We start from the raw sequence: 72,089 nt of genomic DNA, 5'->3' as shown, positions 1-72,089 counted from the left end.
CGGGCAACGGGCACTTTTATGTCTGGTTCAAAATTTTTGAGAGTTGATTTGGATATCCTCTTTGGTGTTCTTCAACTCTATGGTGTTTCTTTTTTATTTCTATTGTGTGTGTTTCAGTAGTCTGTTGGTTGGGGTTTAAAATATATCGTGTGTTGCTTTTTTATTTTTGTTGTGTGTGTTTCAGTAGTTTGTTGGTTGGGGTTTAAAATATATCATTTGAGTATAAGTTAATTCCTAATACTTAAGATATATTTTAATAAATGTGATGAATCTTTTGAGATAGGTTTCAGACCTCTTGGAGATAAGATGAAGATTCTAAAAAATTTCAAGGCTTCAGAAATCCAGACTTAGCAAATTTTCAGGCTTTAGAATTTAAGACTTAGCCAAATTTTAGGATTCTGCATTCTACCCCAGTTTGGTGTTTTGTTGATGTGTGGTTTTTTCTTCGAGCAATCATCTTGTGCATGGTTGTTGTTGGCTTTTATTTGCATGTGTTTATTTGGTAGTGGCGTTCGAAGATCTATGGGTTGCTAGGATTGTGGTGAAGTCTTCCATCGCGATCTTTGTGATCCCTATATGATGTTGTCATGTGCATTCATACTTGTAAAAAAATAATCTTGGCTTATATTTCATCCTTGTTTCCAAGGATCTCTGGGCAAGGCATTAAAATTGACATATCAGATCCATCTTATCACTTCGTGAATCAGCCATCAGTGTTCATGAAGATCTCATTCTCATGAAATATCCTTCTCAAATAACCAACAACTCTATCAAATAAATCAAGCATTTACTTGGCCCTTTGTTCCAACAGAAAAATATATCACACATACAACCCTAAGGGGATGCAAATAGGTCTCAGTTCTTTTTCCCTAAACCACATAAGATTCCAAATTATAGAGGTAGGAGACAAGAATCCAAATGAAACTAAGGAGATTCTTTCTCACTTTATTCATTTCTTTGAAACTGTACACTCAGATGCATGTAAAAAATTCATAAAACCACTAAATAGATCTAAACTATTTATATTAGCTTAACTAATATTGTTCATACATGAGAGAAAAATATGCTAAATAAATATGGTGGAATCATAGCTCTGGATCCAACAATGTGGTCTCATAGACAAACTAGAACCAACATACTCTCAAAGTGAAAAACTTCCAACCCTTACAATGAATCAGAAAGAGAAAGATATAGGAGATGAATGAAATCCTATATGTGACTTGAAATGACATGTGTCCACTTGAATCTTCATTTCTTGCTATTGTAAAACATCTCTCCTCTTTCTAAAGTTAAGATTTGACATGATTTTCATCATTGCTTTGTAACAAACTTGAAATATCTCTTCTTCAATGATGAAAACCCTTGTGTTACCAAAATATTTGAAATGCATCTGAAATGCTAATAAAATATTCATTTAACTAACTTAGAGGTGACAAAATATGCCCCTAACAGCATTCACATTGCCTTTTATGTTCATCCAATTCACTATTTCATTGGAAATCAAATCTGAATTGTCCTAGTTAAATGAAACTCAAAAGTGAGTACCTGAGACAAAACCTTGTATAACTTGAACTAGTGGCTTCCTGTACAGAAATAAACTCCAAAAATGGAAAGTTCATTCTCTCCTAGTTTTGATAGTATATTACACTACATGTTTTAGATATAAATGATGCCTATGAGGTCAATTTGAAATACTAGGCCGTGGGCCATGAATTGACATTAAAATAAAAATTTAAATATAGTATATCATCAAAACTATATAATAATACCAAATTTATTTGAACCTTCAAATTTCAAATGATGATCACTGATATTGAGGATATTTGGTTTTAATATTTGATTTTATTGTTATTTTCCTTATCTCCAATCACAGGAAGCCACTTGTCCATTTCTCATTTGTCATCTACCTGGGTGGGCCCCACATTTTTATATGCAACATTTAAAATTTTGTATCTTGTGCTTCCCATCCCAATCTTACAACAATGTCATAACACCATACCAGCATAATTTCAGAGCTCAATAACATCCATCTTACAATCTTACGAAATGCCTCCAAAATTTTGCCACGTAGCATCTTATCCACTTATTTGCACACCCAAAATTATGCTTTTGTTTCCTCTCATTGATGGTGGGTCCTCACATGGGTATGTGGGTTCCAAGAGCCACGTATCTCTTAAGACACTTAACTATGCATGTATTCATGCATTTAAATACAAGACGAATAGCCCAAGGGACGAATGTGGGACAAAAGGCATAAGTGCACAAGTCAAACTCTATGGATTCTTCACATGCCACCTAGACACACTATCTCCACTATATTTACAATGCCTAAAGGAGGAAGAAAATGTGCCTATCCAACTCCCTTGAAACCATTCTATGGGCACCATAGAACACAAGACCCTCATCTCTTACACAACATGTAGATTGAACTATAGACACCATCAAGCTGGGAGCACTCCACAAGATGGGGTATTAGAACGCAGTTATCCCCTCATTCATTATTTCAAATGATGACTGGGGAGAAGTCATTTACAACTACCCTCTCACACAGTTTAGAAAATCTGTGTGACGTTACCATCATTTCATTTTTCCATTTATAAACCATAAAATCTAGCTCAGAGGACTCATGTTATGCCTAGAGAGAGATGAGAAAAATAATGCAAGGAGCAACATTAACGTCTATCAGTTTATCTTTAATGCTTTAGGACTCCTTTGTTCACTGAGGGTTGTAACCTTTAATGTCATGGATCTTTGCATTCTATATTGCCCCCTTCTAGCTGGTTGTTCTCTGTCTTTTTCTTGCATGTGGAGCCCTACATAACCTATGGATGTTCTCTTCCTTTTGAGGAGTTGTTCTAGCTCTTCCCATACTAATTGGCATGTGATCTACCTTCTCTCCCATTTGTATGGAGCTTTTAGATTGAACATGTTCTTTGGCATGAGATGCATGGAAAATAATGCACATACTATACTTCTTTTCCATCAACTGTGAATAAATCCTCCAGCTCAAATGCTTACTCCTTGTGTGTTGGCACATTGATCTTCTCAACAATTTGATGATATTAGTTGGGCCCCAAAGTGGGTTTGACTATTTTGGTTTTGTTTTTGAATAGCTAACAACTCAAACTAATCTACTGAACACCTAATTTTGATTGGAATCAATTTGCATTATTGCTTTAACTTTTAAAACTCATTTTCACCTTTTTTTGTAAACTGTCAACTTCATTCCAAGAGGTCCTTTGACTAGCCTTAGAAACTAACCAAAACACCTAACCAGGCTCTGAAATCAAACTTTCCAATTCTTTTTTGTACATTCTTGTACCTTGCAAAATCTCATCTCATGAAAAATTCTTAGTCAAAAGATATTGACCATCAACGTTGTCTTCTCAAAACTTGTCTACAAGAAAACATGTTAGAAAACCATAAAACACATTTAGATTTGGCTTTGCAAACAAGTCAAAATGACACTTGGGGGCATGGAAACTGAGGAGTTGGTTCACTATCATGAGGAGAGTATAAATTTGGGATTTGGGTTCATGAAAAATAACTGGGCGCATTTGGTAAGCAGTCAAAGTGGGCTACTTGGATTTGCGGGACTAAAAACATTGGTAGAAAAGTGATTTTGTGCAAATGGAATGGACTTGAAAAAGTGTGCAGATGGATTCATCAAGACTTGTAAACTAGTACACTTAAATTTTTTTTAGAGTAGAATGGAACAATACAATCCATACAATCTCAGTTGACATGGATTCAAAGTCATGACATCACGAATATGAGTACTGATCAATTTGCTTTTCTTGACACTAGTAAAACTTTAAAAATTACATATGGAGTCACATTCAAAAAGTGATCAAACAATTTTCTTATAAGCTCAAAATTGAAACATAGAAAATCTTTGACCTCAACAATGTAATGCAAAAGGAATTTTCTCATTTTGGTCAACTGTGTCAATGTTATAACAAGTCCAATAGGGACTCCTAGAATTTTGAACAATTTTCATTAGCATGACAATAATAAATAACCAACTTTGAGGGATCTAAAACCTAGTCAAAACATGTCAAAACAACTTGAAATATGAAACATAGGTTCTCTAGTATGGATAAAAAATACTCCCAAAGTGGTGAGTCATGCAACATAACTTGGTGCAAGATATTGAATTCCAAACTATGCCTCCCGTTGTTGTTTAACACTTTGGCAAAAATGCATAATTGGACAATGCTCAAAATGAAACTTCACAGAATGACTCAGAATGACAATTTATGTTCATGGGATGAGTGGATATGCTGAATGAAAAGTTTTAGAAACATTAAAAACCTCTTAGGGCTCAAAAGGACAACCAGGTACACATGCATTACAAAGCACTTATAGGGCTTGATTTTTAGTATGGTACTCAAAATCAAAGCTTAAATTTTGAGTCCCAACACCATCAATGACAAACATCATCAAAATATCAATGACAACTAGAGCTAAAAAGAAGAAGAAATATTTTGACTGTATATTAGGCTAATAACAATCATATAAAGTCAAGAACCCTTACTACCTTAGCAAGTTTGCAGACTTGTTAGATGGGTCAAACATTTGGATCAAGTCCTTTTACAAGAATTACTTTATAACTGAGTATGACTTATATCTAGGTCAAATCCCTTTCTATTGGTGTTAAAAGGCATTTTTGAATGATTGCATAATTAGGACTATTGCTTAATGCCAAGAATCAACATTATGTTGTCATGAATGTTATCCAGGATTGGTTGATGAGTAAAAATAGACCAATATATGATGTAAATATTGTTATAGAATCCCTTCAAGGCTAGGGACACATCTTCCTATTGGCATGAGAAGCATTCAAAGGTTGACACTAGTCCTAAGTGGACAAAGAAAATATTGACGTGACTCTGAGTGGTTTTCATGATTTGAGAGTGAAATTCCAATGTCAACAAGAAACCACTTCATTTCAAGAGGAATAGAGTTTATAATAGGGATGTATTTCCTTAGGAGCAACCATTTAAGTCACTATGTTATCTGTGGGAGTTAGACAGATAAATATGAAACTGAAGAGTTCATTTGAAGATCCAATTTATTGATATAATTTTAATGGCTAATTTAAATAGGTGTTTGGACCATTTCTAAGAATATTGTAGAATATAATAACTTTATAATTTTAAATGTCAAAGCTACGAAGGCTATTTCCAGGTATTTTGGAAAAATATGGGATCTCTATTGGGCATGGGAAGTAACTATAGCTTGTATTAAACTTAGAAACATGACATTTTGATCAATATAATCAAACACACATAAAATTGAAAATTTGAAATGCACATCCCTGCAAGCAAGAAGTACTTATGTTCTTAGAAACATGGCAGAGCTCTTATGGTTAAAATAAGACCTTAAAGAAAGACAAGAAGCAATGCACATGGAAAGAAAAAAACCCATTATAATTCTTATCAATTTATCTCCATGACAACAATATCATACCATGATAACACACAACCATCAGATAAAATATTGCAAAAAATAGGATAAAGCAAAATATGACTTACTTCTCAACATTTACAATCCAAACTCCCGTATATAACTTCAACGTATGATTGTATAACTCCTCCTACACACAACCAAAAAGTAATAATGTAAATTCAATAAATTTAGTAATTTCAAAAAGATAATGCAAGAAAAAGTCTGAATATGCTTGATTATACCCACCTCTTCCCAAGCCTTGTAAATTGCAAACCCATGACATAATAGACTCATTCTCAAATGACACAAAGAAGAAAACTGCTCATGATATATGCATAATGACAATTAAATACTTTCTCCTTCTTGGTGGATAAGTGTGATACATAATCCATTGGTTAAGCCCATTGTGTGTAATCCAAATCATTACAAATTGCCCCTTCCACATCACAGTGAGAAAATCATATGTTTTTAAGAACAAAAATAAACCATGATATATATAACAAGTAATTTGTTGCAGATTAGAGGAATATGAATAACCAATGAATTCATGGAAGTACATGAATTCTAGAATTAGTTTTATTATGTTTTGAAGATTTGGCTATCAATTAGCAACTAACAAATTTTGTAATAGCTAGTGAGAGAAACAATGGAATGGTAGCCAGGCTAAGATGGTAAAGTAAGGCTTTTAATGTGTGTGTGAGAATCTACTATGAATTTGAATGGTAGCCACACTTTTAGTGCAACCACCATGCATTAAACAACACTTTTCTTCCCTAGTTGACTAGCAGCTCCATATGTCAACCATGATAAACCATAAGATTTTTTGGGAGCTCCTTCCAAAGATATATTTTACTAATCTCAAACACTCCAAAGAAGTTGACATGTCAAGAAAAAGGAAGAAAATATAAAACACCTTCCTTATCAACTATATAAAAATAATTGCTAACTAATTCCACATAGTCAATAACCTTTAGCATATAGATAATTTTTAGTCATGATTCATTCTAGACAATGTTGGGTATTGATCATCATGTGCTGCAATCATCCTTAACTACCCTAGCTAAGCTCAATCTCCATGATAAACCATATATATCAAATTGAGAAGTGTCGTTTATCCATGAATTGGGGCATAGTGAAAGGGACAAAGATAAAGATAGAAAGCTATGGATTAGATATAGACAAAGAAATATTGAAAAATGAAATAAAAGAAAGAGTGAAAGAGGGAGGAAGAAATATGAATATAAAGAGAGAGGGGGATGGAAAAAGATATAGATATAAAGAGAAATATAGAGAAATACATAGAGAAAGAAAAATAGTTTGGAAAGACAAAGATGAAGGGAGATAAGTATATAGACTATAAGAAAAATAAATAGATAAAGAGGAAGAGATCTATAGGAATATATAAAGGAAGAGAAAGGGTGAGTGAGGGGGGTCAAGATTAGAGGAGAGGCTAATATATGTGTAATTATGATTTTTGTATAAGTAGTCAAAAAAACAAGAATGTTGTTTGTATAAAATAATAGTCCAAAAGGTATAAAGGGCATATATGCATGAACTATGTTAGTTCATTGTTCACAAATACATTTTTTTAAAATCTATTTTTTAATGTAACAAAATTTTTAAATTCAAACTTCTATGTTATCAATAACTTAATAAGTAATTCATAGTACTTATCTTGAAGCCATTTTAAGGCATTCACCTAGAACCTGCTATGTTCATCCACTAAAAGTAAGTATTGTGTTGCAGACTTCAAAGTTCAAGCATCCCCATCTATAATAATGACAATAATGCATGTGAGAGACAATAATGACATGATACAAAAATAAGTTATAACTAAAATGCTTTTAATGGTGAAACTTAAACCACTAATGTTTTAACCAGATCATAAATTAATAAAAGGGATTATTAGTGCAATAACAAATGTCAAATATCATTGTCAAACTCGAGCACTCTAGCTTAACTTTTTTAGTTCTGCTACTTGATACCCTACAACCAAATACAATATAATCATGATCAATTAGCATTTATAACAACAACTTTAAGAAGACTACGATCAACATGTTACCATCAACATTACACTTATCATCAACATTTGAAGCATATTTATATGTTTTGACTGATATAAAAAACACACTTAAGGGATCATTGAGTAATGGAAAGAAAAAAAAAGAGAGCAAGATGAGAAGAGAAAAAAATTGTGTGAGGAAAGGAGGTAGACCTATACTACTGAGAAAGAGATAGATAATGAGATTTGATGCTATGGTAAGGAAGATAGGGTTGACGCAGCAAAATGATGAACAACTTGAAAATGAGCCAGTTCAAGATTTGTATGGTAATTTATTTGGTTTTAAGTGTGCATTGGAAAGGTTTGGATCCTTTCATGTGTCATTGTTATGCCATATTCATATTATGACATTGAAATCAAATTGTGATGGAAATGACAAAGCTTCCATTGAGATTTTTCTCATAAAGCCTTTGAAATCAACAAATGAGTTTGATCCATTTGATCCTATTTAGATGGTATTATGATGGATTTAGCAAAGGTTTATTCGAGTGTCAAGTTGGTAAGGCATTTGGGAAGAATTGATGGGACCATATATTGATTTTTAGTTTTGATAGGTTTAGTTTGAGCTTCACTTGGTTTCAAGAATCCTTTCATATTCTCTACTTAACAAGGCCAACCATGTGAAGTTGGAAGCTCATTTGGCCTCTCCCCCTCATAATAACTCTAAATTCTCCACTAACAACTAAGTAAATATTTCATTCATTCATTATAGAAGTATATAATTGAACTATTACAATCACATAACATTCACTAACATGACATACAATTAATTAAAACATATAATCATTCATAAATAATTTGTGAATACATCAATCATTATATTCACATAACATTCATTAACAAAACATATAATATGTTAATTTATCAATAATACGTGAACACATCAATCATTATAATCACATAACAATATTCAATAACAAGATATAAAATTCATTAACAAGAAACATTGATAAAAATTCATCAACACATTCATCATCAAACAAGATTTTTGACATTCATTTTTTGTTGTTGTCGAAGATAAAGGCTTATAGGCACATCATGACTATCTTTGACATTCTCATATGACTCTTCTGATTTTGATCTTACAACATGAGGCTTCCTCTTTTTTTTTTTGAGGACAAGGTTGATATGCCCCTATAATAAGAAACAAATGGGATTAATTCTAAACATTTTTTTAATCTTATAAGTATTTCATTAATCTAAAGAACATAACAAAGTTTTTTCTTTACTTGATAGTGCCACATCATCTATTGTCACATTTTGTTTGGCCCCAACCTCAACATGCTCAATGCTAACATCACACTTTGCATACTTAAAAATAATCACATAAAAGTTACACCAATTTCAATTTAAGATGTCAAATTTTATTAATAATTAAATAATTAATTTTAATAGAAATTGAATATGTACATGTATCATTGTGGTGCACATCAAGGCCTTCATCATGTGTAGGATCTGTGACTTCATCACCATGAGTAAGATCTATGCTGGGAGTACTGGCTGCAGTGAAATACCATGCACACATTATTATCATTGTTCAAATTTAACATTGAATAGATTAATTCTCACGAAGTTCTCAATTTATATTATTATTCATTAGGCCTATTTACTTGTGTGTGAACCAGTCCATCAGAATCTTCTAGATCTCTTTGGCCACTGGAATCTATGTGGTGGCAGGCAACCACCATAAAACATTCACCACACACCCATCTCATAATTTGTATGTAAGTTTTTCAATAGCAAACTAAACATGTTCATCCATAGTTTGAAACAAATAACACATGACATAGTAAATTTGTTACCTAGAAACTCTCCAATGAGAAGGTAAAATTGGAGTTGGGATGACACCCATAAATCTTTACTAATGTAGTTGTAAAGTGCAGCCAATTAAGGTTACAATAAGTTTGATCATTAACTATGATCTACCCTATGAAAAATTTTCCTTGTTAAAGGCTTACAAAGACTATTAAACCTTACCCTATTAAAGGATTTCAACACCCTATTATAAGTGTACCTTGTTAGAGGAATTTAACTTATAATAAAGTAAGCACCTTGTTAAAGGATTTACAAAATCTTGCTAGGACTACTTGGTTAAGAGATTTTCACTAATTCACCTACTAGAATGTTTCAACCTTGATCCTTTGGTTAGCACTTCTCTACTAGATATTATATATTTTCTTTCTTTATGTATACTTGATCCTCCTAATCAAATGTATCACTTCTATCTCCTCTCTACTTTCCTTTGTTCTCTCAAATTGATTTTGTAATTCATAACATGATCACAACCTTCTTAGTCACCATGAATGCTCTCTCTATACATAGCATTCACTCTTCTCTTCTCATCCATGCATACATGATACTCTAAAACTATTTAGGATTTTCCTCCTTAAGAAGACACAAATGACCTAGGGTTAGGTAGGAATCATTGATTGTGATTCACCCACTTTTTCACTTAGAACATCCCTTAATCTGATTGGTTGCATGTATTGCATAAGGATTCTCAATATACCTTCATATATATCATCTAGAATTGTAAAAAAATCCTCAAGTCAGCCCAAAAATGGTTTACATAGGATTTTGTGTCATTACAAACAATTATGTCCAAAACTATTTACTCGACACTTGAAAGCTCTGATGCTTAACATCCATTACATCTTCATTGCTGTAACTCATCACTTGAATGACTCAACATACTTTTTTTACTTAGATCATGAGTGACTTGACACTCACTATTTTCTCAACACGTATTGGTGCTTGGTATTGTTTATGTATATTACTCGACATGTAGTATCTGGCAACTTATGCTCGACATGCTTTGATCACTCATCTTGCATTAATTTCTCAACTTGCTATGATCACTTGACATACATTATGAATATGACTAAGTGTGTTGTCACTCATTTGTCAAAACCAATGTGAGATTAACAACAAGGCATGAGTGAATTCCCATATATCCATCAGAGCCAAGATGGTGTTTTTTGGGCAATCATTTTGCACGAGACCAATGGCAAGAATCCTTCACACAATTCCTATTTTGAAAAGCTAATATTTTGGGATCAACTCCAAGGTTTCATATTTGTCTTATGATGTACCAAAATCCACTCAGTTGAAGATAAATGTGATTGGGAGGCTTTTGCTAGTTTTGTTTTGATCTCAAAATGAAGTAAAATCTGTTCACTATCTCAAAAATAATACACAAAAGAACAATGTTTTTGTATTTTTTGTTTCTCAATGAATGCAATCTAACAATGCAACTAAAATGAGTTCCTATTCTGACAAGGGGTTAGTAAAGAAAATAATGAAATTGAAAGAAAATAACATGAAATTGAAAGAACACAAAATTGAAATCCTAATGGACATAAGCTACAGAAAACAACATGCTATGAGTTAAAATTTTGAAGAAATCGGTAGGAAACCAATGAAAATAGGAGCAACACTTCCTAGAATCCACTGATGCAATCATCAATGAGAAATTTCAATAACTGAACAATGTTTCACTCTTCATCAAATTGCAAGGCCACAGAAAGTGCACTCATGCAAGACAAAGAGTTATGCAGGCACAATTTGGTGATTTCTTCTCGAGCTCGATATGTTAGTGGAATTTGTAAATATGTAGTAAACACCAAAACTAAAAGATAACACAACCAAAAATAATGCAATAAACCTTTGGCTCAATAAAAATTCCATGAACAAAATTCACAAAACAATGACACATTCAGGAAAGAATGACTACACTCCAAATGTGAGCACCAAAAGCATAATTTTATTGCATAATAACAATGACCTTTGTTACATATTACAATAGTGTATTTTTAAGAAATCATCTCCTTAATTTGTGTTGAGAGTGAGAGATATCTTCATGCAATAAAATCTCTTTAAAACATTAAAATAAACTAAATATATACAATCTAACTGTTAATCTGGTGCTTAAAGGGACTCCATCCATATTTTATTCATTAATTAGATGCATAAGCCCTTTACATGTCAAAAACAAATAAAATACGAGAGAAGAAATAGGAGGAAGCCTTTAGTCAAAGTAGGAGCATTTGGAAGTGCCAAAAATAGAAGCTGGTCCTTTACTAGGCGTGTGTCGAAGTTAAACTACCGTCAAAATGTGTTTCTGATGCATGGAAAGTGTTATTTTTGGAACAAGCAGTTAATTATTGGTGCACCTCTAGATGTAGAGCTGCCAACCTATGTACCTATGGACCTGTGCACCTGTGGAGCTATGGACCTCGACAGGGTCAAAAATCTTAAAATTTTACTGAGTGTCAAAATTGAAATTTTGGCATCTATGTTTTGTTCTTCTTCATCCCAAAGCTATGTTTGGATGTTTTCCCTTAAATTTCTCTATCATCTCAGTAATCTTATCCACATCTAGAAGATCTAAAGCCTCATATTTATCCTTTACCTTCTATCTATAATTGTCTACCTCAATTCAGGTATCAGCAAAATCCTTGAGTTTAGTATCCAATTCTAGCAGTGCTTCTTTAGTCCTAAAAGCTTGTTGGATATCTTCATAACTAGATGCCTCCTCCAATGTCTTCTTAAAATTCTCTACTACTATCTCAACTAGAAATATCTTCTCTTCTTCCTAATCTTCAAAAATATCCAAGCATGCATCATTGTAGTATCTCTTTGCTTCCAAAATTTGCTCTTGAGCTTGGTCCTTGAGCCGATGAATCTCCTCATGTAGTCTTCCCATTACCTTATTGCTATCTACTATCTTTTCTATCCATTCATCAATCATGTCCAATTCTTCTTTGGTATATACATCAATCAAAACTTGGTATCTTTGGCCCTTTATGGCTTGTAGAGTCTACAAATCCTTACTCCAGGCCCATACCTCATCCATGATACTAAAGTCCTGCTTCAAAATTGTTACGATCTTATTCATGTTCTTTTGCATAACATCCAGTAACTTCAAATTCCTTGTGATGATCGTAACACCTTTCTCCTCAAAAATTTCTTGCCACTCTTGGAAAACCTTAAAAAATGAATCAATTTGTACACCTACCCCTTCTCTAAGTACAGTGTTCAAGGTCTGCTCGCGGTGTTCAGGATCTAGAGGACCAACTACTTCGGCTAGATATCCCTTTAGGATCTCAACTTGGCTTTGAAGTGCTTGGAGTTCAACCTCATCTTGTTCCATATGCTTAAGGACCTCTTTGACTCCTAGAGTCATCATTAATCAAGCTAAATCCTATGTAGGCCTTCCCAACATAACATCCTTTAATTCATAATCCTCGAGGCTAAGACCCTCCATATCTATGCCTTTAGGAAGGAGAGCCACTTGTGCTAATAGTTCCTTGTTCCTTGTGCTAGTGATAAATGCCAATGGTGTTGCCTTGTGTGATAGAGACTTAGATTTTTTCAAAATCTCTAAAATGTCAAAAATGTCTTCTTCTGAAGCATGAAATTGATGCTTAGTACTCCTCATTATTTCCTTTTACATCCATTTAGGGATACGTCCTACTAAGGACCTAGCTTTGATGATAGAGTATGTTCTACAATCTCCTTTCATTTGTCACTCCTACTCAGAGTTGTATCCTATTGGGAGGGCTCTTCTTCTATAGCCTCAGTCTTAGTAGACCCTATAGCCTGAACCTCGGTGTCTTGGGAAAGTGGTTGAGAATATTTCACTATTTATCCCTCCTGCGATACTTCATCGATCATCATTTGTTCCAATCTCTCCTCTGATGATGGTTCCTTTTGAACTTGCTCTTCCTCTGAAATCTAAGGTGGAGGAGTCACCTAGCCCTATTCTACCATTGTAACTTATGGTGGAGATGAAGGAGTAAGATAGAGACCCTATGTATGTGGCAATATTTTCATCCAGTCTTCTTGTTGAGGTTTACTTGTAGGGGTGTTCCTAATCTTATCCCCAATCAATTCTGTACCTACGGGCATGAAATCAAAATTTGACATTGAGAAAACATCATCACCCTCTTCACTTTACTCATCCACCCATTTCTGTACTTCATCTTCCAAAGAAGAGAGTTCTAAGGGTTATGCTTGAGTTGATGGTAGGGTACCCATGGCACTCTTTCTCCTTTACAACTTTATGGCTCTAGCTAGCCAAGTTCTTCCCTGTAGGGGCACTTGTTCCTTTTCCTCTTTTGATTCTTCTTCTTCCTCCTCTTCATCTCCTTCTAGAATTCTTTTAGGAATAGATGGATTAGGCACTAATCTTCTACTGATCCTTTGCCTTTTCTTCATCTGAATCTTAATCCTTTTCTTATGTTTCTTTCGGATAGAAGGCGAAGTTGGCTTCTCTTGTGTAGGAGGAATGGAGGCTTGTAGAATCTCACCCTCTTCTAGTTGGCTAGATATAATGGGAGGCAATTGAGGTTCATCCTAGACTTTAGTAGCTCCAATATCATTAAACCCTTGTGCACTCTATTCTTGCTATCAGAGAGGCACCTATTCTTTGGTTTGTTCTGTCTGAATCCTCTTAGGGGAATTCCTCTTTCTTTTATTCTTTCCCTTCCTTTTAGGAGGGTGATAATATCCAACTAGGAAATCAATTTGGTATACTATGTTTGGCCTGATAGGAGACTGGGTTGCGAAGGTAGGAATTCTTACTTTCTTCCCTCTACCTCTTTCTAGGTGGGCATGTGCATGAAAGATCATTGTATCAGGAATTGGATCAAGTGGAAAAGATTTCTTGATCCAATCCTTTATAATTCTAACTACATGCCTCACTCAATGATTAATATCATCAGCCTCCTCCCTATCAAACTCAACATTCATAATGGTTCTTTCACCAATTTTGTCAGCATTGAACAGGGGGTCCAATAATTCTTTAGAATCCTATTGGTTATTTCCTCCAGGATGTTCAATTGGAGAGTCTTTTCTGCTATATACAAAGTCATCCTACAATAGTCCGTAATGTAGACATCATAGTCATTTGTGACATTCATCCAGTGATCTTCAACAACATCCTCATGATGGAAGTCCTTTCCTGCCAGACTCTCCACTCTCCCGACATTATCAAAATTGGGCTAGAGAGAGTTGCATTCTTTAAGGGGATAGTTCTCCCACTCCTATTTGAAAGATGAAATATCCTACTTCCTCTTTACCTGATATGGTCCAATGACCAATGGCCATGCCTAGCAAGGTATTTGTTGCCTCTTTTTTTTCTCATATGCTGACTCAATTTTCCAAGAAATCTCCAATAGCACCAGTTTGTCACTAGGATATCTTGGGAGCTTCTTAGGATTGATGGAGGCACCATCTACCTGAAGATATGTGAATGTCTTGAACTGGATGAAGTTGGCTCTAAGAGTTGTAACTTGAGCTTTGGCTTTATTAGATAACCTCTTCCCATAGTCTCCCTCAATGAATCAAATATTCACAAAGATGAATGCATCATTCATGATTCTATATTCTTTTCTCTATGCTGAGAGCTTCTTTTTCACTAGTTGAGGGTAGACTATGCATGGCTAGGCATTGAGATCCTACATATTGCCTCTCCTATACAAATTGAGATAGTTTGTCACCCTTGCTGCAAGAAGGTATACCATGTAAGAAGTCATTTAAAACTTCTTCTTATTCTTCACCATCTTGAATTGCTCACACAAGTTTTCACTTAGTGTGGTGGCCCAATCCAGTGGTATCTTCACCTGTTTGATGGTCTCAATAAAGTTGACCATGAAAGTGCTAAGGTGGCCTACTATGGGTAAACCCATGACTCTGCTCAAGAGAATGATAGAGTACCCAATGTCCTCCTTCATGTATCCCTGAGTCATATAAACTTTTCCTATTATCCTTCCCCTAGGAGGCTTCTCAATGAGGTAATAAGATTGTATGATGTCTATGGCTTCGTATTGGTGTTCCTTGTACCATCTCTCAGCTACTTCATATGAGAGTCTTATGAACTGGTCCACTCTTGAGAGATGGAAGACCCTCTCAATATTGTTAGGTTATAGGTCAAACAAAACTTCTCCTATGATGCTTTTGATGACACTTTCTTTAGGAAAAAAATGTTGTGCCAGGGCCATGATTAGTTCTGCTAATTGTACTAACACAAGATGCGACACTGCATTTACCAACTTGGAACAGATCAATGCAGATACTAATTCTGACCTCTCTATGGGCTTATTGCATATTCTTAGGAATTCCCCTAAATTTGTGTGTCCCACATTAGTATTTTTGATCTCTGCATAATCATCATGGAATCTTGACTTTGAGGGAATGCCTTGGAATTTGAACACGACGGGTTTGGATACTACTTCAAATGTGGACACCATTTGATCACCTGCACATCATTAAAAAAATGCTAGTTAGGTCAATGATAAAACTTAGAAATAAAATGTAAAAGCTTTGAATTTAATTAAACAAAAGGAAATGAACAATTTGGGCATTTTTATTTATTTATTATTATTTATATATATATATATATATATATATATATATATATACTTAGAATTTTTATATTTTATATTTTTTTAAATTATATATATATATTTAGAATTTTTATATTTTTTATATTTTAAAATTTTAGCTTTTTGAGAAAAAAAATGGGTGTGTGGCACATGATGGCAGAAGGGCACACAACGCAAATGGGAGAGAGGGTACATGACATTGCCACACTTGTGGACACAACAGGTAAGGGCTGCACAGTAGGCATGAGCCATGCATCATGCATAGGCCACGCTCGGTGGGTGGGCCACAAGTTTTCCATAGGGCTGAGGCTAGGGTTTAAAGGAGTGCGCTTGTAGACACGGTGTAGCGCATGATTGCAACTGTGCATGCTGCAGGTGTAGAGCACAATGTTGCCAAATTTGTGCTGCAAAGTGTATGAACCGCTTGGGTGTGGGTGGAGAGTTGCCACATGTGGGCATAGATGGAGTGTTATTGTGTGCAGGCATGAGTGAAGGGGCTCACCTTGTAAATGTCACCAAAAAAACATGAAAAGGAGTTAGAAATGAAGGTCAAGGGTGGGGTTTTATAATCCCCCTCACACCAGATAGTGTGTGCAGTGCACTTTAGCGTAGGTGCACCGGTGCATGATGCGCACTTTGCCTATGCACATGCGCTTGCACGACACAGATGATGATTTTTAAAAAAAATTCTTCTTTCTTTTTTTTGAATTTTTTCAATTTTTTGATTTGATTTTTTTAATTTGCACTTTTCAACTCTAACACTTTTGACTTCTTAATATTTTCTCTCGACTCTCGAACTGTAAGTTCAGGAGTTAGAAAAAAAAAGTAGGGGGTCCCCATTCCTCATGAGGAATGGGGTGTGTGTTGTGAGACCACAACAAATAGCCCCAAGAAAAAGAAAGAAATGACCAAGGCATTTCTTCATCAACAAACATTCTTCTAGCATGGGTCAAACACCAACCAAACTTTGAACATCTCAAGCGTCTTTTAGATGAATTTACAATAAAAATCTCAAAATTCAAAACCTTCAAGCTCAGTGTGTGACTTGTGTATTCATTCCCTTTGACATCTCAGGATCTAGTCTATCAAAGTTTTCTGTCAACTCAAAATAATCTTCCACTCCTTCTGGCTCGTTCATTCAAAATCTCCACAAAAGCTATTCATCGATCATTTTGCCTAACTAGATGAGAGAATCAGTTCGAGGGCTCTTGGCAGGATGCCACGTTCTTTTAATTTTCTAGAAAATTTGAATAATTGCTCCATGTCATTTAGAAATTTTACTTTTGATGAAGTAATATTTTGAATACAAGATACTTTATTTTGAAGACATATCTTTTTCCATTTTAGATCTTTAGAATCCTTCAATCTTAATAGCGTATTTTTCTCTTTTTATTTTCTTCTTCTCTTTTTTTTTTTCTCTTTTTTTGTATCTTGACTATGCTTAGATTGTGTAGTGAAGACATCTATTTTGTTTCTTGGATTTGATCTCTTGTGAACATCCCTTGCGTTCCTCTTTTAGAACTTTTTAGAAACTCTCACCCCAAACAATAATCTTGGCAACCTCTTGAAGAGACACCTCCTATTTGAACCAGTTGAAGTTTGGATAATTCGTCATCATTTCTGACTTCAATTCAACAACACCTAAAATAATCAAATTTTAAATTGCAAAGTGTTGAGAATTTTTTGTTTTGGACTTCTGATTTCTACACTGAAAACCCCCTATTTCCATAAGGAATGTCCATTTCTCGGTTGGTATAAGACACACAATCATCCAAATGTTTTGACAAAGAAATACCTCTTCCTAAAATCAAAACCAAAGAGTGGTTAGTAAAATCTTGAGAAAAACTCAAGTACATTGTATCCCCCAAGACTGACACAACTTTGAAAGGAAACACACAACTGAAAAAAAACATGCAACATGAAAGCAAACACACTTGCAGAAATAAACACACTTATAGGAATAAAAATATAAGCTAAATGCAGAAATAAAATCTAACTAATTTTATTTTTGTTTTTGTCTTTTAGTCTTGAAAATAATGCTTCAGAAATTGCCCATTTATGGGCAAGGGAAGAAATTCCCCTTGTACGAAACTGAGCCTAAAAGTGTTTTCTCCAAGAATTTTTGTGATCTAATAGGGGCCCATCCATAAGTGTTGAAACTTGGTATGGCTACCTAGCTTTTCTTTAGCCTTATCCCAGAGTAGAACAAGGTCAGAAATCTTGAATGACTTTATCGTAGCTCTCTTGTCAAACCATCTTTTCACAAAAGCTTGATGTTTAGCCATGTGCTCCAATGCCACTGTCTATTTCTCATCCATCTCTAAAAGATTCATCAATTTGATTTCTACTTTGTCAGCATCTTCAGCATACCCACTCATAAAATTCAAACTAGGAATTCTGAGGTTGAGTAGAAATACTGGCTCTTGTCTATAAACAAGTAAGTAGGGAGAAGTTCCCAAAGCATTTTTGACTCTCACTCGATCTTTCCATAAGGCATATTTGAGTTGCATATGAAAATCCCTAGGATTCTCATTTAGTAATTGTCTTATTACTGTGATCAAGTTCTTATTTGTAGATTCTACTACCCCATTTCCTTACAGGTAATAATTTGAAGAGAACTTGATAATGACTTGATTTTCAAATGCCCACTAGGTTAGGAATGCGGATGCAAAAGTAGACCCGTTATTGCACACAAGGGTGAATGGCATTCCAAATTTGGTAACAATATGTTCCTCCAAAAAGTCTGTCACCATCTTAGTAGTGCAATTTCTAAATGTTTATGCTTTTGTCCATCATGTGTAGTAATCTATAGCTATGAGAATAAATGCATGTCTAGTTGATGATGGTGGGTTGACCAAACCAATGAAATCCAACCCCCACTTTGCGAAGGGGCGTATCTCATACACAAGTTGTAAGGGCATTGCTAGATTCCTTTCTCTATTGGCATTGGTTTGATAGATATGGTAAGAGTGTACATGCTCAAAAGTATCCTTGAATATTGAGGGCCGAAAATAACTTGATCTTAAAATCATGTGAGCTATTTCTTCTACTGAACCATGTCCTATGCCATACTTATCATGGAAATGTTCTAAGACTCCCTTTGTTTCCTTATGGCCTAAACACTTCAGATAAATCCCTTCATAGTTTCTCTTGTATAACTTGTTGTCATGTAGCATATAAGATTCACACTTCATTTTAAGTCCCCTATGTTATGAACTATTCATCCATTTGGGACACTAGTCTTGTAGGAGAAAATAAACAATGTCTTGATACCGAATGTCTGTCACCACTCCCTAATTAATATCAACTTGTGACACAATCATCTTTTTCTGATCATCATCATTCATTTCATCGTCAAACTTGAATTCCTTTTGTTTCCATCCTAGTTATAAGCTATCATCTTTGACAACCCTTGACCTCTGACTAATCTCATAGATTGAATTTCAAGATCAAATTCTTGAAGTATAGTCATCCACTTTCCTCTCCTTTCATTGAGTTCATTCTGCATCAAAAGCATATTTACTACTAGATCAGGTACAATTGCATACACCTTACTTCTTAGTATGTAATGATGGAATTTATTTGCTACCTTGATTAATGAAAATGATTGTTTATCAAGGTTTGAATAATTCAACTCTGTGTTCTTTAGAGGGTGACTCATAAAAGCAATTGGTCTTTCATCCTCTTTTTCCTTCTTATGTGTCAGGATCCCTACACAAGAGTGTTCAAAAGAAAAGGAATAGATCTTAAAAGGTAACTCATAATCAGGACTCACTAAGATTGAGGTCGTAAAAATGGAAACCTTGATATCTTCAAATGATTTCTTTATCTCTAGAACCCATTTCATCTTAGCCCCCTTTTTGAGTAAATCATTAAGGGGATGAACTATCTCTACAAATCCACTTATGAATTTTCATACAAAGTTTATCTTCCCAAAGAAAGACTTCAATTAATTTTGACTATGTGGATGTGCTAACTTTAGAATGGCTTCAACTCTATTAGGATCAATGGAGATTCTAGCTTCAGAAATGACATGTGTTGGGATCTTTCCTTTAGTAATGCCAAATGAACATTTCTTGGGATTGAGAGATATGCCATATTTATGATATCTATTGAATACTTGTCTGAGATTAGTAATGTGGGTACTTTGATCTTTCGAAAAGATAGTCAAGTCATCCATGTAGATAACTATACATCTATTAATCAATCCTTTAAAAGCCTCATCCATCACCCGTTGAAATGTAGCTCCTACATTAATTAGTCCAAAGGGTATTCTTTTTTAGGCAAAAGTTCCCGACTTCATTGTGAGAGCTGTCTTTAGTCTATTTTCTTCATCGACCATCACTTGATTGTATCCTAAGTAACCATCTAGGAATGATATCATTTTCAAACCATTTACAATTTTCAAGACCTCATCTAGTGAGGGAAAAGGATAGTTGTCTTTCTGAGATACTAGATTCAAGTTATGAAAGTCAACACAAAGATGAATCTCTCTAGTATTCTTTCACATGGGAACTAAATTTGCCACCCATGTGGAATGGAAGATAGAAAATATGATCTTAGCATCTAGTAGCTTCTTTATTCTTTCATGATCAGTGGTTCAATGATAGGATTTATCGGTCTTTGTCTTTGCCATAATGGTTTGGCATATGGTTTCAATGGGATGTCATGTGTGATAATCTTAGGATCATATGTTTTTAGTTCTTCATAGCTCCAAGAAATAAAATCCTTATAATCTATGAGTAATTTGAGCATATCTTCTCTTTCTTGTTGATTGCACGCTTTTCATATCTGTACCATTTTTGGTTCTTCATCAGTACCCAAATTGTATGAGTCACATTCTTTGATTCCCTTTTCTTGAGTTTCCCTTCTATTGAGTGCTGATTCATCAGGATCAAAGATACATTCAAGTTCAACCATTCCCTTTGGAATAGTGTTGGTCTTTAGATTAAGAATCCCATCTTCATCTTCAAGCCCATCATCTTCAGGTTTGTCATTTGGTGTATCATCAATTTCTTGTCCCTCAAAATGGAAACTACACATGATAAACTAAAGTATATGCTGATCATCCTAAAAGACCTAAAAGTTTGTGATATTGTCATGAATGGATGGAACAACAAAAAATTCTACTAAAAATATTTTCAACTTGGTTCTTTCAACTGGCTGTAAAGCAATTGCTGAAATAATGAGAGCATCTGTTACCATGTTCTTTCTTCTTGGAATGGATTTGATGTTTAAAGTTTCAAATTCATCCAATATATCCCATACCCATCACATCCAATTTGTAAGCAAGTAATCTTTTATCATTACAAGAGTATATGAATTTTTCTTGTCATATAACCAATTAAGAGTCTCTTTGGATTATGAGAGTTGTGACTCCTTTCTCTGGTGTAAAGAGAAGTCCTCAAATTAATGCCTCGTATTCTACAACATTGTTAGTACATCTAAACTGTAATCAATATGTGACATAGAAAGACCTACATTTTGGGTTGACCAATTTGATACTTGCATTGAATCCCATCTTGCCCCTAGAACCATCAAAATAGAGTGTCCAAATTGCATTTTCCTTGGGTTTTCTGACTTTATGCTTATTCATCCTTAACTTCTCTTTCACTTGAGCCTTGAATGATTGTTTCTTAGGAATCCACTATAACTTTCCTTGTGTAGGACTTGATGACTCCTCTTTGCAATTAGTAGATAGAGGAAGTGTGTGTTTTTCCTATTTATCTTGGATTTCCCCTATCAATTCTTTGATTTCCTCAACTTTAGGTTTAGGATGAATGACTACTGAAGTCCATCCGTTACCTTTCACATATCATCTTCTACTTTGAACTTTAATCATCCAAGGAGGTGGAGAAGAAAAACCTCCACCATCTAAAGAAGTATCACTGTATGACACATTTAGATCTTCACTTTCCTCTTCAAAATTTTCAACAAGGTCGGATGAGTTCACCAAATTTTGGCTTTCTGCAAATTCAGCTATTGACATCCTTTTATCCTTGTTTTCCATTATGTGTGTCAATACCTTCACTACTGCTTCTTGACATGATGAAAATTTGAATTTTGAGTGACTAACATTATGCAACCAACAAAATCCTGGAAGGAGGAGGATGTTGGGATCAAATTCCTCTCCTAAACATTGTAAATTAGTCACCATACTATCTATGAATTGTGTCATGGTTTCACTTTTGGGTGCTGGCACCTTAGGTTCTTCATTCTGATCTTGAGATGTATTTGTTGGAACCATATCCAATACCATCACTTTATATGAACCCCAATCCAATTGTAAGAATGCTATCTCATTTGGGGAATTGTAATCTATAATCTTCATTTTCAATTTGGGCTCAACATCTATCTTGATTTGATTGTTCAATCCTTTCCATGGCAGCCACAATTGGGTGAAGTCTATAGAAAACCATCCTCTCAGACATTTCATCCATTCTTTGCTTAGAAGCAACCCATATGTTTCTAGGATATCAACCACATTTATGTCAATAACATCCTCAATCTGAGGGTCAATTATCAACTATATTTGCACATCTTTCAATACACCAATGACTTTTACCTCTATTTTATCCAATTGTATCACCACTCGATTAGAGGGTTGAGGATTAACTCCTAGCCTTTGAGCTATTGATAATGACATTACGTTACATGAAAATCCTAAATCAATGAGGCAATTTTGAAGATTTTTCCCATAGATCCTAATGCTAAGAAAAAATAGGGGTACCTCAACTTTGTCTTTGAACATAGTGGGCATCACTTTTGCAGCATTCACTTGTTGAGACACTATCTTTTGAGCAACAATATTTGTATTATGGGCAACCTTTGTATGATCCAATGTCTTCATAAGAGCTTGTTGTTGTTGTGGATAGTTCTATAACATGTCAAACATGGACATATTGGCCTTAGTCCTTTTCAAATCCTCTATCACATTGTACTTTTCAGTGGACCAAGTGAGATTCTTCAGTATTGTTGGTAGATTCACTTGATTCTAATTTGATTGTCCTCCATACACTCGTCTTAATAGTGGTAGATTGTTACTTAATCTTAGATCAAGTGGAGTTGGTTGTAAAGTTGGAGGAATTTCATTCATCAAGGGATCCTTTCTATTTCTAAGATTGTATGTATTCTGATTATCATTCTGAAAGGAAAACATCTCATCATGCTGAATGTCTAGTTCTTGGCTAAATGGGAATGAGAATTCCTCACTTGCTGGTTGTTCCACTTGTGTATTCTGTGAAAAATCATAGGATTCCAATAGGATAGCATTTGATTTTATAGGAGGAGGATTGTCATTTACCTATGAATTTTGATTCATCTCCTAATTTCCATTATAGTATGGACCATCATTGTTAAGTGCATTTTGGCTACCATCATACTGATTGATATCAACATATTGAACATTGTTGTTGTTGTTATTAGCAGGAATGCTTCCATTATTTGGAAGAGTTTTCTATTGTTGGTTCTACCTTTGGAAGCCATTGTTGCAATTAGGAGGATTGAAGTTGTTTCCTCCACTGTTGTTTCCTGCATTGTTGTTGTTATTGTTCTAGTTGAAGTTCCTATTGTAATTCTGACCAAAATTGTTGTTGTAGGGGCCAGTGTTGTTTCTTTGGAAGTTGTTATTTTGTCCTTGTGACAATCTAAGATGTTTTAATTCATTGTTCATTTGTGACATAGTCTTCTTCATTTGACCAACTTCTGAAATAAGGTTATTTGTCTATTTCCATAGGAATTGTGACCTTCTATTCAAAGAAAGCTATTTTTGGAGGCTCGTACCCTAGATATTTTATCGCATGATTTTATGGAGTGAATGCCTACTATAATGGAACTAGATTCATAGTTTTGAGCTAGCTAGGCACCATGGGTGCTGCCATAGGGTATGTTGGTATTGTAGTGACTGCTTGCATTGGAAGCATCATTCCTCCTCCACTAGGATTGGCTTGCTTTGTGAACGTGATCACTTCTACAAAGACTTTGTTGAATGTATAAATATTAGCTCGAGGAAGTCTTCTCAGAAAGATCATTGTAAGAGCATCCATAGCATTCAAATAAATCTAAATAGTGGCTCCAACTAGTATAGTGTATGGCATTTCCAGCTTGCGGTATGCCATATGAAAGCAATAGTTGAAGTGTGAAACTATCTCAGCTGGGTCCCTTTTATTGATATAAATTTTTGGTGTATCACAACTAGGTTGATGAAAGTTTTGAATTGTTCCAAAAAAAATTTCTCAAAAGTATGCAAATCTCCAATACATCTTGGTGGTAGATTAACATACCAATTAAAGGCAATTTCCCCCAAAGAGTAGGGGAATACATGAAGAACCACATCCTCATTAGCAATCTACTTTTGGTTGCAAATTTCTTTGAAAACTTTGACATGATCTTTGGCAATTTGTGTTTCACCATAGATGAATCTTGGGAAAAACTTCTCAGGGTTTTTAGGGAGCTCATGGAGTGCACCTCTCAAGTTTATTGGTGAGTCTATGACATTTACAAAAAAGGCCATTGGAGGGTTTGGTAGACCTAATGATGGTTGTTGAGGAGTAGCTATTGGAATATGTGGTGGTCCACTAGGTGGTTAGAGTGGAGGTGCAGTTGAAGAAGATGATGAAAGTTCAAATGGAAGTGGTTGAATTTAAGATGTTCCCTTGTCACTACGTGGTTTACAGGAGTGGGTGAGCTCAAGAAACTCGTGTGCACTGGGCATAGACCTTAATGCTCACTGAAATGGGGATTTTGGATCAATATCCTACAGCTTGCATCAATTCTAGAAAAAGTGCACCTTTGTAGAAGTACACTTTCTCACAACTTAGGTGCACCACAAAGTTTTGCATACCTATGCACCTGTGGACTTGCGCACCTGAATTTATGAAAAACTCAATTTTTTTTCTAACTTGTCCAAAGTGCAGATTATCATAGAAGTGTAAAATCTGAAACTTTGACAAATTTTCTACTTTTTTGGGAGCATAAATTTAGGCCCTCCTTCTAGCACCACTTCTATTGGCTGGTCATTCTGCATGAGGCCAACGACAGGAATCCTTCATGCAATTCCTCTCTTGAAAAACTAATCCTTCGGGATCAACTCCAAGGTTCCATATTTGTCTTGCAATGTACTAAAATTTGCTCAGTTGAAGATAAATGTGATTGTTCAAGAAGAGGCCTTTGTTGTTTCTATTTTGATCTCAGAATGAAGTAAAATCTGTTCATTGTCTCAAAAATAACACACAAAAGAAAAATGTTTTGTATTTTCTATTTTTCAACGAATGCAATCTAACAATGCAACTAAATTGAGTTGCTATTCTAATAAGAGGTTAGCAAACCAAATAATGAAACTAAAAGCAAATAAAATGAAATTGAAATCCTAATGGACATAAGCTACAGAAAAAAACACACTACAAGTTAAACTTTTGAAGAAATCGGTAGGAAACCAATGAAAATAGGAGCAACACTTCCTAGAATCCAGTGATGCAATCATCGATGGGAAATTTCAATAATCAAATGATGTTTCACTCTTTATCAAATCACAAGGCCATGGAAAGTGCGCTCATGCGAGACAAAGAGTTATGCAGACACAATTTGGTGATTTCTTCTCAAGCTTGATATGCCAGTGGAATTCATAAATTTGTAGCAAACACCAGAACTAAAAGATCACACAGCTAGAAATAATGCAATAATCATTTGGCTCAATCACAATTCCATGAACAAAATTCACAAAACAATGACACATTCATGCAAGAATGACTATACTCCAAATGTGAGCACCAAAAGAATAATTTTATTTCATAATAATGATGGCCTTTGTCACATATTACAATAGGATATTTATAAGAAATCATATCCTTAATTTGTGTTGAGAGTGAGATATATCTTCATGCAATAAAATGCTTTTAAAACATCAAAACAAACTAAATATATATAATCTAACAATTAATTTGGTGCTTAGAGGGTCTCCATCCATATTTTATTCATTAATTGGATGCATGAGCCCTTTACATGTCAAAAACAAAGAAAATATGAGAGAAGAAATAGGAGGAAGCCTTTAGTTGAAGTAGGAGCATCTGAAAGTGCCAAAAATAGAAGTTGGTCCTTTACTAGGCATGTGTCGAAGTTAAACTGTAGTCAGAATGCATTTTCGATGCATGGAAAGTGCCATTTTTGGAACAAGCAGTTAACTATTGGTGCACCTCTAGATGCAGAGCTATAGGCTTGCATACCTACAAACTTGCACACCTATGAACCTTGATAGGGTCAAAATCTTAAAATTCTATCGAGTGTCAAAATTGAAATTCTGGCATCTAGGTTTTGTTCTTCTTTATCCCAAAGCTATGTTTGGATGTTTTCCCTTGAATTTATTTATCATTTTAGTAACCTTAGCTACATTTGGAAGATCTAAAGCCTCATATTTATCCTTTACCTTCTATCTATAATTGCTTACCTCGATTTAGGTATTAACAAAATTCCCAAGTTTGGTATCTAATTCTAATAATGCTTCTTTAGTCCTGAAAGCTTGTTGGATATATTCATCACTAGATGCCTCCTCCAAGGTCTTCTTAAAATTCTCTACTACTACCTCAACTGGAAATAGCTTCTCTCATTCCTCATCTTCAAAAATATCAAAGCATGCATCATTGTAGTGTCTCTTTGCTTCCAAAATTTGCTCTCAGGCTTGGTCCTTGAGCCGATGAATCTCCTTATGTAATGTTCCCATTAACTTATTATTATCTACTATCTTTTCTATCCAGTCATCAATCATGTCTAATTCTTCACTAGTATATACATCAATCAAAACCTAGTATCTTTGGCCCTTTATGGCTTGTAGAGTCTAAAATTCCTTACTCTAGGCCCATACCTTATCCATGATACTGAAGTCTTGCTTCAAAATTGCCACGATCTTATTCACATTCTCCTGCATAGCATGTAGTAACTTCAAATTCCATGTGATGATCATAACACCTTTCTCCTCAAAAATTTCTCAGCACTCTTGATAAGCCTTGAAAAATGGATGAATTTATACACCTCCCCCTTCTCTAAGTATAGTGTTCAAGGTATGCATAGGGTGTTCAGGACCTAGAGGACCAACTACTTCAGCTAGATATCCCTTTAGGATCTCAACCTACCTTTGAAGTGCTTGGAGTTCTGCCTCATCTTGTTCCATATGCTTAAGGACCTCTTTGACTCCCAGAGTCATCATTAATTAGGTTGAATCCCATGTAGGCCTCCCCAACATAACATCCTTTAATTCATAATCCTTGAGCCTAAGACCCTCTGCATCTATGCCTTTAGGAGGGAAAGCCACTTGTACAAATAGTTCCTAGTTCTTTATGCTGGTGATAAATGCCAATGGCATTGCCTCGTCTGATGGAGACTCAAGTTTATTCAAAATATCTACAATGTCACAAATGTTTTCTTCTAAATCATGAAATTGAGGCTTATTACTCATTATTTCTTTTTGTATCCATCTAGGGATGTGTCCTACTGAGGACCTAGCTCTTGATGATGAAGGAGTATGTTCTGTAACCTCCTTCCCTTTATTTCTCCTACTTAGAGTTGTATCCTATTGGGGGTGTTCTTCTTCTATAGCCTCAATCTCAGTAGACCCTGTACCTTGAACCTCAGTGTCTTGGGAAGGTGGATGAGAATATTGCACAATTTTTCCCTCCTTCAACACTTCATCGGTAATCATTTTTTCTAGTCTCTCCTTTGGTGATGGTTCCTTTTGAACCTTCTCTTCCTCTAAACTCTAAGGTAGAGGAGTCATCGAGCCCTATTCTACCATTGTAACTCATGGTGGAGATGGAGGAGTAAGATCATGACCTTGTGTATCTAGTGACATTTTTGTCTAGTCTTCTTGTTGAGGTTCACCTAATCGTATCCCCAATAATTTTTGTAGCTACAGGCATGAAATCAAAATATGACATTGAGAAAACATCGTCACCCTCTTCACTTTGCTCATCCACCCATTATTGTACTTCATCTTTTGAAGAAGAGAGTTCTAAGGGTTCTGCTTGAGTGGATGGTAGGGTACCCATGGTACTCTTTATCCTTTGCAATTCTGTGGCTCTAGCTAGTCAAGTTCTTCCTTGTCGGAGCACTTGTTCCTCTTCCTCTTATGATTCTTCTTCCTCCTCCTCCTTGTCTCCTTCTAGAATAATTTCAAGAATAGATGGATTAGGCACTAATCTTCTATTGATCCTTTTCCTTTTCTTCATCTGAATCTTAATCCTTTTCTTATGTTTCTTTAGGATAGAAGGAGAAGCTGGCTCTTCTTGCATAGGAGGAATGGAGGCCTATGGAATCTCACCCTCTTCTAGTTGGATAGATATAAGGGGAAGAAACTAAGGTTCATCTTGGATTTGAGTAGCTCCAGTATCATCAAACCCTTATGCACTCTATTCTTGCTATTGGGGAGGTGCCTGTTCTTTGGCCTATTTTGTTTAAATCCTCTAAGGGGAGGTCCTCTTTCTTTTACTCTTTCCCTTCCTTTTAGGAGGGTGATAATATCCAACTAGGCAATCAAGTTGGTACACTGTCTCTGGCTTGATAGGAGACTGGACTATGAAGGTAGGAATTGTTACTTTCTTCCCTCTACCTCTTTCTGGGCATGCATGTGCATGAAAGATCACTGTATTAGGAATTGGATCAAGTGGAAAAGGTTTCTTGATCCAATCCTTCATCATTTTGATGACATGCCTCGCTTGATGATTAATATTATTAGCCTCCTCCCTATTAACCTCAACATTCATAATGGGTCTTTCACCAATTTTGTTAGCGTCGAATAGGGGGTCTAGTAATTCTTTAGAATCCTGTTGCTTTATTTCCTCCAAGATGTTCAACTGGAGAGTCCTTTCTACTAGATACAAAGTCATCCTACAATAGTCCCCAATTCAAACATTGTAATCATTTGTGGTATTCATCTAGTGATCTTCAAAATCATCCTCATGATGAAAGTCTTTTCCTCCTAGAATCTCCACTCTCCCAACATTATCAAAATTGGGTCACAGAGAGTTGTATTCTTCAAGGGGATAGTTCTCCCACTCCCATTCAAAAGATGAAATATCTTGCTTCCTCTTTATCTAATATGGTCCAATGACAATGCCCAACAAGGTTTTCATTGCCTCTTTATTTTCTCATATGCTGACTCAATGTGCTAGGAAATCTCCAATAGCACCAGTTTGTCACTAGGATATCTCAAGAACTTCTTAGGATTGATGGAGGCACTAGCTACCCAAAGATATGTGAACATCTTGAACTAGATGAAGGAGGCTCTGAGTGATACAACTTGAGCTTTGGCTTCATCAAATAACCTCTTCCCATAGTCTCCCTCAATGAATCAAATGATTGCAAAGATGAATGCATCATTCTTGATTCTATATTATTTTCTCTGTGCTGAGAGCTTCTTCTTTACCAGCTGAGGGTAGACTATGTATGGCCAGACACTGGGATCCTACATACTGCCTCTCCTATCCAAACATGGATAGTTTGTTTCCCTTGCTGCAAGAATGTATACCATGTAAGAAGTCATTGAAAACTTATTCTTATCCTTCACTATCCTTAATTGCTCACACAAGTTTTCACTTAGTGTGATGGCCTAGTCTAGTGGTATCTTCACCTATCTAATGGTCTCAATGAAGTTGACCATGAAAGTGCTAAGGTGGTCCACTGTGAGTAAACCCATGACTCTTCTCAAAAGAATGATAGAGTACCCAATGTCCTTCTTCATGTATCCTCGAGTTATATTGACTTTTCCTATTATCCTTCCCCTAGGAGGCTTCTCAATGAGGTAAGAAGATTTTATGATGTCTATGGCTTCCTGCTAGTGTTCCCTGTACCATCTCTCAGCTACTTTATATGAGAGTCTTATGAACTGGTTCGATATTGGCAGATGGAAGAACCTCTCAATATTGTTAGGTCGTAGGTCCAACACAATTTATCCTATGATTCTTTTGATGACCCTTTCTTCAAGAAAAAAATGTTGTTTTAGGGCCATGATTAGTTCCATTGATTATACTAACATGGGATGTGACGTTGCATTTACCAACCTAGAATGAATCAATAAGGATACTAATGTAGACCTCTCTATGGTCTTATTGCAAATTCTTAGGAATTCCCCTAAATTTGTGTGTCCTACGTTGGTATCTCTGATCTCTATATAATCATCATGGAATCTTGACTTCAAGGAAATGTCTTGGAATTTGAACATGCTAGGTTTGGGTACTACTTTAGATGTGGACACCATTTGATCACCTACACGTCATAAGAAAAATGCTAGTCAAGTCAACGATAAAACTTAGAAATAAAATGTAAAAGCTTTGAATTTAAATAAACAAAAATAAATGCTCAATTTGTCATTTTTATTTATTTATTTATTTATTATTTATTTAATTAATTTATTGATTTTTAAATTTATATATATATATATATATATATATATATAGAATTTTTATATTTTTTATTCTTAAATTTTTTAGCTTTTTGAGAAATAAAAAAAAAGTGGGTGTGTGGCACATGATGGCGAAAGGGCACACGTGGCGCCAATGGGAGAGAGGGTCATCATGCTTGTAGACATAGTAGGTAAGGAATACACAGTGGACGTGAGCCACACGCTACGCGTAGGCTGTGCTTGCTGCAGGCCATGCTCGGTGGGCAGGCCCCAAGTTTTCCATGGTGTCGAGGCTAGGGTTTAAAGGGGTGCACTTGTAGATATGGCATAGCGTGCATCTTAGAACATGGCCATGGCCATGGAGTGCCATGGTGCCAAATTTGTGCTGCAATGTGTATGCGCTGCTTGGGTGCGGGTGGAGTGTTGCCTCATGTGGGCGCAAGTGAAGGGGCTCACCTTGTAAATGTCACCATACAAAACATGAAAATGAGTTAGAAATGAAGACTAGGGGTGGGGTTCTATGATCCCCCTTGCACCAGGAAGGATGCATGGCACACTTCAGCATGGGTGTCCTAGTGTGTGGCACATACTTCACCTACGTGCACTTGTGTGACATAGATGATGAATTTTCTTATTTTAGTTTTTTGAATTTTTTTATTTCATTTTCTTCTTCTTTTCTTTTCTTTTTTCATTTTTAAAGTCTAACACTTTTTACTTCTTAATATTTTCTCTCAACTCACAAACTATAAGTTTAGGAGTTAGAAAAAAAAAGTAGGTGTTCCCCATTCCTAGTGAGGAATGGGGCATGTGTTGTGAGACCACAACAGTGTTGACCAACCTTCTCTTTCCTAGCTTGTGTAGCCTTTGATGTATTCTACAACCTATTTATGTAAAGTTTGAAATATGTTAGATTATATAAATCCACAATCACACTTCTAAAAATATCTACCAAAATCCACAATCCAAACAAACATGTCATTGTTTCCATACTATGTTGATTTTAGGGTGGTACAAATCTGGTGCAAATTTCACCTTGTAGTTTGTGCTTAATGCTTCAAGCATGCCATTAGTGTCATAAGGGTATTTGATGATTGATAACCTTATATAACTTTCTAGGCATGCAATCTACCATAAGTTTTAGTGTTTGAATGAATGATGTACTTCCAAATAGTTTTGTTAACATCTTGTGTTTGCCATCATATTTAAATCAATTCAATTTATGACATATTTGTTGTATTCCAAATGAATAATATTATTTTTCTTATTTTACAATCATGTGAGAATTAATTTGTCTTATTGAATAGCATCAGTTAGAGACTGTAGATTATATATATATATATATATATATATATATATATATATATATATGTGTGTGCATGTATGCTTTACATACACTCACATACATATACAAATTAATATGATAACATATCTTAAATCTGATCAATCACTTCATATCAAACTAACATGAAAATTTGTACATATACATACATTTGATACCAAAACATGATGGTCTTATAGATTGATCCAATATGTCTCTTTATATGAATGACATATCAGTCACAATTAGTTAGTCTCCTTATATTGATCCTATAGAAGATCAAACTAATTAGTTAATACTAACTAATCATATTGGAAAATTGTAACTCTTGATATTGAAAGATCATGACCTATCTTGGAAGACATCCATTGGAATCAATATATATGTGCACTGATGGTTGTAGTATCGAAATCAAAATTAATAAATGCTCAATATCTTCAGCAAGAGATTGACATATGTCATATTGTCATTATCATTTTCATTCCATCTGATATTATATCTCATCTATATTATATTCATAGTCTACAAAGATTAACATATTGCAGATCAAGAACCTGAGTTCAAAATTATTGCAGATTGGGCTCTTACATACATGGAGAATCACACATACTAGAGGTATTAAAGATTGAACAGATTATTTAGCATTGATCTAAAGTACATCTACTCTTATACCTACAAATAAGAGTGCAAAATTATTAGTAAACCATGATTAAAAGTAAAAGAAACATATAGTTTGATAGAAGTTTAATTTATTTACAATTTGTCTCAATACTGGTCGAGGGCATTCTTGTAATTTGTGGTCACCAAATTAGGGCTCTAGCAATGAATCTAGGCACTCCATCCATTACTTGGACACAAAATCAGGACATAGACATAGGAAAAGTGTGGCCTTCACCTTCTCTAATGATCAAATAGAACACTAGTGTTCATGATGGACACTTTGATATGTTAGACACTATGAAATGCATGAAAAACACTTTTGTAGGTGATCTGTTAATCTCTTTCAAATTCCTAAAGAAGATAACTCACATGTTGTGCATTTGAATCTTGTATAGGGACATGATGAACATGAAGAAATGGGGTGGTTGTATGGGGATCAACTTCAGTCAAACCCTAATATGTATATTTGGTTCTTGAAATTCAAATGTTACACAAATATGTAATTATTAGCTTGTATGGTGAGGTCGTGAAACATGATAATTAGTAAAATAGTTTGAAACAACACAAACATACCCTTTTCTACTTATAGTTATGTTTTGAGGTTTCATTGGCTCATGATTAGGTGTTGGGGTGTTATGAACTTTCTTTTAAAAAATCAAGTAGAGTTGGAGTTCTAATGGAGGTTATGGGACTAATGCTTGGTGAGTTTGTTGATGAGTACATTGTTTTTGTTTTAGATGTAGTTGCCTTGCCCCAAAGTGGTTCTAGAGTCACTGTAGTAGTTGCTATCATGTTTTTTAGACCAACATGCTCGAAAAACATAAAAAAATTGTCTATATAAAAAAACTATCTATATTTTACCTCGTACCTGATATTTAGATTTATACAAATCCACACCTCTGAAGCCAAAAAGGGCACACCAAGGCATTTATACAATGTTGAGGAGCAGAGGAAAACTATTTCTACTTATGCATATAGAGAATTAAGATTATGGTGTGTCATCACTGTGGCTACCATTAACAATCCCTTCTTGTAGAATTAAGCTTCTTATATACACCAATGTTGAGAATAGATTGAAAATAGTAAAAGAGGGAGATTGTTGAGAATATATTGAAGAAGATTGTTGAAGAAGTATGATCAATATGTTTCAATCATTATTTTGTCATTGATGTCAAACCTACTATTTTTTGGTAAGGAAACCACTTACATGGTTTAAGTACTATTACTTATTTGATTGATGAAGAGGATTTGATCAAAAGATGTAACAATAGCACCTAGAGGAAAGGTTGAGTTATGATTATGTAAAGAAGTACAAGAATCAATTAAGACAATGACAACATGATGTATTGATAATCTACTTAAGGTTACAAAGGCTAGTTACACTAAGAAAGTTTATAACAACAAGTGAGACAAAGTTTATCTGCCAAGCTTGACGAAGTGGATAGTAGGTGCCGAGAAAAGTTAGTGCAAGCCGAGCAAAAAATAGTTGGAGCTGAGTAAAAGGTTACTCTAGTGTATGCCAAGAAAAATAGTGGATGTCGAGTAAAGTTTAGTCAATGTTGAGCACCAGTAAACTTTAGTTTGTACTGAGTAATTTCATAGAGGATGTTGAGAAATTTAGTATGTGTCGATCATTAGAAACCTGATAATGTTGAGTGGATGCATTATTTAAAAGATCATGAGTTCAATAGATTTGAGCCAATAAGTTTGTTTTCTTAGATTGTGTTAACTAGGTAGAAGTTAAGATTGATGAGTTGGTGGTATAGAAATCAAGGTGAACCATTTTTAGGAAAATTCAAGAGGATTCAAGGAGAAATTTCTAGAAGAGATATAAAATGTGGGGTAGATTCATTGTATCTACCTAATATGTCCTAACCCTAAATTGGATGATGGAGAATGAGCAAAAAAATATCTTAATTTCCTATTTATAAGAATGGTTGGTTAGAAGCAAAGGTTGTCATGTGTGAGAACCTAAAGAAGAGAAGGAGTCAAGGTTTTTGCTTCATCAAGTGACCTAAGAGAAGAGTCTGCATTAGTATGTTAAGTAAGGAGGCTTAAGGATATGAATGCTTGAAGGGTAAATAAGTTATCAGAGCTAAAATGTGTGAAGGCCAAGAAAAATGGAGGACTAAAACAAAGATCTGTAATCTGCAAATGGAGTTGTAAGTTGTTATCAGATCAGACCTTACTATTACTCTCTAATAATTGTATCAGTCTAGGGTAAATCCTTTGGATTAAGGTTGACCTAATAGTCATTTGTAAATATTTTAACAAGGTGACATTCCAAGTTAATGGTTCAAAGTCCTCTAACAAGGCTCACTCCTAACAGGGTGATTGAAATCCTTTAACAAGGTCACATTTAATAGTGTGTATTGTAAACTTTAATAGGGTTGGCATTTCACAAGGCATCACTTTAGAAGAGTGAAAAAGAGTAGCATGTTACTGATGGTTTTTCCTAAATTGGGTTTTCACATATATCATTGTGTCAAGTGTGTTGTAGAATCTGTTATGTTTTATGTTTACATTTATGTAAGTTGATTTGATAGTAACCTACAAGTATTAAGTGATTGCATAATCTTATGGATGCATGCATGAAGATAAATATTTGATGGCTTCACTAAGCTATGAAATTTTTTATTTTTACATCCCTCAGTTATTCTATAGTATTCCAACAACCAAAAGAGAAATTACCAACATCATTATTACAAAAGAAAAAGAAAAGTATGATAATTAGAGGTATAAATTTCTTTTCTGGATAAGTTTAGTTTACAAGATTCTTAGCTAGTTTTGTATCTCTAATTGAATACTTGATGACATGGTTTTTTCTAGTATGTACATGATGGACTACATTCAAATTTATGTGATCAATCAAGGGGATTGTCATTCTCTTTATCATTTTTAAATTTAGAATGAAGTGGAATTGGTATGGAGCAGTTGTAAAATAAGTAAGTTTTTCACCTAGTGGCATTTATTGTTCCGAGGGAAAGATTTAGAAGAATCAAGGCTTCACAGATGCTTCAAGATAGTCTATTATATTTGTCCAAAATGTCTATATATTGAGTTATTTTAAGAAACTACAACAATTATTATAATCAAGTCAAGCATTTTAATGAATAACTAGAGATCACTAATTTGTGCATAATTATATTAATACTACCACATACCTATTTTTCTTGGTGGTGGGTTAATTCCTTGATCTCTTTGTCTCATCTCTTTTTCCATTTTTATGATTTTATTCTACTCCAACTGTGGAACCATAAGAGGATGCTCGTACTCTAGGTTGAACTTTAGAGCCCTTCTGTACTAGTCTCTCACAATCTTTAGATGTTTGAAAGATTTTTCTAGAAGTTGGACTCTATTCAAAATATTTTGACCAAAGAGCTCCTCCATAGTTTTTATGAGTTGATCTCTTAATTCAGGGCCTTGTTCATTCTACCTTTTAGCAAAAATAAAGTTACATAAAAAAATTAGTTCAAGCTATGTACCTTGAATATATTACAACAAATGGATGAACAAAAAATGTAGCAACCAATTATATCAAGCTACTTACTTTTTACGTAATGTGGGCCCAAATATCTTCAATGTTAAATCATAAAAAGTTTCATAAAAAAGGATCATTTCCTACAAAATCATCATGAGATCATTAGTTGAAAATGAGTTATAAATAAGTAAACTATAATTAAACTGTAAATAATTACAATTTTAAAGTATTTGGAAGTGTAGGAAATTTTAAGGGAATCATATTTTTCTTAGCCATCAACAATGATGCCTCCAATGATCCAGTAGCAGTAGCACGGGCTACTTTAGGAAAGGCTGGTAAATTATCACCAGTACTATTATCAATTCTATCATCATGAGAAGGTGTACTTGTCCATGCACAAAGTTAATTAGTGTCATAATATACTCAAATGAACAAGAAAGTATAAATAAAATCATATTTAACACATAACAAAATGTAGAAAAATAAGGATTTATCAGCTCTAGTTACAACAAGTGTGGAAGTTTGCAAGTTCCTTGTTGCCAATCCTACAATCAAAAATCTCAGAGTGCTAGCCAACCTCGTGGAAGTAGGCATATGCACATCATCAACACCTGAAAAATTATCACACACACACACACACACACACACACACACACACACACACACACACAAACAAACAAATAATGTTTTTTCTTTTTAAAATATAGATTGAAAAAACATGACAATAGTTATATAAAAATTTCAATAATAATCATGAAGAAAATAATGTCCCTTCTGATGATTAAGAATTTCAAAATCACATACCTGTATGAGCTACACTAGTACCCTCATCAGGTGGAAGAACTTGGTGTGGTCTCAAATATTCCTATAACAAAACATACATATTGTGGTTCATGATCCATAAATTAGTATAAAACATAAAGCTTTATTGAACTACTATCCTAGAAAAAGACTTATTGTTTCTTACTTCAAGATAATATGCTCTATAGTTACACAATTCATTTCTTGTGGCCTCTTTCTCTTCTGTTGGATTTGGATATATCACAAGCCCAAGAATTTGTAGATGGGTGGTCTTGAGGATCTTTTTACACATGGTTATAGGGTCACTACTATATGTGATGTCATCATAGCATAATACTATGGTTGCCTTATCAACAAGTATTTGCTATTGTGTAATATGTTCTTTTCCCTTTTCCTAAGCATCAAATTGTGACAAAAATATCAGTAAAACAATCAAAACAAGTCCAAAAACTTAACAAAAGTAACATAATAATATAATATTTTTAAATTTAATTACAATTGCATAAATTTTAATATAGAAGGTTTACCTATGCTAGAGATGGGGTGGAAGCAACATCCCTACCTCTATTATCCAATGGATCAACCATGTTTCCCTGTGACAAAGAATATAAATAAGAACATCAACATAATGAAAGGAATAATTGACTTAGCAAAAATACTTATCAATAAAATGGTATCTTGTATATTGGAGTTCTAATTGGAAGTAATTAGTTTAAATATTACATATATAGTAATTACAAGTCCTATTATAGTAACTTTCTTTGTATCTATGAGATTAATATTTTAATCTATTAGCACCTTTCCCCTTGAACTTATTGATTTTATTGCACATACAAAAACATGATTTCTCTCATGCACCTTGAATATGCAATTGGCTCACTTATTAGTTGAACTAGGACGTGCAATATTTATAAAACCTATAATGTTCCTAGTTGCTTTTTACATTCCATCAATACACACAACAAGTTTTTCACTTTGATCATTTTCTTTCCATTGTAGATAATTTTCTGACAATGCATATGTACACATACTTTTTTATATTGAACTATCGACATCTAGTTGTTGTAATTGTAACAAGTTCCTACATACTCCATCAATTTAGCACCTTTGTTATAACTGACCTTTGTGTCATCCATGGAAAATAGGCCTAAAACATGTAATGATGATGGAGGTATGTGATATATCCTCTTGTTAACACAAAAATTAGAGTTAATAAGAGGTAATTCCTTGGGTACCCATTCTTTCTGAAGATGTGTGTACCTTAGGGGAATCTTGATGTCACCCTTTGTCTCTTCATAATAAGAAAATGACCCCCCTTGAGCAAGGAAAACTTGCATGTGTTTATTGAATTTCTTCTAATCTTTTGATCTCTAGTTTGTCTCTCTTTTGTAGACCTGCTACACATCTCACTATCCTATTCTATTCCTATATTTTTCTCACTCAAGGAAGACAAATCTAATAGATACCTATTTGGTGGTACCTATAGCCCATAAAATGAGAGATATAGTTAAAGGAGAGAAATATTTTTCTATAAAATGAGGTTAATATTGATGAAGTCTTCCTAAAGTTAATGTCAAAGGTAAAAACAAACAAAGAATATAATAAACTTAAATACCTCTTGATCCATGTCACTTGGTACGATCCTCATTAAAGGGTTATAGTTTCCTACATATGTAAATCATTTTTCTCAAGCTAGTTACAAATTACATAATACTTATGCTACAAATGACATAGAACATAACATGAAAAATATGCATACATCACAAAAAAATAACATTGTATATTTTTTAATTGGTTACCTCTACAAAAAATATATTATAAGTAATCAACACCAGAATTGAGCATCGTATAAATATTTTAACCTAATCAACACCTAATACATTTCCATTGATAATGTCATTGATCATCTTCTTTGTCCATCTCATCATCATTATCTCCATCATCATCCAAATTTTTAGACTAAACATCATCAACATCATGATCGTCACTATGACCATCATCATTGTCTTTGTTGTTGTCATCACCATCACCATCACCATCACCATCACCATCATGACCACCACCACCATCACCACCATCATCATCTTCACCACCACTACCACCACCATCATTGTCGTCATCATTTTTGTCATCATCATCATCATCATCATCATCAATGCCATCACCATCTATTAGATTGTGGTGACTGATTAGGAAAGTACTATACATACTTCATAAATTCTTTGGAAAAAATAATTTTTGGGCCCTATTTTATTGGGATTTTGGGCCAACATGTAATTATTAATGATAACTCTAAAGCAGTTAAAATACTTGTATAAAAGGGCTTAGGGTTAGGGATCGTTTCATAAGGTGTGATGCAAAATTGGTTCTTGCGATGGTATTGAGCTCTAAGGGATTACGGATTGTAATCAGGTTGTAATTACTAGATCATAAAAATATTGGACTTGCTATTTTGTGGATGTAGCCCAGGGATTGGGTGAATCATGTTAAATCTTGGTGCCTTGTGTTCTTTTCTGTGTGATCTATTATTTTTTGTTATTGGTTATATTTGCATGTAATTGTTATTTTTGTCCATGGTTTAATCTTAACACCATCATCATAAGAATCTTCTTCACCATCATCATCACCATTTCCTTCTTCATCTTCACCATCATCATCATCTACATTATTTTCCACTTCTTCTGTATCTTCTTCTTCAATCACATTATACTTTATTGGTCTTCCTCTTGGACCGTGTGTAATAATAAATTACCAACCTAGTTTCTGTGGAATGCCAAAGTAAAACACTTGCTCACATTGGCTTGGAAGAACATAGGGCTCATTTCCAACTAGCTCAAATGACCTTGTATTAATCATTGTAAATCCTTTGGCATGATCAATAACAGTTCTCTCAGGATCATTTTGACTTAGTTGTAGCCTGTACCATTTGACACCAAAAAGAACTAGTTCAAATGAATTAAAGTCGCACTCAATTATATCATCCAAAATGCCATAGTATCTATTTTTAGATTGTTGAGGATGCATGTTGTTTCTAGATGAAATATTGGTGACCCTGAAGAATGAAGTTATCCCATAATCATAAGTTCTCTTAGTCTCATCCACCTTTTTTATGTGAAATTTACAACCATTGTAGTACATAGCTTTGTGGTGCTTGACTTTTTATTCTTCAAATATGTCAAAATTATGCATACATCCACAAGTTGATATTAAAAAAATGGGTCATGATAGATTAACTTATATGTATCTTTCAACCTCTTAAACCATTTGCTAAATCAATTACCATTGGTGTAACATTGGGATATTCATTATGATGAGATTCTTTAACCAATAAAGCAACATATTCCCATGTTAATGAGAAACTATTTTGGTGAGATCATTCAATCCATACCATCATCCAATCAAAGATTGTTTGTAATATACAAATAAAGTGCATCTCACTCATGAGCAATTGTATAAAATAAATAGACCAGCTATAAAAAACTTATATATTGATGATGAATAATAATTAATTAGGTACAATAACATCTTATAATTACCTCTCACTTTTCTCAATCTACCTCTCCCCATCAAGCACTCTCCTTCAAATCTACTAATGGAGTTGGGATCCCAACTGTGATCTACATGGATCTTTGATGCAAAATTGGGAAGATATTCACTAATGTACACCATAGTTTGGTAGATGATACATCCCTTGACCATGGAACCCTTAGGACATGCTCTTTGTTGAACCAAGCCCTTCAAAAATATCAAGTGCCTCTCAACCATCCACATTGACCTAGTTGATACAGGTCCACACAATTCCATCTCCTCAACTAGATGTATGAGGTAGTGTACTTGTGCATTGAAAAAAATTGAAGGTAGACACTTTTGCATCTCACACAAAAGCTAAGGATTTGTTTCTCTTCCATTGCTTTATGTCTTTCTTATCAATTTATTTAGATGACAACCACCTAGAAGATATTCATCACACAAAAAAATAGTAATGAGACTAATAAGACTTCTATACAACAAATCTAATAGATAACACGTCTAACCTCATGTATTTCACAAGATCATATATAACATATATAACACTCATTTTGTTGAAATTGTGTGGGAGAGATAGAGGTAGAATGTACTACGATAATAATAAAATGATCTTTTCAATATACTATAAAATAAAAAAATTAAAAGTACAGATGTTTTATAAATTTATTGTAAATAGAGAAGAACATGACTTACCTTGATGAAGGTATGCCAATCATGTTTTTTCAACCCTGACCCAAAATCATCTTTCTTTGATATGAAACTTCTTATGTTTGCAGCAAATCTTGTGGAAAATTTTTTTTTTTTATGACTTCATATATGGCATCAATTTATTATTGCGTTAATAACTAAGGAATGACACTCATATTAATCTGGTTCCCATTACTATTTGATTCAAGGAGAAACTTCAATGCATGATTGGATTCATCAACATCATTGCAAACTTTGACCAATTTTTCTTTGTCATGCCTTCCATCCAATATTTTCCATAGTGTCTCTATTATATTCTTTCCAATATGCATAACATCAAACAAATTTATGATTGGGAGGTGTTTGTAGTATGATAATGTACTAAATTGTCTAGGATAACTTTTAAGTCCTTTTGGAAGTTTATCATCAATGCCTTGACAAAATTCACAACAAAAAATAATATCCAAATTTAAATTTCATATGAAAACCTGCATCAGATAGAATTACATTACCTTGACAATTCATTCTATTATATTCCAATTTCCACATGTGAGTAGTCATTCTTTGTGGCTTTGATGTTGTCTCTTCTTTCCTATTGAAATATATTTTCCGAAAATTTGATACTTATGATTTTTGTGGAGAAAGTGTCTATGTTCATCAAACATTTTCTTTCCTAAAATTTTTAAATGACAAGATTTCATCTTTGGACCACAAATTGGATATGCAAATTTTCTCTTTGTTTGAAGACCTAAAAGATCATGTATAATTGGATGACATGTGTACTATAAAATTCATATTTACAATTATCACATGCAACTTAAACATACAAAGAAAATGCATTAACACTATTACATACCAAAAATATGCATTAATAGTTTTACATACCACAAAAATGTGTTATTCTAGGGGCATCTGTATTATCCATACAAGCATTGCACAAAATTGAAATTGCCTTTCACCAATTGGTCTAGAAATGTCATACATAGTGACCCCATTCCATAACTCCAACAAATCATCAATAAAGGGCTTAATATATACATTCATATCTTTCACTTGGTACTTACCTAGTTGAATGACCATAAACAAAACATAATTATTATAACCATTTTGATATTGTGTTTATAAATTAATTAGATGACTATTAAATGGAAAAATAATTGGTACAATCATTTCCAACATTATGTGCTCCCTCTTTACAGATATCTAAGGAGGAATGTTATTGTTAATAAAAAAAATAAGCTAGACCGAGTAAACAAATCTCATCTCTCCAAATGGATTGTCACCATCTACTGCCAACCAAAGCTTCAGATTACAAGGTTCTTCTTTAAATACTAGAAACCTATCTTCTATGCCCTTAAATATAGAACCATCCAAATGCATTCACATAATGTCATCTTGACTTCTATTGTGTGCATGGTAATCCATAAATTGTACTGAGCTAGTACACTTGAATAGTCATTGAAGATGTTAAAATAATGAGAATGTACCAAAGAACCTTGTGAGGCACATTTTTGGTTATTTGATCTAATTGATATCTACTAATGTGACAATTAGGGAATTGTGTTGTAAATTCATGTTGTTTATGATATATAATATGATCATTGGGACATGCATGTATTGTTTGATACTCCATTCCAATATCTTTCATAAAGGTCAATAATTATCAATAAGAGTGAGGTAGAATGTTTGATAGTGGTAACAAAATCTCACTTATCAACCTATGGAAAAATATTGTTAATATAAAGAACATTATGTTAGGATTAAACACAAATAGAAATAACAATTACAAGAAAATATAAACAATATTAGAAAATAATAAATCACACAAAAGAGAATACAAGACACCAATATTTAACATGGTTCACCCAATCCCTAGGCTACATCCACTAAATAGTGAGTCCAATATTATTACGATCTAGTGATTATGACTTAATTATAAATTGTAATCCCTTACAACTCAATACCACTGCAAGAAGGAATTTTTGCATCACACCTTATGAAAAATCCCTAACCCTAAGCCATTTTATACAAGTATTTTTCCACTTTAGGGTTATAGTTAATTACAATATGTTGGCCCAAAATTATTGATAAAATAGGCCCCAATTTTTTTTAGGGGTGATGCCTTGAACCCCAAAGAATTATGAAGCATGTATAGTACTTTCTTAATAAGTCACCACAAACTAACACATTAATGGTATGCTAACATATAAGATGACAAAAATGACACTATACCTTAGCAAACATGAGATTGCTACATTGGATATACCATTCATAACCTTGTTTTTTACCAGCAACAATACAATAGAGAGAAGTGATTTTTGGGAGTCTCAGTATAGGGGCTCATATGCCTTTTAAATTACAGGTATATCAAGGCTCTCTTCATCATCATCATTAGATGGGTAACTATCATCATCTTCATCATCTTCTTTAATCTTGTTCCCTAGCACATTATTAGCTGCATCAATACCAACATCTTTAATTGTGTTCTTTTCCTCAGGATCATCTTCTTCCATGGGAGCATTACCTTCTCTTGTGATATTCACACCTCCATGTTCCACCAGTTCACAATCCACATTCACAAATTGACAAAAATCCTTTCCCCCTTCAATGTGATCATGTTGCCTGCAATGTCTCTAAGCTATTTTAATTAGAATTATTTGATTCTTTAAGCACTTACATTTTTTGCAAGACAATAACATTTTTCATCACCATTTCTTTTGAACTGAGACCACAATCTAGCAATTGTTGCCTTATTTTGTTCTGGGTTCATATTGTTAGGCATGGACTTTCTTCACAAGAAAATATTTTGGCTATAAAATTTATATCAAATATAAACATACAAACATTCGTAGAATCTTTTATATAATTGATAATAATAAAATAATTAAATATCAATATCTCTTCAGTAAGGATGGCATCTAAACAAATCAAATGAATTATACAATATAATAATTGGCATTGATTTTGAACAAAAATTATTCATTTATGTATGTTGCCACTTGAAATATGTTGCTACAATAAATGTAGGTAAAGGTATGGATGGTTTTGGCAAGATTAGGTTAGGATCAAGAAACAATGGGGGTGGGGGGAAGGGGGCGTGAATAAGTGTTGTAGCACTTTCAAACCAATCAAGATTTTTTTATAACTTAACCATAAATATCCACATAAAATCATATCTAAAAATAAATGATAGAACAGTAAAGAACTCATAACATAGTGATTTATTTTTGAGGAAACCCTAACTAAGTGAAAACCACAATAGGGTTGGTACCTAGCTATGCTATAATCTAAAATTTCATTATGAAGAGTTATGACCCAATTCATATTTGTTTCCATGTTACAAGACTCAACCTAGCTAGAGTACTCAACCCTCTAAGAAATTGTTTAAAAAAAACAAAAGTATACTTGCTTGATAAAGAACTCATTGTCCAATTACATTGAAAGTATATCAATGCCAAAAAGGTTACACTAACATGCCAATGTATAATTAGTCTGATATGAAGATTGCATATAATCTAATCCAGGATCAAGGCTCACACATATAAAAATAACATTGATCATAGGATCATAGGGCATGCTCACATACAAAACCAATCTTTATAGTCAACTAACAAAAACTCTTCACAAAATTTGTAGCACAAACTATAATATGAAATATAAAATTATTCTACCCAAGGGTTAACATATACTATATCATCCTTACTATTCCAAGAAATTGAATTGATTAAACAATTCAATTAGATAGGCCAATTTGCCTAATCTCTGAAATTGTCCTAAATAACTACTATAGTCTGTCATTTTTACTCCACTCACCCAAAATATGTGTTAATTAACACACTAACATAGAATACCATATTTAAAGTATTCATACATTATAAATATTAAATATATCAAAAAATTGAGCCAATTATAAAAATTATGCCATGCTTGCTAACCAAAACTATATAACTATATACTTGTTCTTTCTCTATACTTAGGCATTTTTCATAAATGAATTCCATTCAAAAGTTATTATCTAACCAAATGACCATGTCAATAATCTATATTTTCATCAATGACTACATCTATAACTTCATTTAGAGCTATGGTACATTATGTGGATGAACTTGGGAGATTTTGATCACCTCATGGCATTCGAAAGGTCCTTACTTGAGCTTCCTTCTATGTAAGGTAGAAAAAGCTGACTTTAGCTTTTCATTAATTACTATCGTCATGAATCTTGTTAAATATGTAGCTCTGCCTAGATTTTTCTTGGTGCATTTTGTATTTTTTTTTATTTGGGGCTATGGCAATTTAGGACAATATGCACAGCTACTATAGAGTGTTCATCTTGAGTACAGAGCGTGAACTCCCATGGTTCAGTACTGTGCTAGAAAATGAGCTAAAGGAAACTTTGAATATCAATTGTGATGTTTGCATGCTTTATTTCAAAGAAATTTTGGGTTCTGCAACTTTGTGTTCAATGCAACCACATGTCTTTCTCCCATCACATATTTTATCTCATTTCTTTACATATGTTACTAACCTCCTCCAAGATTTGAGTTTGGTGGAGCATATTGCAGATATGCTTGGTTTTGGTATGCTACTTGGAATGGAAAGTATTAGGAGTGCTCTTCATGAGTATGTATTAACAATGGGAGTGTTACTCTATGCAAGGGTAAGTGGTTTTTTGCATGATAAGAGTATTTTAGACTTCCAAAATTTGGTGGTCTCCTTTTCCAAAGCTTTTGGGGCAAGTAATTTAGGACAAGTGGAGCATTTAATTTGGTGTTATAGAGGTAATTTATCACCTCAAGCTTCTGAACAACTAAGAGTTAAGGATAGTGCAATTGATGAACTTGTTATGCATGATCAGGATGTATTGGCACTATTTGGAACTTGTTAAGGCTAAATAATGGGGTAATTAATCTTTAGTTCGGTAGCCTATCAACATTATGCAGATTGATAACCCTTTGAGAAAGTTGGACCTTTTGATAGATCGAGAACCTTCTCAAATGGAGTGGGAACTGTATTGACAGATTACATACTTGTTCAGCTGGATTTTTGGTGAGCATTGTATTGGATATAACATGATGTTGGTATGGTGGAGGTGGTTCTGTAATAATCTTTTGCATTCCAATTTGAGGCTATGGTTGTTGGGGCATTAAGTTATCAGCTTCACAATTCTATTCTTTGTGTGAATCTGTATTATTCACAAATGTAATTTTTTAGTGAAGATATCAGTTTTTGTTGAAATGTACAACGATATATTAGTCAACTTTTGTAATCTGGGTAGAGATTGAAGGGTTTCTTGTTGAGTTGTTCCCTTCATGAGCCCTTGAACCAACTTTATTAATATAAATATATTTATGGTGGCTTGCTACCTTTCGCCAAAAAATAAAATAAATCTATAACTTCATTCTATGATCACTTTCTTATATATCAAGGGCGGAAAGAAAATGTATATTAAAACTAGAGAATGAAGGGTCATCCACATAAAGTGGATCCTAGTGGAGATTACAAAAGAAAAAATTGGAAGGGAAAATGAAAATTAATAGTACATATTTCCAATAACAATTTGGCTTTAATAAAAAAAGGTATTCCTATAATTCCTCTAAGATACATACATGTATATCTTAAAGGAAAGGAAGTAGAAAAATTAGTTTCAAAACTTAAGGATGTTGGAATGTTGGTAAAATGATGAGGGAGTTGAAATTTATTTAAAAACATTGCAAAATGGTAAAGTAAATATTGGGGAATGAAATTACTACTAAAACCTCTACTATATTGATTCACTATATTTACTAGTCAATCGATCATAAAGCTAATATAGGCTCTTTTGCAATGTAGAAAAGTTGGAAAGAATAATGAGAATCCTATCCTCTTCTTTACTAAAGCCAACTTATGATTACATATATCCAAAATGGAATTTTCACTTGATTGGCCATTACTAGACATTCCTATTTGTAAATGAAATCATGCCAACTTTATTAAATTAGATTAAGTTTAGCAAGAAACTCCCAGAGAAAAGAAAATGAACCTTTAGGGAATGACTCATAAGTCTAATAGAGAACTAATCCTTGTATGATGTACCAAGGGCCCCTATATTGATTGTTCCAAATTCTTTGCCCTCATTGATGTGCAAACACAATATTGCCTTCTTAGCATAAATGATGTTAAAATCCAGCTCAACAAACATTTTTTAGTAATGATCTTGGATCATGCCACCCTACCATGCCATAGAAAAACATTATGCAGAAGTTCATGTCACCTTCATCAAATCATACATACAATTATCTAAAGTTCAAAAAATATATTGGAATTGATGAAAGTAGTAAAGGATAAACTTAAAAGCATGTCAAAATCTACTAGTGTACAAAATCAAGGCATTTCAGTTGGGAATTTAATTCATGAGTTTCCATCATTGGCATATGCTAGGACAATTACTTTCGAAGTGACACCTCTGCAGTTGTGAACTAGATGTAGACAAAGCCTTAGATTATGCCACTATAGCAAATTTATTCATTATATTTATAGTCAATCAATTATAATAATATAGACTCTTTTGTGATACAAAAAATATATCAAAATGAATAATAAGCATCATGTCCTCTTCTCTACCAAAACCAACTTGTGATTACATATAGCCAAAAAGGCATTTTGACTTGATTGAGCATCAACAAGGATTCCTATCCATAAATAAAAGCATGTCAACTTGATTAAATCAGATTAAGTTCAATCCCAGAGAAAAACAAATGGGCCTTTTGGGCAGGGCTCAAAAATCTAATAGAGAACTAATCCTTATATAATATATCAAGGTCCCCTATATTGACTATTCCTAGTCCTTCTCCCCCATTGATGTGCAAAAACGCACATTGCCTTCTCAGCTAAAAGCATGTTAAAATCCAACACAATAATGGTTTTTAGTCATTGACTTAGATCATGCCACCCTACTAAGCCATAGACAAAACATTATGCAACAATTCATTACCTTCAATAGATCACACATAGAATGATCTAAAGTTCAAAGTGCCATCTCTGTGATTGAAAACCAGAATGTTATTGATGGGATAGAACAATAAACCTCTTCGATAAACTTTGAATCCTCACACTAAATATCTAATACATATTAAAAGCTCATCCACAATAGAAAATAAAAATGAATTAATCTATCATCTACCTCTTCTTATCAAAAAAATCTCATTAAAAAATTCAATAGCCCATATCTTAAGAAACCAATAAATTTGATATCCATGTTCAAGGAGAACATGTCTATGCTACATCAAATATACAAAATGACACTAAATATATATATCACTCAACCTAACATGAAATAACTATCCCTCTACAAAAAACTCCATCAATTAAAAACAAATAAAAATAAGTCAAAAAATTGTAAAACAGTCACCAATAAAAGCTACATTCCCAATTTTAAAGATCAATTTTTTGAGCTCCCACTTCGCTCATAGCTTTAACTCATTCACACCTCATGATTATATATATATATATATATATATATATATGGCTTTCCAAGTGAGATGAATTCATATACCTAGCCTTGTTTGTATAAGCTCTTCAGAGATAAAAATATGAAGACCTATGTAATGCAAAGCTTGATTTTAAGACTTCAATGACTTCAAGCCCTTTAGATAAGCATTTTATTAGTCCTTGCCTCATATATAAGGTAGAGAACTAATGTTTTTGTTTGACCCCTCTCTATTTCTTTCTTTGTAATAAGCAATCATATTCTTAAAGTTTTTGGTTAGTATATTTTTAAATTCATTTATAACAACAAAAATCCTTTTTTCTAATTAGTCAAAGACTATTTTCCTGGCCATAAATTCTATTTTTTGATTCGAAAAATTTATAAAAAATTCAAAGGATAAAGATATATTTAAAGTTCTTGTCAACAGTTGTTAGTAACCAATAAATGTAATCCCATCAATGTTCAACTTGGCATGAGTAGTTCTCACAAATCCCCAATGCAACATAGCTTTTTCCAACCACCAAGCCCACAATTTATTTGGCAATTTTGAGAAAATGTTCATGGTTGAGCTTGAATGCGATATAGATGTACCTACCTTAAATAAAAATATAATCAAATCCATTATTTCATTTAATCAAGGAGGGAGGATCTTTTAAACCCTAGCAAAAACAAGAACATCTTATGTAGCATAGCCTAAAGGCTTTGAAATTGGCTTTACTTTGGCTGCCAACTTTATTTCAGGATTTATTTTTTTTTAATCATTTCAGATGCTTGATGTTTTGATCATTTTCTCTAAAATTTCATCCAAAATATTGAAATGATTGTCCCTCTTAGAAAAATTACTTTAATCATCTCTTCCAGAATCTTGTAGTATTTTTTCATAAAAGTATTATGAGCTTTCTAGATTGTTCTACCTTTCTTTAAGCTTTTTGATCTTTCACTTTTTCTTTATTTTAATTATAATGATTTTTTTGATAAGATGTGAAAAATAGGGCAATTTATGCCTTCGTCTACTTCCTTCAGATTAAGTGAGGGGGAGATAATACTTTAGCATTATGTTCATCTATCATTTTAATTCTTTACCATGAAATTCATCTTACATTATTTTTTTAAAAGTAAAAACTAATGTGAGTATGCATACAAATTTATTTAATTAAATAAACATGATTTTGATTATAAATTTAAAGATTTATTTGTATTTAATTTTTTGATTTTACACATTAATCATTTTAGACTGTATAAAAATAGAATGTTTTTAGACTTTAATTTATAATAAAAATTTAAAATAAAATTATAATTATTAAAACTAAAATCTACATATGATTTTTATTTTTGAACTTGTAAATGTAATATTTTTATTCTATTTTTCATGTTTCCTAAATAAATCATTATAAATTTTACAAATAAATTGATTATAAAATTATCAATTACCATTAAATTTTTACAAACAAACTATTCAACTTTAAATATTTTCTTACCAAGTACAAATTATATTTTGTTAAACATTCCAAGATAATTTCTCATACCCAAAAGGCAATGAGTCTAGCTCACAAAGAGCTCTTGTTTACTTTTTTTTAATAGTTCATTCTACTATTTAAACATCACATACTAAGGTTTGATTTCTAAGCTAAAAGTACTAAATAATTAAAGTTGACTTACTTTCTAGATGTTTAATTTTTTTCCTTAATGTGTGATGTTTAAAGGTTACCATAAAATAAGCTTTAGAAATTTTGTGTTGAACAATTTCATGCGTTGCAAATATGTTGTAGCTATAGACATGATAGGTTGTCTTTATTCCTTAGTTCGAGTTGTTCTTGTAATCAGTGGAATCAATGGAGGACTTTACCCTCATCTTAGCTACATCTTTGATGAGGCGTGACTTATTTTAGTAGAAGATTTTCTTAAGATTTCTCACTTTCTAAATGTATACCAGGGTAAATGCACAAACCTGTGTCACCCTTTTGTAAAGAAAAAGGCTAACAAAAGTATAACTGTTCAGCTTCAATGACATAAAATTGGTATTATTATTTTAAATTTGGAAATGAATAAACTAATGAAATATGTAGAAATGGATGAAGTTTAGGATTATAATTTGTAATAATTATTTGGAATAAGAATTGATGTATTTTCTTAATTTTTATAGATTTTTTTTAGGTGCTAAAAAATACTAAAAATTAGGGGTCTAGTTCCCACCACAAAACTATATGATATTAAAACTTATTTCCCTTTCATCTCAGACTATGTTATAGATAGCATATATATATAACAATCGAAAATAAAAATTGGCTTTAGACCTATATTTTCTCTTTTATGAGGATTGAAATCTCAACTCACCTTAAATCGATAGTTTTCATGTCCCACCACATTTTTCAAAACAAACCTATTCTAACTAGGAGAAAAATTATACATTCTAGAAGAGGACTCTCTCCTCTAGAATAACATATAATTTTTAGATTTTTTTGATATGATCTAATATATTTTTCTTTCTCAAAATCAACATCTTTCCAAGTATTAAAATATGTGGTTGTAGAATTTTTTAATTATAGTATACTATATCTAATTAAAACACTATAGACTCTATATGAGAATATTCTTGACTCTAAGCACTATAAAATTGTGTTTACATACTATTAAAAAAAATCATTAAAAATAGTTAGAGTTATTGAAACACCACTTTTCTAAAATAATTTTATTTCTTTGGTAATTGGATACAAACTAGTATAAAACATGCATTTAATAGACATTTGCAATTGGAAAAGTGTGAGACCATATACAACTTAGCTAGAATGAATTTATCTAGATCATATGTTTAAAAAAAAAACATTTTTAGATAAAAATACTCAAATTTTGTCATTTTGATAAGTCAACCTAAAAGGTGACACAACTTTGTACTTTTACCCACCATTCCATTAATTGTCTTTTGGGTGTGCAATTATATAAATATGTAGGTTGTGGTGTATATAGCTTTATCTAGTGCCTCTACTGGAATATGATGCATTATGATAACAAAGGAAGATAGTGGAAGACCATCTAACATTGACATATTGTGAAAATAATTAAGTTTTCCTCATGCTTCATTCCCTATGCAATTTCAACTAGCAATTCAATGAAACAAGCACATGCATTTTCTATCTTCAATGGCCTCCCTGTTGCATAGGAAAGTTAAATGCTTAAGAACAATGAGGGTTTTTTTCGTTGTTACATATCCATGCAAGAAATTCTAAAAGGGGTTCTACTAGTCTATAGGACTCCTACTATTAAAGCAGCTTCAAAATGTATCATATCTCATTTAAAAGCTAGTAGAAGCAATGATAGATTTAGCTACATATCCATAGTCCATTAGTAGATCCATTTTGAGATTGGTATTGTTTGGTTTTTACAATGGCCTATTTACCTCATTGAACCATATATAGCTACTCTAAATCTTTCACACTATAAATTAGGATCTAAAAATATGCAGTAAGTAACAACATGAAAGCTAAATTCATCTTTAAAAAATAAAACCCAGTAGTGTTTTAGAAGAAAGAATAGGCATATTCTATTTAGGAAAATAAATGTTTTATGCTATTGCCAAAACAAATAACATTTTAGGTGCTCAAATATGACTTTCTAAAATCCCAAATTGGTTTTAGCCAACACCTGAAAGTATAATCATCATCATCAAACAATAAATGAAAACACTACAAATCAAAAGCTAGAAATGTGTAAATACCTTAAGGGATTTCTTAGATTACTTCAAGATCTTTAGAATCACCTTTACATGTTTGTGCTAGGAATATTATCTATCAAAATTTTATTTTAGTAATGATAGGTTTGTGGAAGAAAAACTTGCCCTAGTTATATTATAGGATACCATGTAGCTAGCTTAAAAAATTCTTCACAAAAGTAACGATGGGCAACAATAGGAGTAGTGGATGTGTTATTTTGAAATTTATGGTTAGTTTCTATTTCATGGGAGCTTTAAGGGAGGCTTCTGAGGCAGTCAATGGTGATTTCACAGTAGATGAAGAGGATGGAGATGGTGTGCTCAAATGCCTATCAATTTTGTCACCCTGAAGATAGAGATGGACTAAAAAGCTTTACCTTGAAGGATGCTAAAAATATTTTTGTCATGCCACTAAATCCTCTCACCTATACATTTTTGTGTGAATAAATGAAGTTTTACTTTACTTTTTTTTGTTTATATCCTCAACAACGTCGACAATAAACTTAAGTGTCATCAAAATTTTAACTATAAACTTAAGGATTGTAAAAAATTTGACGTTATCGAGATCATATTTAAAAAAAGAGAATTTGACAAGACAAATTGGCCTATCGTCAAAAATTTACGTTGAAAATGCAACCCAAATATACTAGTGGGTTCAACTTGATTTACTGTATCTGTCCCTCCTTTTGATCTTCTCCTATAAACTTCTCTAGAATTTGTCTATTAGGTCTTTATCTAATCCTTTCCTTGAATTTAATGATCCAAATCATCAATCCTATCTTCAAAGTGGTTTACAACTCCCAAGAAATCAACTAAGTTGGCTTGATCTCATGATTTCCTTGAATTCATTGTTATATTGTCACTCAACAATCTCTAAATTTTGGCACTTGGTCATCACTAAAATATGCAGTCATTGTAAATCTTTCTGGCTTGACATCAACTATCTTTCTTGGTTAGTGCTAATGCTTGTTCAACAATAGATTTTCTCTACATCAATTGTAGCTCGGTTGACACTAGCATTACTTGGCACTAACTAAATTTTATACTTCTGCCCGGCTTGGCTTAGCTTTCTTAACATAAATAATCACTTTTCTTTATCAAAGTATATCTATATCAAATTTCCATTGTGACTTTCTTTTCATAGCTCAACCTTTCCTCTAGGTGTTATTGTTATGAGAAACTTCTTAGATCCTCTTCATCAAGCAAATAAATATGAAATTTAGATTAGGTGGCAATATGTCTCATCAATAGATTTGACATCAATGAAAAAACAACAATTGTTTCAATTATAAGTTTCCAACATATAGTTGTGTTGAAGCCTAGAAGAGATGACCAATGAAGAAAAAATAATTAGGCTTAACTGAGCTTCAAAGCATAAAATTATGGAGCTTATAGTTGAAGCCAAGCCATGTTACTATTGACCAAGTAAATAGTAGAAGCTAAGAAAATTCAGCATTGACCAAGCAAGGATAAAAGACAAAGTATCATAATGAGTCCCAATAAATGGATTGAGTAAAGGTAGTATAAGATGAGAAAGACAGTCTAGTAATGGCCAAGTTAGCTAGTGATGACCAAGGCTGAATAACATAATTTTGGCTGAGTTTTGTTTAATCATAACACTAAATGAAGGTATATAAGTCGAGTAAGATAGTTTAGTGATGACTGAGGCTGAAGAACATAGTTTTAGCTGAGTGTCAAAATATGTTATTTTGTGAAGGAATTGAGATTCCTAGCCAACATAGTTGAATTCTTGAAATATGTAAAGCATCTTGAAGATAAGGATTGATGATCTAAAACATTTAATGCTTGAAGGGTAAAAGCACAAACTTGTGTCACCCTTTTGTAAAGGAAAAAGGCTAACAAAAGTATAATTTTTTATCTTCAATGACATAAAAATAGTATTATTATTTAGAAATTGAAAATGAAGTAAAATAATGAAATGGTTAAAAATGGTTGGAGTTTAAGATTATAATTTTTAATAATTATTTGGAATAATAAATGATATATTTTCCTAATTTTTATAGACAATTTTTTAATTCTTGAAAAATGCTAAAAATTAGGGTTTTAGTTCCCACCAAAAAATTATATAGAAATAAACTTATTTCGATTTGAACTTAGACTATGTTATAGGTAATAGATATAGCTAGAACAATAAAAAAATAAGAATTGAATTTATACCTATATTTTCTCTTTTATAGTGATTCAAATTTCAACTGATCTGAAATCAATAGTTTTCATCTCCCACCACATTTTTCAAAACAAATCTATTCTAACCAAAAGAAAAACTATACATTTTGAAAGAGGACTCTCTCCTCTAGAATTTCATATAATTTTTATTTTATTTTAATATGATTTAATACTTTTTGTTTCTCAAAATTGATATCTTTTTGAGTGTTCAAATATGTGCTTATAGAATTTTTTAATTACAATAAACTATATTTAATTAAAACACTATAAAATCTATATGAAAATATTCTTGACTTTGAGCTCTATAAAATGGTATTTATAGTTTACTAAAAAAATATCATAAAAAATAGTAAGTGTTATTGAAATGCCAATTTTTTGAAATAATTTTATTTCTTTAGTAATTTGATACAAACTAGTATAAAACATGCATTTAATAGACATTTCCAATTGGAAAAGTGTGAGAGCATATATGACTTAGCTAGAATGAATTTATCTAGATCATATGTTTGAGAAAAATTGATTTTTGGATAGAAATACTCAAATTTAATCATTTTGATAAGTCAACCTAAAAGGTACACATCTTTGTACTTTTACCTATTGCAAGGGAAACCATGTTCGAGCCTTTTTATGCATAGATTCAAGGAGAAGTTTGAGAACTTTCTGGAGGATGAAGGAGGGAAAAAAAGATGAAAGTATTTGATGAATCTAACCTAACCCTAAGATGAATGATGGTGTTTAAGAAGAAAAAGATCAAGCTACCTATCTAAGGAGACATAAGGGCTAACCTAAAAGAGGTTGGAGAAGTTGTTGATTTTGTTGATTGGAAAATTTAATCTAAATGCTAAACAATGAAGAGTTAAAGAGAACAGTGATTTCTCAAAGGGTTGCCAAGTGAGTTAGTGATGAAGATGATAATGAAAGCCAATCATTGAATCAATTGTTGAATTGAATTGTGTTCTATATTTGCAAAGTGAGTTGCATTTATTCAAATCATGTTATTGTTAATTCCTAACCATTGTATTAGTTTGAAATCCTTTAATCAAGGTTGACCTAATAGTCATTTCTAAATCCTTTAATCAAGGTGACATTCTAATGTGATGTTATTATGTCCTCTAACAAGGCCACTCCTAATAGGGTGATTAAATCCCTTAACAAGATTACACCTAAAAGTGTGTATTGTAACCTTTAATAGGACTGACTCCTCATAGAGCTTACTTCAAAAGAGTTAAATATTGGTAGCATGTTACTAGTGGTTTTTTCCTAAATTGAGTTTCCATGTTAAATCCTGGTGTTATACTTGGGTGGATGTTCTTTGAGTTGACTTACTATTAATGCTTTACATTCTACAAGTAAAGTGCTATTGGGATAATGGACTACAAGCTTATGTTACTGATATACTTCTAGAGAGACAAAGTGGATGAAAAAATAAATCTAAGTTGTTTAAAGAAATAAAATTTCAATTAGTACATTTTGACCCAAGGATAATTGATTCACCCCCCCCCCCAGATATTATAAATGTTTCTAACAATTGGTATCAAAGCTATGGTGCTTATAGAGAAAAGAGCGAAGCTATTTGAAGCCAAAGACCAAGATGTACATAAAGGAGATACCCAAGTTGAACAAGAGAACATCCCTACATGGAAAATTCTTATGAAGCTTCACATTGCTACTATTGGAGATTCAATAGTATTCTATTTAGAGAAAAAATATGTAAGTGTACCATCATTTGTAAAATCCTAGCAGATAAAGGAGAAACAAGAGCACAATTGAAAAATGTTGGAGATTGCCTCTGCCCTAAGCTATTCGAAGTTTGATGATATTAAGGATTGCAAATTTACAAAGTAGATGTGGGAAAAGTTTGCAAAGATCCTTGGAGGATATACGAAAGTACTAAGAGCTAGATTAGAAAGATTAAGAGGAAATTTTGATGTCATGAGAATGGTAGAAGGTGAGAACATTGCTCAATATGTTGGAAGAGTCAAAGAAATGGTGAATGCAATCAGAGGATCTACTGGAGATATTAGTGATAAGACTATAATCAACAAGGTATTGAGAACCTTACTTCCTATTCATGCTATTAGAGTCTTTGTAATAAAAGAACTAAGATGCACTCCTGGTAATGATCTAGCCTAAGATATTCTAGTTGCTAGGCTTACTACTTTTGAATTGTCAAATTTTGATAACTTTAATGCCCCTTCTATTGAATCTAGTTTCAAGTGACAGTTGGTTTTGCATAATTCCAAGAAGAAGAAATGAAAGTATGAGGAAAGTGAGAGTGAATCTTTTGATGATGATATTGAGGATCTTGAAGAATTAATGGATATGAGATTACTGAGAGGAAAAGGAAAATACAGAGGTAAACTTCCCATAATCCACTTCTCATGCAATAATTTTGGTCATATTGCTACAAGATGTCCTAAGAGGGATGCCAAGGATGAGAGAAAAGATAAAAAGTTCAAAGCAAGGAGAGATGGAAAAGACAACACAAGATTTACAAACTACAAAGAAAAAGATAAGATGTCTTGTTACAATTCTGAAGAAGAGACTAATAGTGATTCAAAAAGTAATAATGATGAAGTTCTTTGTGTTACTATGAAAAATGATTCTGATGAAGATGAGAAAAATGCACTTATTTCATACATAAGTAAGGGTGACAGATGGATAATTGATAATGGTTTTTCACATCGCATGATAGGTGATAAAAGTAAGTTTGAAAACCTTAAATATTATAAAGGTGGTAGCGTTAAATTTGGTAATGATGCACCATGTCTTATGAAAGGTAAAGGATAAACTAAATTGACTAATAAAATTAGATGTGATTATGCTTATTAGGTTGAAGGACTTAACTATAATTTTTTTGAGTGTCACGCAGTTAAACAGTTAATTTTATAAAGTTGAATTTTAGAACAAAAATACTAAGATCTACAATGGTTCTAGTTAATCTATTGGAAGTAGAGACCATACCAGAAGTAATTTATTCCATCTAGACCTATTTGATGATACATACTTGTTTGCATAATGTGATGATATATGGTACTTTTGGCATAAGAGGCTATGTTATGTAATTTTTTATAATTTGGTAAGCATTAGTAAGAAGAAAAGAGTAAAGGGAATACAAAAGCTGAAGAAATATGATAATGTGATTTGCAAAAAATGTGAATTGGGAAAATTGACAGAGTCTAGTTTCAATAGGAAGACCTATACTTTTGATGCTATTTTAGAGTTGGTTCATATTGACCTATGTGGACCTATTGGTGTGCAAAGCTACTCTATTTATAAATATTTTATTATGTTTTTTGATGACTACTCTAGAAAGATGATTGTAATGTTCCTCAAACAAAAATTTGACACTTTCCAAATGTCTGAGTGGTCTTTGGCAAGAGTTGAAAAGGAGACAAGAAAAAGCTTAAAGTGTTTGAGATATGATAGAGGAGGTGAATTCATATCTGAGGAATTTAGCACATTCTGCAATGATAGAGTACCCCTCCACAAAATGAAAAAGTTTAAAGGGGGAATAGAATAAATCTAAGCACTAGAGAAAAGTTGTAAGTACAATAGTTTACACCTTGAATAGAGTACAAGTCAAGAAAGGTGCAAATATAACACCTTTTGAGTTATGGTAAGGTTATGAACCTAATGTAAAATATCTAAATTTTTTTGGAAGCAAATGCTATATACTAAAATATTATAGAAATGGAAAAGTTGATGCAAAGAGTGATGAAGACATATCCCTAGGATACTCCACTAAGAGAAATGAATATAAATATTTGAACTCTAACACTAAAAAATTTGTAGAAAGTGAAAATATGAGATTTGATGAATATGCAAAAAAGATTGAAATTGAATGCAAAAAGGAACCTAAAGACTACTAAAGTTTCATATACATTGATGAAGGTGAGTCCAATACTTTACTTGAACCTAAAAGGGAAAGCTACTAAGCAACAACTAGTGAATGCAGAGTTACAATAGACATTTTCCAAGCATCAAGCAATTTATGCCAAGCATCGAGAAGAGCTTATTGAGTATCAACAAGTGATTGTCGAACAAATAGAGGAATGAGCTAAGGTAAATAAAATGCTACCTAGAGTTACTATAGAAGATGTACCTGATGAAGAAGAAAGAAGAAAAGAATAGAAAAATATGTGAGAAGACACCATACATCAGATCAAATCATTGAAGAAAAAGATTCAAGAGTAATGACAAGGAAAATACTGAGAAGTGATACATGTTTATTATGTGATTTTGGGCCCAAATCAATGAAGGATGCTTTGAATAGTGAACACTGGATTCAAGCTATGAATAAAGAGATTTAGAAGATAAAGAAGAAAAAAACTTTGATATTGGTACCTAAACTAAAGGACACGAATGTTATTGGAACAAAGTGGGTGTCCAAAAATAAGTTGAATGAGAAAGGTGAAGTAACAAGAAATAAAGAAAGATTACTTTTTAAATGATATGTAAATGAAGAGGGTATTGACTATGGGGATACATTTTCACCTATTGCAAGATTGGAAGGAGTTAGAACTCTTCTTGCATATGATGCCTATAAAAGATTTCAGGTTTATTAGATGGATGTCAAGTCTTTATTTATGAATGGAATTTTGGAAGAAGAAGTCTATGTTGAACAACTTGAAGGATTTTTTGACCCAAACAACAAGTGATAAGGTATGTAAGTTTCACAAATCCTTGTATGAATTAAAACAAGGTCCTAGAGCATGGTATGAAAGATTACACACATATATGGAAAAGATTGGATTTGAAAGGAAAAATGAGAATGAGAATCTATACTTGAAGACTAAGTTTGATAAAGAGATAATATTAGCTTATATATTTTTTGATGATATCATATTTAGAGGAAAGGATGAATTGTGTAAGTCATTTACAGATCAAATGAGGAAATATTTTGAGATGTCTATGTTTGGAGAGATCAATTTTTTTGTTGACTTGGAAGTGTATCAAATGAATAAAGGTATCTACATTACACATATTAAAATATATTAAGGATATTTTGAAGACTTTTGGTATGGAATACTCAAAGACCAATTGGAACACCCATGGAAACTATACATAAACTTTCAAACAATCATGATTCTAGTAATTTGAACCAAACCTTGTACAGGTCAATGATTGACAAGTTTCAATATGTTGTTCATAGAGGACCAGTTATTCTGTTGGTATGATTTTTCATAGTATAAATTTTTTTCTGATATTTGGATGGAAAATCATTTAAGTCTTTGAATCATGTAGATTAGGGTTTTATTTCAAGTGATGCTGAAGGTTTTTAGATTGCTCTAATTGTGCCCTATTCCATGTGTTGTATTTTCCTTTTAAATTCTTAGGGTTTGTCTCTCAAGTCATCCATAAAAAAAATCTAAGTATGTGAGAAACCCTTGTGCTTGTGTTTTGTGTTTCCCTAATCTTTAAAAAATTCAAAAGGGTATGATTTCAAATATATTTTGGCAGGGCATGTTTAACCTAAAGGTTTATTTACGTCAGAATAACCTTTTAATCTTCTAATAAACTTTACAGAGTTTTTTTAATTGCTTTATTTTATTGAAAGAGGGGCCAAATCACAATATATTTTCAGCACTGTAGATCTTCTCAAGATCAAGGTTTCCTGCATTTTTGCATTATGAAGTTGTGAGTTTTTAAAATAATGTGGGGAAACACATTTGTGACACGTAGCCCCTGTTGACATTCAAAACTCAGTGCGCCGCATAAGTTCTTGTTTGTCAGAATTGGTTAGAACCTTTTTGCAGACCTGTCAGTACCCTGTGCACATTTTATTTTCCTGTGCTATCACTAGTTGTTCAATTAACAAAAAGTTTTACCTTATGATCAAAATTCACCAATCGTGGATCTTGTCTAGATCTACAATTACCACATTCCTGCATTATGAAGTTGTGCGATTTTTAAATAATGCAGGCAAGCGACAATTTGACACATAGCACAGAATGACATCATGGGCCCACCTTTCTCAAAAAAGTAATAGTAGTGTGTCTTTCATGGAAAGCTCTCAGATGACATGGAATGCAGAGGGAGTTTTTTATTGGTCTGTTTAGTTGACTAGATGTTCAGTCATTACAAGAATTGATCATTGTCGATTGAGGTAAGATCGACGAAGCCTGCATTCTCGCAATATGGAACTGCTCAATTTTTAAATAATGTGGGCAAGCAGGTATGTTGGGACCTAGACTAAGCTTTAGGAAGTACACCGAGTCATGCCACACTAGAAAAGATTAATGTAACGAAGCACACTCATTGGTGGTAGGTGACAGGTGTGCCAAGTTGGAAGCGGCAATGTCATGGGCACAAAAACTTTAATTACTGTAATTAAACTTGTCAAAGCACATGGACTAAAAGATAACTTTTCATTGGTCAAGTAAGTTTAGTGGGCTGCTAAATAAAGAGATCTTGGTTCACTATCAACTAGGGTAAGATTGACAGTGCCTGCATTCACGCATTATCAAAATGTGAGGTTTTAAAATAATGTGGGCAAGCGGGCTTCTGATGCATGGCCAAGGGTCCCAAAGTTTTAAAAGGATTTTTACTTTTGAAATGAAGCCATCCGTTCTATGGGAAATCGACAAGTAAAATTAAAATTTCAAAATATACCATGAAAATAAACGTCGTAGGAATTAATATGATACTAATTTTCCTTCGTGCAACCTTAGTGCTTTGATACAACATGTAAATTTTCCATTGTTGAAGCACAGACTACCTCAAAGCGAAAGGATTTCCAGAGCTAGGGCATAGAATTCCTCAGGGACTTCAGTGAATTTGCAGAGAAAATTGCAAAAAGAAGAGCAGATTTTAGCAAGTGATCTATAACTAGCAAAAATCAAGAATCTGCTCAGTAAGATTTAGAAATTTTAGAAAATGCCTCCACAAAAAGAATTTTCTAGGCAAACTGAATATGCGCGATAATTTTTTGGAACAATTTCATTTGTCAATACATGAGATAACTAAGGGGAGGGAGTTGATTCCTAAAAACCCTAGAGTAGCCATAGCAGAGGGTTTCTATGACAAGGCTAATTGGATATGAGATGCTCAGGTATCCATGGGAGGTTTGGAATTATTCAAAAAATAGTTTTCAGAGTGAAGACTAGATACTCCTCTGAGCAATGTTTGGGAGTTTGATATTGGAAAATTAATAGTCCCCATAGTTTTCTTCGATAGTTATTTATTAGTGGATTTGGCCAAGAAGTATGATCCAATTACAGGGTGGGTAAAGAATCATGTTGGAGTAAACCTCTTTAGGGTTTTCCTTGAATTAATTAGAGAAGTCTTCAATTTTAACTCTAACCATGCTGTGCATGAAACTATTGATATGGGTGACTTTCAAGCAAGGTATGATGCACATAAAATTTAAGTGAAAAAGGGGCCACTACAAGAGCATGCTGCTAAAGTGGGTACTTTGCCTGTGATTACTACTAGCACCCCAAAGCCACTATTGAAAAGATATTTTAACACTAGGGCTCAGGCATTATGTTTTTCTCTTTGTAAGATTTTTGGAGTGGATGAAGTAGAACAAATCCCAAGCTCAATTGTCCTCATAATGGCCTAAACTCTTCAATTTGGAATGAGCACTATTCTGGATTTCGCAACATTTCTTGCAAGAGAAATTCACAATGGTTTGGTGGGGGTAGCAAAGGGAAAATTAGATAAACCTTTCTGTGGGTATTCAATGCTTATGTATATATGTTTGCATAAGGGACTTGCCTTCTTTTCCAAGGGTATGGAGCTGGAGACAACTAGGAATGGAGAAAAGAATCCAATATAGCTGTGGAGTGTGGATATGACCTTAAAAGCCATAGATGCTAGTTATGTGAGATTTGATAGGTATTTTGCATCAAAGCTTAGATTGCTTTTGAGAGGAGATAGCCATAGAGTTCCACAAGCATTGTTAGAATTGGTCAGACCGAAGGACCATGCTAAAGGGTTACTTGTCAATCATAACTGGGGGGATATAATTCCCTACAATGTTTCAACAGTGATAAGAGTATATGGCTTTTTGGGAAAGCCTCATGTGCTACTATTTCATGTGCCTTTGAAGATAGGAATAGCTGAGCTGTTATGGAAAATAGGCACCATAGATGAGAGGGAATTGTCTAGGAAGGGTACATTTTTTCCAATTGTTACTATGACCCATGATTTTGTCTTTGTAAGGAAAGGGTGGAAGCATTTAAATTTGGTTTTAAACAGATATAACATGGCAGAATCACATGCTAGATTTATTGATCCTAAAGGATTTTATGATGTCTTCAGGGAGAGAATAAAAGCTTCCTGCATGGTGGAACAAGTTTACTATCCTGAAGATGTGATTAGAAATGTTTTTACTTTAAAAGAATAAGAATTGAGAAAGGAAAAGTGGATAGTATTTAGCAAAACCCTTGAATTTATTTATGCTTTTAACCCCCATTATGATCCATTAAAGGAAAAGAAATATTGGGGAGTCAAGATGCAGGCCTTGATGAATAATTTTGCTGAGATAATACAAGCTATGAATGAAAAGAAGGCTACATATGTTGGGACATAACTAGACAGGGCTGCAGAAGTGCAGAGGAGAATCGATAGTAAAAACATAGTAGCTCCTGGCCAATATACCTTACAAAGAAGGTCAGGTTATGTGATGATTCAAAATGTGCAATAGGGTCCTCTTCATCAAGGACAAAGGCCAGGAAGTCCAACTACAACCAGTGCTCCAAAAAGACAGAAGTTAGAACAAGGGTCTTCTTCTTCTCAACCAGAAGAATACTCCCCGAGCTGGTCCCCAATCTAAATAGATGATGAAACATCTTTAAGAGAAGAACTTAGAAAAATTGAAGGTGAAGGGGATATAATTGTTACTTCCATAGATATGGAGATTGGGGAACCACAAGAACCCCCTCCACCTTCCTTGGAGCTCACTGTTGCTGATTATCAAGGTAAGGAAATTGATCTTATAGTTGCCCAAGCTTCTAAGAGGTTTATAAATGATGAAAATTTTGTGAAATCTAGGGCATGTGCACAATTTTTGTGGAGGTTAAATACAGGCAATTTTGAAAAGATTTGTGAAAAGATAAAGACAGAGAAACCAAATAAACTAGACTCGGTTATTAAAGAAGAGGTAAAATCCAAGTTTTTGAGTGACTTTTCTCAATTTACACTTGAGGCCAGGAGGCAATTAGTTAAGCAATCATGAGTCCTTATCTTACCTAAATGGGATGTAGTGAATGCTATTGTTTTTGATTTAGTAAGAAAACAAAAGGATGTCAAGTTAAAGACTGAAGAAGAGATACTATAGGCTCATAGAGGAGTCAAATTTAGTGATGACCACCGAGCCCATATAATTTGGTCTATTGAGAAAAGGGATAAAACAAGGATGCAAGAAATCTCTACTGTAGAACATACTGGTGCATTGACAGTCTTCAGGGTTGGTGAAGTTGGCAGTAAAAAGATAATTGTGATGGCTTCAGAAATTCTTAAATTTGGCAGTGTGGTGTCTGGCCAAGAAGAGGATAGATTTTCCTAGCTAAATGCTAGATTTGAAGAAGTGCTGAAGGAATATGAAGAAAGGGGCACATAGATACAAAAACTAGAGAATCAGGTGTCTCAAATGGAGAAGATACTGGGAAAAAGAAAAATAGAAGAGTCCAGTAGACCTAGGATTTTATACCCTCCCAAGCCACCTATTAAGCCTTTCAAATCCACTCCAATTATTGAGGTACTTGATACCCCTGAAAAGCCTCAATTCTACACCATAGAGGATTTTGAAGAAGAGAAAGCCAAGCTTTATGAATTAATTGAAAAATCAATATGAAGAGTTGAGGCAGGGTGTGATGTATTTAATGGATAGGGTAGAATGGTTAAATTTTTTTGATCAATTGGAAAGGATTGCATCCATTAGGGATGAACTACAGAGAGATGAGGTTAGGTTGAGACCTATTTTACATAAATGGAGGGAAAGAAATAATGATATTACAATTATGTGCATATCTGTCATCCAACTGTCGTGTCATCAAATAGAGAAGATTTTTGATTTACTGAATAAATTAGAAGATTTTGATGACAAAAGAGATTCTTTTCAGAGAAGATTAATAAATTGTTTTTCCAAATATATGGCTGAAAAATTTAGTCTATTTCCTTGTGCTTTAAAGAATGGTGTCAAAATGAAGGAAAAAGAAGAATGGAAAAAGGAGTTGGATGATATATTGTGTGAAAGAATGAATAATATAATTAATGAAATAGGCTACCGGCTATGGGAAAAAGCAAATGAGGAATTGGTGAAAGTGTAGCTATTTTATAATGCCATCAGAGAGGATCTTGTTGATTTAGAGGCAGTTGCAAATTCTTTAATAACTATACAAAGACAGGCTCTAAATTTTTATTAGCCAGAGGACATTGCTTATAATGAGTGGAGAAACAAATTTATGCCAGAAGAGCAGTTGTTATAGGATGATGAAGCAGTTGAGGAGAACGAGGATGCAAAAGTAAAAGTTCCCCTCACGGTTAATGATGAAGACAAGGAAAATCCCCAAATTAAAGTACATTTGTAGGTAGTCACAGATGATTCATCACTTTCAAATTTAATGACCACTTACTCTGAGGATGAAGAATAAATAAAAGAATAAAAGCTCTTGTCTCAATCAATGAGAATATAACAGAAAGGGACCTACCAAGGAATGCTCAATGTGATAGCCTTTCTGTTATTCATAGTTTTTTCCTTTTGTTACAGATGTATGTAAAAATCTTTTGAAGGATACCTGTCAGTTACATGTGCCAATTGCTTGTTGCAACTCACGCCTATATAAGTGAGTTTTCAAGGCAATGTGATGGTCCAAGACTTGTATAATTTTTGTTTTCTCTCCAGAAAATTACATTCAGTCGATCCAATAGAGTGTAGCTGATTTGAGTTTGTTTCCATTGTACTTTTTGATAACATATTGAATGATAGAAATAGCAATCCATTCTGGGCTTTAAATGGGTTTTCTATTGGTCATTGTATTAGTCATATGAAAAGGGTAATACAAAAGGGTATTTACACTATATTTGTGTCATCAGTTTTTGTCTCTAGTTTATGGGTTTGTTTGCTTTGAAGTCATTTAAATAAGGTTTAATTGGCTGAATGCAATCTGGAAGGGTTATATACTGTTTTCATTGTTGCTCTTAATTCAAGAAATTATATAAATGCTTTAGTGAATCAGTAGCGTTTGTGAATTCATAAAAGGATATTTCATAAGAATGGAGATGAGTGATTACAATTGATTACAATTGATTAATTCAGTTACAAGTTATCTAAATTAGATCTCCCGCCAATAGCTAAATTTTTTCCCAATGGATAAAGCACTAGTCTCATAAATTAGAAGTAAGCAAGGATGAATTCTACTGCTGCATATCAGATCATTTTATTAAAAATCAAAATCATTTCAGTCCATTTGTTTAGAATTATAAATTCTGGTCAATACTTGTTTATATCTATTCTTTGAGTCTTAGGTAGCTGCTATTGCCAAGAATATTTGCAAATTCAAGGAGAATGATTACCAGATCTACTGATAAGGGATGCTTACAGGTTTGAGAAAATTAAAAGAAGTGAAGTAAACTGCTCATGTGTTAGTGGGTAATAGATGAGAATCAGAATGAAACTAAAAGAATCTCTACACAACAGTTTGCACTAAAATCATCCCTAGGTATACCTTCCTTGGTTTAGGAGAGCCAAAAGAGTAGGAAACCATCCTTCGATTTTGTGAAGTTGGGTCCAAATGGTTTACTTATATAATTGATAATGGGAATTAGTTGATCCTTAGGTCATGTGAGTATTATCATTCTGGTATTGAACATTTTGTTGTTCAATAGTTTTCAAACACCAACAAAATGGTGACTCTACAAGGGAATTACACTTAGTGTTGTCGTAAATAGTAAATTATTAGAGATATGTTTCCCCTTGGGTAGAGTTGTAGGTTTTTATATTAAAGTTTCTTATGGATTTGGAAGTGGTATACATTTTTCTCGAGATTGTCACTAAAGGATTTATTATTTGTTTAGTTCTTTTCCTAGTTTGATAGAGTGGGTGGCGACTCAAAAGGTTTTAACCAATGTCAAAATTAAGAAAATTGTTGTCCCAAATTATGGAGAATAAGAGAAATACACGAGAAAATGTGAGGAAAAATCCAGCCATCAAACCACAAACTGATCTCCCTCCTAGAGGAAGAGAGAATTGGGTTGTGAAGGGAAACTAGATACATAAAGGAAGCTATTCATAGGAGCAAGTAGTAGATAAAAATAATGCTCACCATTCCGCTGTTGAAATAGTGCCTTTCTCCAAAGGTTTGAGATCTCATCCATCTTTGTCTGAAGATGATTCTACAATACCCCTAAAATGATATGCCAGGAAAAGGTTGTGCAACCACCTATATTTAGTCTGGAGGGTAGGACTAGTAACAATCTTTTCTAGCATAGCAAAAACCCTTTCATGTCAGATTATTCCCCTGAAAAGGTTAGACCTAGGCACTTAGAGCCTGAAAGTTTTAATGATGAGAAAACATCTAGGTCTGAATTCAATATCCCTAATCCTGATGAGAATGAAATATTGAGAGCACGGCTTGCTGAGCAAGAAGCTATTAATAGGAGATTTTAGAAGGAGAGGGAAGAAGTGATTTTGAAGAATTATGAAAAAAAAAAAGAATTACTGAGGAGCATTGCTGCTCTAAAAAAGAAAAATGAGATAGCATCTACTACCTGGTAGCCTAAGATTGTAGGACAAGTTGAATAGCTTAGGAGGCAAGAGGAAAAATTGTTGGAAACTTAGAAAATGAATTTAGAGGGACCTTTAGTACAACAAATCAAGAACTACCCTACTCTAGAAGTTGATAACAATAGAGTAAAAGGTGTGGAACCCGTTGTAGGGGCTAAGGACAAAGGAAAATAGAAGGAATCTTGTATTAGGATCAGTGAACCAGTACAAGTTGTCCAAATTCATGATTCTCTATCACCTTCAAATATTGAGCTAGAAAAGAAAAGAAAAGAGAGAGATGCTTTAGCTAAGAAATTGGAGATTGCAGAAAATGAGGCTGCTATAGTTGAGATGAATAATAAGATCAAGTTCCTAGAAATTTCTAAGAAGCAATCTATAGCTATGCCTAAGGGTAATGTAGATGGTGGATGTGATAAGGCAGATCAGGATACTCCTTAGGTACCTTTTCCTCTTTTATCTTCTGTTTCACAAATGGTAGATCAAAATAAATCTCATGGTGATGCTAGTACTAGCAATGCTAATGATAATGTCAAAAGAGATGTTCCCTCCCTTCCTAGGATTGATTTGCAAAGAAGACCTATCCATTTAGAAGGATATAAGCATATATGTTTTGATGAAATTCCTAGTTTTCCTAATCCTATACCACAAGAAATGAGAAAAAGATTGCCTAGATTTGCTGGAAATAATGCTATCTCTTGTGAGGACCATTTGAGGAGTTTTCTTGATATGATGAGCTATTATGAGGTTGAGGCTGAAGATGTCATTATGAAGTTGTTTGTTCAATCACTAACTGAAGATGCTAGAGAATGGTTCAAGAGACTCCCTAAATTATCTAATGTTGATTGGAAAGATATTGAGTATTGTTTCAAAGAGCAATATGGTGATAAGAAAAATCAAAGTTATATTCTGAGTGAATTCAATAATATTAAGAGGTTGCCTAATGAATCTGTCACTAAATTTAACACTAGATTCTAGAAAAGGATGTACAAGATGATGCAAGCCATACGAATTGATGACAAGGTATGTTTGATTACTTATCTAAATGCTTTTGATGGTAAAATGGCAAACCAGCTCAGGGATAAGGAGCCTAGGACTTTAAGAGATGCTTTCAGAATTGTTATTAATATAGAAAATAACTTAAGGATTTTAGGGAGATTAGAAAGAAAAAGAGATGATCCTAGGTTGTATGGGAATAAGGGAAATAAAAGGGAAGAAAAAAAGGTTACTGGAGTGAAAAAGCAAGAATCTAGTGAAAAGAGTCAAATTCTAAATGCTATAAAAGGTTTGAATCTTCCTCAAGTAAAGAATGATAGGAACCCCACTGAAAATAGGGTCCCTTACCAATCAAATTTTAGTAGACAAAATAGATTACAAAATTTCTCTTATGGTACTACTTGGAAGGATGGTCAGCCTAATGTTCCTCCCCCCAAGAACACTAATAAAAAAGTGACCCCTGATCCGTTATCCAAAAACTCTATAAATTTGGTAGATGATCCTGAATTCACTGCTAAACCTACATGGTGTTCTGCTTGTCAATTACCTCATGCCCCTAAATATTGTGCAGTAGCTTCGTCATTTTTTGGAAATTAGAACGTAGTGGAAGAATGTCAAGAATAGGAGGAAACCAATGATGATGTGGGATGTAACATATTTGATTCACATTTTTTTGACAATGAAGGTTGTGACAAAGATGTAAATGATCGGAGATATTTTTATGATGTCAATCAGCAGCAAGTATTTTTTGATGAAAGTGATCTTGAGGATAATTTGTGTAACATGGTAGGGTCAAAGGAAGAAGTGACCCTGAGAAAGCCCTCTAGGGAAGAAATTGACCAAGTCACTGCTAATATGGTGGCTCAGGTTCAAACTAGAAGTATGGCTCAAGGAAGTGAGGGAAATAAGGTGGCTAGTATTTTTATAAAGGGGACCGACCATAAGAAAGGGGAAATTGTGAAACCTAAAGAGTCCCCTGCTTTGAAGGGTAAGTTTGCAAATAAAAAATGGGAACCAAGGAAAAGGGGCAACCTAGAGAATACAAAGTGCTCAAATAATATCTCCAAGAAAAGGGATGGAAAGGTATCACATAATGTCACTGATCAAGATAAAAGTCATCATAATCCATTGAATACTTTGGGTAAGCATGATGAGAAAGGGACTATGAATAATGATAACCTTTTTTATTCTACTATAGATATGTTTTCTATTTTGTCTCAGATTAATATTAAGGTTCCTTTGTCTAAATTACTGAGAATCCTAGAGCACTGAAATAAAGCCATAGCATGGTTGGGGAACACTGAGATAAAAGTAAATCAATAATATAATGAAAATCATGTTCTTGGAGAAATGAAAAAGAAAAAGATGAAGGAACAGGATACTGAAGTGGTTGTGTCTCAAATTCCTCAGATGTTTTTGGATAACTCTGTTAATGAATGCTTGGGAAATGTTGAGCTATTTTTCTTAAGCATTTTGGTGAATGGTAAGACCTTGAAGAATTGTATGATTGACTCTAGTGCTTCTAGTAATGTTATGCCTTTTGAAATAATGAAAGAGTTAGGTCAGAAGGTTGACACTACTCAAGGAAGATGTTGTGCCATGGATAAGAGGGAAGTTATAGTTATAGGCACTATTAGTGCCCTGCTTTATAGATTGACAACCTATCCAAATAAAGAACTCACTATGAGTGTATTGGTTGTTGACATACCTCCTCAATATGGCATGTTATTATCTAGAAAATGGAGTGATGCTATGGGAGAAAGTTTACAATGTGACTTATCATTTGCCACTTTTAATATTGATGAAAATTTTGTAAAGATCAACAGAGAGCCAAAAAGCATATATATGATAGTAGAGGAAGTTGAGGATGATATGACAAATTTTGTGGATATAGATGTTAATGCATTTAGAGACGAGATCTTAACTCTGAAGAAAAGCAAGCAAAGATCTCAAATAGAGATGGAAATTGATACAAAGATAGATAAAGGTGACTTATGGGCCATGTTCTTTGTTGGTGCTCATTGCAAAGATGGAGCAGGTGCATGTATTTTATTAATCTCTCCTACTGGAGTAACCTACAAATTTTATTTCACATTGAATTTCCCTTGTACTAATAACATAGCAAAATATGAGGCTTTCTTGTTAGGACTTAGACTAGCTCATAAGCATGGGATAAAGTGTTTACATGTGATAGGGGACTCTGAGTTAATTGTATCCCAGGTGAGAAATGTTTATGTGTCAAAGAATAAAAGGTTAAAATAGTATAGAAATGCAGTATGAGATATGATTGAGTGTTTTGATGCATTTGGGATAATTTGGAAGGACAGATCTAACAATAAGATAGCTAATTTAGTAGAAAATATAGCCATAAAACTTGATGATATTACATTTGATGGTATATCTAAAATTGAAACTCAAATCAGACCCTCTATTCCTGACAATGTCCAAAATTGGCAAGTATTTGAGGATGATAAAGATATTTTAAGGTTTTTGAATTGTGAGTATATGTTATCAGGGCAAGAAATTGATTGTGCAACATATGTAGAAAACATAGATGGAAGAGACATTATTTTTGGACAAGAAGTTGTGCAATTGAAAGCAAACAAAATACCAAAAGGTTTAGTTGTCCTGAAAACTGTCTTTGACAATCATGATAGATCTCAAGTGGATACTAGTGAGTATAATGCTAAGGATTTGGAGGAGATAAATTTGGGAACTAAAGAAACCCCTAAGAAGGTGTATATTGGTAAAAAATTGTCTCCTAAGATAAGACAAGGTTTGATAGGTCTACTAAGGAAGTATAAACATGTGTTTGCATGGTCATATGATGACCTAATGGCCTATAGGGAAGATCTATTTCAACATGAAGTCCCTTTGAAACCAGATGCTAAGCCTTTCAGACAAAAAAAAAGGCCGATAAATCCAACCTTGGCTCCCAAAATGCAGGAAGAACTGATTAAGTTAAGAGATGTTGGCATCATTAAGCATATATGATATTCTTCTTGGTTATCAAATCTAGTTCCAGTAAGAAATAAAAATGGAGATATAAGGTTATGTGTTGATTTCAAGAATCTTAACATATCTTCATTAAAAGATAATTATGGTTTACCAAATATAGAAGCAATGTTGCAAAGGGTCACTGGTTCAGAATTGATGTCCATGATGGATGGTTTTTCAGGATATAATCAAGTAGTTGTCAAAGAATCAAAACAGTTTAAGACTACCTTCACTACTCCCTGGGGTACATATGTCTATGTTAGAATTCCTTTTGGGCTTACTAATGCTGGAGCTACTTTCCAAAGAGCCATGGATGTGGCCTTTGCTGATATTATTGGCAAATTTTTTGCTGTGTATCAAGATGACCTTACTACCTGCTCCAAGGATGAAAATGATCATTGCATGCACTTAGAGAAGGTATTTATTAGAGCCCTTAAATATGGAATATCCTTAAATCCAAGGAAATGTAACTTTGGTGTCACTGAAGGAAAATTGTTAGGAAACCTAGTTGGAAAGCATGGAGTGAGGATTGACCTTGAAAGGGTAGAAGCAATCGATAAGATCCAAAAATCCAAGAGTGTTAAAGGTATCCAGTCATTCTTTGGACAGATAAATTTTCTTAGGAGATTTGTGAAAAATTTTGTAGAAGTTAGTAGGCCTATATTGAGAATGTTAAAAAAGGGATCTAAGATAAAATGGGAAGGTGAACCTAGTATTGTGTTTCAAAAAATTAAGCAAGCCATTAAAGATGCCCCTATTCTCAGAGCCCCTAATTATGACAAACCAATGCACATATTTTCTTTTGCCTCATTTCACATTGTGGTTGTAGTACTATTATAGAAAAATGAAGAAGGTTATGAACAACCCATTGCATTCTTTAGTAAATCATTGCGAGCAGCTAAGTTAAAGTATGATATTAATTAAAAACAGGCATATGCATTGGTCAAAGGAGTTAAGGCCTTCAGATGTTATTTAATGGGTGCTACAATTATTGCTTTTGTCCCCACTACTGCTGTGAAAGACATTTTCTCACAACAAGAAGTATCTGGTAGGAGGTGTAGATGGATCAATAGAATACAAGAATTCAACATTGATATCCAAATTACTAAATTGGTTAGAGGTCAAGGTTTAACCAAGTTGATGGTAGATGCAAATCTAGAGGCAAATCAAATTAACCAATTGGATGATAATTGCAGAGAAGACTTCTGTGATATGGGCATCTCTGACTGGTACAAAGATGTAAT

The sequence above is a fragment of the Cupressus sempervirens genome, chromosome 6, assembly GCF_028749045.1.
Source record: "Cupressus sempervirens isolate cs-2001-9-10 chromosome 6, ASM2874904v1, whole genome shotgun sequence".
Taxonomy (NCBI): Eukaryota; Viridiplantae; Streptophyta; class Pinopsida; order Cupressales; family Cupressaceae; genus Cupressus; species Cupressus sempervirens.
Note: the sequence above shows the minus strand (reverse complement) of the source record.